This window comes from Chionomys nivalis, chromosome 6, assembly GCF_950005125.1.
Source record: "Chionomys nivalis chromosome 6, mChiNiv1.1, whole genome shotgun sequence".
Lineage (NCBI taxonomy): Eukaryota > Metazoa > Chordata > Mammalia > Rodentia > Cricetidae > Chionomys > Chionomys nivalis.
The window spans coordinates 102,347,028-102,418,328 of record NC_080091.1 but is presented as its reverse complement, the minus strand read 5'-3'; the positions used below and the strand labels follow the sequence as shown (position 1 = coordinate 102,418,328).

Sequence of the window (71,301 nt, the reverse complement as noted above, 5' to 3'; positions counted from 1 at the left end):
CTAAGCACGAAGCTATGGTTACTGAAAACTACTTTGATGCCAAACTCCCCACAGGGCAGGGTTCCCTGCCCTCTCTTAAGGAGGGAGGGGAAGGGAGGAGGGGGCGTGGGGAAGCAGGAGGGAAATGGGAGGAGGGGAGGAAGTAAATTTTTTGAATGGAAAAATAAAAAAAAGAATTCCAACAGAATGAGCAAAAAAATAATTCATTTTTGTAAACGCCAAATATACACTATAGAAAATACAAGTATCCTTCCCAGTTGGTGACGGAAGGCAGGACTATGAACAAGTATAGGATACATAAGTCTATACATACATCTAGATATCAGATGTGCTACATTAACACATCATTTTATGAAACTGCTGTATTGAGGACTTTCTCCCATTCTATCATGTGAATGGGTGTGGTGTGTGTATGCCTGTTTGCCTGTGTCTGGGTGTATGTGTGTGAGCACACATGCATGTGTCTGCATGTGGGTGCCAGATGTCTTCTTTAGAAGTTCTCTACAGTCAGTCTTTCCTTATTCAATGAGGCAGGGTCTCTCAGGTGAAACTGGACTCTCCGGTGCAGTCTGTCTGGCTAGCCAGCATGTTCCACCACCAGCCTGTGTCCTCAGCCTGGGCACTGGACTCAAGGTAGATGTTCACACCCAGCCAGCATTTATGGAAGTTCTGGAGATCACACCTTCAGTCCTCGCACTTGGGTGACAAGAGCTTTAAGCACAAAGTTATCTCCCCACCCCATGCACTAGGGATTTTTATTGAATCCATTTTAGCTGTTCATTCCATGACAATTAACCATGTGAGATGACAGCAGTGCCATCTGCTACACTGGAGGAACCACCTCAGTACCTACCTGTGTTCTACAACATCCAGGTACAACATTCAAGCAGAACAATAAATGTTTTTCTGAAAATTGAATACAGAGCTGTTAACCTTTCCATCAAAAGTTATATAAGAGGATCTCAATGAGTTTGAGGCTACCATGGCCTGTATACAACATTCTAGGCTAGCAAAATAATCTATATTGTGAGATCTTTTTTCAAAAAAAAGAAAGAAAATCAAACAAACAAATAAAAAAACAAAATTGTAAACAAAAAAGGAAGAAAGAGAAAAAAGAAATAAAAACAAAAGAATAAAGGGGGAAAGAAAAAAGGAAAGGAAAGCTGGGTGATAGCACATGTTTAATCCCGGTATTTGGAAGGAAGAGGCTGGAGACACTCAATTCCAGGCCAGCCTAAACTCAGCTACATAGCGAACAACAGGCCCACTAAGGGCTACATTGTGATACCTTGATTAAAAATAAACAATAGTAGATTATAGTGACTCTGGCCAGTGTAGTGAGCATGGGTCTGGCAGGCCTTGCCTTTCCCCCATTCCCTCTTCCTTGTTAAAGACCATTACATTATATTCCTAAAATTAGCCACCAAAGTCTATTCCCTCATTTGGCCACTTCCTCATGCTGAAACCAACTGCCAAGGTCCAGCTATGGATGTTCTGAAGTGCAACAATCAAAAGCCCCCTTTGGCTCACCTAGTTCACACGCCCAATTAAAATTAAACACCCCATCCTAACATAGGATTTCCCCTTTTACCTTTATAAACTGCCATTTGGCTGTGGGCCATGTCTGTCTCCACTTTGTCCAGAGGTAGGTCCTTCGTCCTCTGGAACAAGGATCACCTCCCCATCTCCTTTGATCCCTTCCCCTTCTCCCTCATCCTCTATCTCCTGTGTCTGTCTCTTATGTCTCTCTGGGGCAAATAAATCTTTGGGCTGAGAACTGGGCCATGGGGTGTCCAGGCCTGGATACTTTCTTTCCTATGTAATTTCAGGACTGTGAGTACTGGTTTCACAGGCTGCTTTCCCACCTACTGTGTTTTTAATATTTTGAGTAAACAAAGACAGAAAAATGAAAGCAGTGAGCCAATCAGAACTGGCTTTCCTCACAGGCTTCAGATGCTCTACTCGGGCTAATGACATCCATGTAAATAGTTTACAGACCACTAATATTACTGATCCTGACACTGTGGCATGAATAAAAATAGAAGGCCGTGATAAATAATGACACATACTAAGAAGGTACAGACTGAAGAGACACATCTGTCAGTTTACTTGAAACACAGATGTTTTGCATGCAACATAACCAACCCATCATTTAAAACCTATGTTTCTCCATGAGAACAATGTATAACTCTGTAAAAATTTATTTTGAGATGGGCTATGTATGATAAATTCATGAAAAAAAATATGTAGCCAAGTATTTCTTAAAGGCAGGCAGACACAAAATCTAGCAATACAATCTCTGGATTTGGAGAAGTTTAGATGGTTTAGACTCTAGACCTTAAAGCCCTGACTTGGAATAACGTTCCTATGCCCTGGGGTCTACTTTTCTCAAAAGAAATTAAACTCCAGTTCCGAGGCATTATCAATCAATGGCCTATCGGCGTTTTTGCAGACCTCCATCCCACTGCAAATACAGAAGGACCCCACAGAGGATGGGAGCAACTCAACAGATCCCAGCCCTTCCTAGTCCCCCACCCCAGCCCTCCCTCTACCTGGGATCAGCTTCAGTGCGTTCTCCAGGTACTCGTCCTCCGTGATGCTCTTTCCATCTAACTTCAGCTCCAGGGTAAAATCCCGAACAGTCCAGATGAAGTCTGGGAAGAAACTCACAAACTCTGTGGAATTCTTTATTCCATCAGGACTTGGGGAAGACTTTGCCCTGATCAGCTCAGTGAGTTCTGTGACATAACTGGCACTGAGTTAAGAAAAAGTGAATTTACATGCACGTTCTCATGATTCTCTTATTAAAAATAAATCACAATAAGCACTCTTTGCTGCCCTGGGTCTCCTCTGCCCCACCAAAGGACTCAGTGACAGGGCAGGTCTGTGCCTCCATATGCATTCTAGAACACTCAATGAAACATGGCACCTCAGATTCTGCAAGGATACTGCAGCTGCTCCAGGGCCTGGTGGTTGATGGTGCCCATGCTGTTGTAGACAAAGGTGCTGCTCAGAAGCACAGCCAGGGCAAAGATCCATGAGTCATTTGTAGGGTCAACCTGGAAGACATATGAGGGCAGAGGACTGAGAAAGAACTCCTCAGAAGTCCATCTGGGATGCTTTTGTGGCCATGTTTTGCTAGAAACTCTGGAGGGCAAAGCATGTGGAAGAAGAGAGTGTGTTCTGGCTAGAGAAAGAATCCAAGATCAGCCTGAGAAACTTACTGAGACAGAACTCAAGTTCAAATGGATCAAAGACCTCAACATAGAGTATTTCTTAAGTAATAAAAGCAGAAGTCCTGTATGATCCTGAGATCTTATTTTTATCCACAAGTAATGGTTAATCTTCATTGTCAATTGATGAAATTTTAAATCACCATGGAAACAAATCTCTGGACATTTCTATGAGAAGTTATCTAGATTGGGTTGCATGAAGACATGTCCTAAACATGAATGGTACAGCTCCATCAGCTGGGTCTCACGCTGAAGGAAAAGGAGGAGCAGAACTGAACTCAGGCCTTCCTTTCCTCTGCTTCGCAACTGTAGATGACATGTCACTAACAGTCTTTTGTTCCTGCTGTTCACTTGATAGGCTGTGTCCCCTGAAACTGTGACAGAAGCAGGGAAGTATATCAGATGGTGCAATCTTACTGTCAGATACTGGACGGTAAGAGAGATTCCAAGATCCAGACTCATCCATGTTTCATGTGTCATTATTCAGAAGAATCAAAATGTTGAGTGACTGACAATAAATGTGTCTGAGTGACTGGATGGTAAAGACAACATGGACGCAGCAATATGAACACAGCATTTAAAAAAGAGAGAAAGCCTGTCATTGGAGACAGTGTGTATAAACCTTAGATCAGTATGCTAAATGGCATCAGACAAATTTTAAAACTACAGTGTTACTAATGCCTTTCTGGAATGAAATGGAAAACCTGGGAATTTAGACCCTGTTCTCATGTCTAAAACTAAGGGAAGGAATAAAAGGATGAATCAGCAAGCAAGATGACACAGGATGGAAAGGCTCTTACTGCGCAATCCCAACAGCTTATTTCAATTTCTGTAACCCACATGAAGGTGGAAGGCACTGTGGCATGTGCCTACACACACGTGTGCGCACACACACACATACATACACACACATGCCACACATACTCATGCACCCACATGCACCATATAACATCTCACATACAACAGCAAGAATTTTTTTTTAAAAATCACTCAGTTCACCTATTTAAGAAAGTCAAGTTCATCTAACTAGTTATTGTGGGACAAACAGGCCTTCACTGAACCTGCAGAGTCAGCTCTCTCAAGAACTTCCAGAATGCCCTGCTGACAGTAGATACATTTCACAATAAAATAAAAATATGAACCCAAGGGGCTGGACAGATGGCTCAGAGGAACAAACACTGGCTGCTGCTCCAGAGGACCACAGTTTGGTTCCCGACATCCACATCAGATCGCTTCTAACTTCTGTAACTCCAGCTCCAGGGAATCCAAAGCCTCTGAACACCAAGGATGCCTGTACTCACACGCACATACCATAGGCAGACACACACACAACACACAGTAAAAAAATATATATATCTCCAAAATGTATAAACCTAACTCCTTAACTCCATCCCCAAGATGTATCCTTGGTATCTCAGAAGACAAGACAGAAGTCATTCTTCTTCATTCACTGAAATAGGCTGTTATCCACCTTCTCATCAGTGTATCCTTCCACCTAACTGTTCCTAGTACGATGTCATCAACCCTCTCATCAACGCATTCATCTGCCTGTTTCTAGTATGATGTCACTGGCCTTCAAAGCATCCATTCACTTACCTGCTCCTAGTATGATGTCATCCACCTTCTCATGGAAGCATCCTTCCACCTAACACTCATAGTAGAAGTAGTACTGACTACCTGAGTCACATTTCAAAACGGTAGACCTTGTTCATCTAGCTATGGCAGTACTGATGGGTAGCAGCTCTCATATGCCAACCCTCCATATGACAAAGGCCTCCATGGAAGACTTAGAGATGCGTAGGCACAAGAGATAAAGACTTTCACCCTTGACCCAACAAAGGCTAGTTCAAAAGTTCCAGCCCCAGCTCTCCTTGAAGTTCAGAGGTCAAAGGCTGCCCCATGATGTCTTTTCCTCTCACCATCCTGCTTCTTTCTAGGTACTAGACTCTACCACAGTACACAGAGGTAGGATCCTCAATAAAACTAGGAGCATTCTTGCAAGGAAAACCCTTTATTTTATTCACTAATATCTAACTACTATGCCTAGAATCCAGGAATTGAACCGCTAAATAAACTTTAATTGAATCAAATCATTCACCAAAATGGCAAGAAATAAAAACATGTTTTACCTAAAATAATACATATGATATCTGGGTGGTAGTGGACCATGCCTTTAATCCCAGCACTTAAGAGGCAGAGGCAGATGGATCTCTATGGGTTTGAGACCAGCCTGGTCTACAGAGTGAGTTATAGGACAGACTCCAAAGCCACACAGAGAAACCCTGTCTCAAGAAAGAAAGAAGAAAGAAAGAAAGAAAGAAAGAAAGAAAGAAAGAAAGAAAGAAAGAAAGAAAGGAATGAAAGAAAGAAAGAGAGGAGAGAGAGAGAGAGAGAGAGAGAGAGAGAAATCTGAGTAGAAGTAGGCAGATGTTTCTGTGCTGCGGGGTCCCAAAGCCCTTCAGTTCCAAAGAGAGACTTATATCAATTATAAACTGTTTTTTTCTGTTAACTCAGGCTTATTATTAACTAGCTCTTACAATTTAAATTAACCCATAATTCTTACATATGTTTAGCCAGATAGCTTGGTGCCTTACTCAGTGCAGCATTCTCATCTGGCTTCCTCTCTATCTGGGTGGTGACTATAGACTGAGCCTTTTCTCTTCTCAGAATTCTGTTAGTCTAGTTACCCTGTCTATAATTCTTGTCTGGATACTGACCAGTCAGCACTTTATTAAGCCAATAGGAGTGACAAATCTTTACAGGGTATAAGAGCATTTCCCACAGCAAAGAGATGAGTGTTTTACCTCACCTGCTGTCGTTCAGTCTGTAGAACTAATAGACCTATTTATAAATAGATCAATTAGTTAGATAACAAGGGATCAAAAGGGATAGCTTGAGCCTCATCCTACCTTTTCCACGTCACCCAGGCCCTCAGTATCCAGAAGAACCAGGGTGTTGTTTGGTTTAGTGGGATGGGGCACACACCACATCCAGATGCCCTTGGTTTCAGACTGCACAGTGGAGCCCAGAGGGAAGCCTGAAGGAAGAAGTGAGGACTTAGGTTCAGTATGTGAACATCCTGCACAGATAGCCCCATGTGCTCAAACATCAGTATCTAGCAGCCAGCGCCATTTTGAGGGATTCTGAAGGATTTAGGAGTTGGAGACTAGATGGAGGATACAGCAGCTAGAGAAGTAATATTGGAAGTTATGACTGAATCCCAAGTTTCTTCCTCAGTCTCGACTATCTGTCATCTATGCAGCTGCCACTGTAATCTCACTATGGTCTCAGGATCAATGACTCCAACAAGTGTCCGGACAAATCAATACCCATTAGGTTATTCTCTCTGGTGTTTTAAACACAGCCATGAAAAAGCAAAGAAGAGGACAAGGCACGTGAAAATTGGCAGTGCTGTGAATCCCAACACTCAAAACGGTGCTTCATCTTTCCTCAAGATGAGCTGTCTATAAAAAGACATTTAACATAAGAATGATGCCACACAAAAGCACCAAATAAAAACAGAGAGGAATCACAAATCTGAGAACATGGAGCACTCTGGTGGCTACAGTGAGTGTGATGAACCAGCCACAGTTGTACACACCTGTCATTCCTGAAGGCAGGAGACAGAGGCAGGAGAATTGCCATTAGCTTGAGAGCAATTGGGACTACATAGCTAGAACCAGATCAAACATCAAGTCTGTCTCAAAAAAGAAAAAGGTACTTCTTACAAATTGTGGGAAATGGTATGAGTTCCAACTCAGAAACACACAAGTAGAGAAAAAACTAGAAAAAGAAAATTATTATAATAGTTTTGTATTCAAAGTCATGAAAGTAGAAAAACAAAAACAAAAGTGCAGCTATAAAAAGATATAAAGCCCTTTTTAAAGTTTTTAATAATTATTTATTTCTAAATAAATAATCTTTAAATTTACTTATATTATTTTATAAATATCAGAATTTTGCCTACATGTATAGAAGTGCACCATGTGGATGCCTCAAGGCAATAAAAGCCAAATATGGGCATCAAATCCTTCAGAGCTGGAGTTAGAGAATTTTGAGCCACCACATGGATGCTGGGAACCAAATCCTGTCCTCTGCAAGAACAGCCTAGACCACCTATCCTATCCATGATTTTAAAGACTTAATTATTCAAAGACATTTCTATCATGATGGAAATACTTTACTGAGAAAGGAAAACCTGCTGTATGAGACAAGAAACTGACACACAGAATCCCATTGCTTTGGGTATCAGAAAAGGCCCTGTTTTGAAAAGGCCCTGTCTTGAGCTCTCCTGGGAGAAATTTTCTTTAATGACGTGGAAGGGAAAAAAAGGAATGCAAGAACCGATTATTGGGAAGCAGTAATTACTCATGCAAATTATCATGAGAGGGTAGATTTGTTGAAAGAACTTTGGCTTTTCTTTGTTACAGTTGGGAATCAGAATTAAGATAAAGGGACAAAGACAGTCAAACCTTTGGCTAGCACCCAGCATGGCACTTACCGTGATTCTGTCCTAACAGACGGTTCATCAGGTAGGACTTCCCTGTACGGTACAATCCAACAATAGCCACAACTACCACTGGCTGCGAAATCTTGTTCAGAATCTCTATGGCTTTCTGGTTCACATACAGCCAATCCTTCTGGTTTTCCACCAGACAAATGGGAGCCATCATTTGGGATCCGATCATGGCAACTTGCCAACCTAGAAGAATCTGCAAGAAGAATCTGCAAGAAGAATACAAAGCCATTGTCTGCTTCAGTGTTACTCAAGTCCTAAGTGGCTCAGGACTGATGACATTTGCACATTTCCTATTGGCAGTGAATAGATACAGAAAAGGTTCTCCACGTTCTTCATCATTCTTCAAAGTTCTAAAGAAACTTTTGGTAAGACATGGGCTGCCATCATATGTAAGGTTTTACTTCAATAGTAAATACCAAACAACTGTTACCTTCCTTAAGGTCTTCCAATATGCTAAGTCTTGTAATAAATCTTTGGTATGTGACCTCCCAAAATCTATATGAACCTACAATATTACAGATTACTGCACACTGCCAATAGGATAAATGAATTTGCAAAACCTTAAACACTCAGCAAAACGGCAGACCAGTGGGTTCTAAATCCTTGTTCCTTCTGTGAATGACTTTAAAGTGGCTGAAAATACAGCAGAGCTTTGAAAGACACCCAAAAATTACACAAGCACTGAGACGTTCCAAGGTATAATGTGAATTACATGTGTATTTACTTGACTTTTCATTGCTTAACCCCACACCCCACCTAATACAGAGTCTGTATACAGAAAGTAAAGAAGACCTTAATTGCAACCGACTAACCTGGGACTAACCTGGTGTCTATTTTTACCTAATTTGGATTTCGAGGAGGGATTATTTCTAGAAAATGATACTAAAATTTCAATATGAGTGAATAAATAAAAAAATCCACGTTTTAAAATTAAGAACTTATGTGCATCAAAGGATTTATAAAGGGTATAAAAGGCAGTCCAAGTGCTGTGAGACAATGGTCTTTTATCCTGTCATTTGTATTATTTTTAATAAAATGCTTATTGGCCAGTAGCCAGGCAGGCAGTATAGGCAGGGCAACTAGGCAGGAAGTTGAGGCGTGGCTATGAGAATTATTGGAAGAAGGAAGTTTCAGTCCGCAGTTGTGACCCAGATGCAGCGGATGCAAGATGTGATTGCCTTGCCGAAAAAGGTACCAAGCCACGTGGCTAACACAGACAATAATTATGGGTTATAAGAGTTAATAAGAAGCCTGAGCTAATGGGCCAATCCGTTTATAACTAATGTAGACCTCTGTGTGATTTCTTTAGGACTTAACGACTGCGGGAACTGGGCAAGACAGAAACCTCAGTCAACAGAATGGTACCCAACATGTAGACAACTGCATCCACATAAAACCCGAGAGAGCTCAGGAGTACTTCTAGACCCAAAATAATAGCGTTAAGCATGACTTCTCGATAGCAGCACTGTCTCGGGTGGGCTCTGCTTGCTAGAGGCAAGTGCTCTCATTTAAGAGAGGCTTCCTGACTCAGCTTTAGCTGCAAAACCTTCCAGCTCTTTTAAGAGGTTTTGCCACAAAACACTTAAATGGTGTTGATGAAAAGCTGACTGCATACTTTTTGGTGGTTGCAGGGACCTTAAAATGTCATAGAGTTGTGGCAATAAACATGGGGCCAGACTCTCAGAAAGCTAAGAAATGGAGTAGATCCAGCTGTCTTGATCATAATTCTAAATTTTTGTTAGGTCCCCATGAGATTATCAGTGCCCCAAATCAACAGGAAGTAGCCTGGAAAACTACTCCCACATTCCCAAAAATGGACTACAGATATTTTTCTTTGTTTAGAATGTTGGTTATAAGTTGTTATGGATAACAGTTAGGAGAAAAGCTAAACAAAGGAGATTAGGTTCAGAGTTCTTGTTTTTTTAAAAAAAAATTAAAAAGAAAAAGAAAAAAGGGGGGAAGTGCTGTGAGGCAATGGTCTTTTATCCTGTCACTTATACTGCTTTTAATAAAACACTGATTGGCCAGTAGCTAGGCAGGAAGTATAGGCAGAGCAACCAGGAAGGAAGTTGAGGCATGACAACAAGAATTATGGGGAGAGGGAAGTTTCAGCCTATAGTTGTGATCCAGATATGGCTCATTTAAGAGAGGCTTCCTGACTCAGCTTTAGCTGCAAAAACTTTGCATCCCATTTAAGAAGTTCTGTCACAAAACACTTAAATGGTGTTTATAAATAGCCTACAGCACGCTTCTTCATTGCAGCACAGACCCTGAGTTATGGCAATAAACATGGCTCCAGCCAGTACCTCTGCCAAGAGGCTAGACTCTCAAAAAAAAAAAAACTAAAGAATGGGTGCTGTCAAAGCCACAGTTTTAATCCTAGCCATATTGCTTAGCAAATTAAAGACTTGTGTGGTCAGAAAAAGAAATATATAGTAAAGACAGTTTCAGACAAAAAAAAAGCCTCTAAACAATTTAGAGTATATTTAAAGATATATGTAGGCTTGGAAAAGAAAAAAAGGATAAAGTTCTTAAAATAAAAAAAAAAGAGTAGTTGGGCGGGGGTGGCATACACCTTTAATCCTAGCACTTGGGAGGCAGAGGCAGGTGGATCTCTGTGTGTTCAAGGACAGCTTGGCCTACAGAGGGAGTTCCAGAACAAAGATGTACAGAGAAACCCTGTCTCTAACAGCCAAAAATTAAAAATAAAATTTAAAAAAAATAAGAGTTTAAAATAAAGCCACATGAAGATGGAAAACACACAGAGAATCTGGATACTGTATGTTATTATGTTCTCTTTGAATTGTTTGAATGCTGAGGAAGGTGCAACAGCTGCTAAAAGATATTTGTTTGTAAATGCTACTGAATTAATCCAAGATAAGTATTTTGAAAATACCTTGACTTCAAAATTTGGGTCTAGTATATGCTTTGGAAAAGAAGTTCTGCTTTTGTTTCCACAGAGGATCAAAAGCTATGGATTCCTTACCGTAGGCTAATATAGTTTATCAAACAAGACCTTCTGGAGCAATGGCCCAGTTGGTCCAACATCCATGACAGCTTCAGAACTACTGGCTGAGATGTACCTACCCACATAGGATACCCCATAAAAGACCTGATTAACAGCATCCCCAATCAGCAAGAAGTAGTCTGGAGAACAATGCCCAAATTCCCTAAATGATTGTTTATAAATGTTTGTTCAAATTAAAAGTGGAAAATGTTATAGAGATGAATACTTTGCATTGTTATGGATCTTAGTTTATTGACACAAATTTAAGGTAAATTTTGTTATATGTATATTTCTGCTCTTCATTAAGGTATTGTGTTTGTAGAGCTCATTTAAAATGTAATGTGTAATTAATAAATCTAGGTTAATAGACAATTATCTATAATAGTCAAGTGTGTAATCATGTTAGTTAAGTTTTCTGGATGTACAGAGATATACTTCAGATGGCTAGGTATTCTTCAAACCTTTCAAAGATGAAAAGAATATGGCATTTAAAGTGTTTTAATAACTTAGGACTTTTCATGACAATAAGATACATCTGCTCCTGGAAGCACCAATCTACTTCAAGAGGATGATGGGCATCATGGCGGCTCCTTATGGAGTTGGTTAGCCATTTGGGCAAGAAACTGCTCTTGACTGGACTGCTTGATAATATGTTGTATGTACTGGACATGCAGGACCCACAGAAATGACTGCTGAACTTGCCTAAAGGTGAGATGGTCCTTCGGGGTTCCTGCATCACCATTCCTGACATCAAGTTCTATTATAGAGCTACAGTAATGAAAACAGCTTGGTATTGTCACAAAAACAGATAGGTACACCAATGGAATTGAATCAAAGGCCCCAATATTAATCCACACAGCAATGAACACCTGATTTTTGACAAAGAAGTTAAAATTATACAATAGGAAAAAAAGCATCTTAAATGAATGGGGGTGGCATAACTGGATATCAACATGGAGAAGAATGAAAATAGACCCATATCTATCACCATGCACAAAACTCAAGTCCAAATAGATCAAAGACCTCAACATAAAGCCAGCCACATAAAACCTCATAGAAAAAAAAGTGAGAAGTAGCCCTGAACACATTGGCACAGGAGACCACTTCCTAAATATATCACCAGGAGAATAGTCACTGAGAGAAACAATTAATAAATGGGACCACCTAAAACTGGAAAGCCTTTGTAAATCAAAGCACACAATCATTAAGACAAAGTGGCAGACTACAGAATGAAAAAAGATCTTTACCAACCCCACATCTGACAGAGTACTGATCTTGAAAATATTCAAAGAACTCAATAAACTAGACACCAAAAAACCAAATGCTCCAATTTGAAAAATGGAGTACAGATCTAAACAGAGAACTTTCAACAGAGGAATATCAAATGGACAAAAGACACTTACAAAAATACTTAGCATCCTTAGTCATCAGAGAAATCAAAATCAAAATAACTCTGAGATCCCATCTTACACCTGTCAGAATGGCTAAGATCAAAAACATTGATGACAGCTTATGCTGGAGAGGATGTGGAACAAAGGGAACACTCCTCCATTGCTGGTGTACAGCCACTTTGGAAATCAATGCGTCAGTTTCTCAGAAAATTGAGACTCAATCTACCTCAAGACCCAGAAATACACTCTTGGACATACACCCAAGGATACACACCCATACCACAAGGACAGTTCCTCAACTATGTTCATAGCAGCACTATTTGCAATAGACAGAGCCTGGAAGCAAACTAGATGCCCCTCCCATGAAGAATGGATAAGGAAAATGTGGTACATTTCCACGATGGAGTACTACTTAGTGGCAAAATAGTAATGACATCTTGAAATTTGCATGCAAACTGATGAAACTAGAAAAAAAAAATCCTGAGTAAGGTAACCTAGACCAAGAAATACAAACATGGACTCACCCATAAGTGGATATTAGACATTAAGCAAAAGATAACCAGCCTATAATCTATGACCCCAGAAAAGCTAGGTAACAAGGGGAACAATAAGAAAAGCATACATGGATCCCCAGGGAAGGAGAAGCAAACAAGAAAGCCTGGGAAAATAGGGAGTATTGAGGGGGAGGAAGAACAAAAGCAGAGGGGGAGGGGAGAAGAGATAGGAGAGAGGAAAATATGAGGAATAAGATGGCTGAGATGGAGGAAGAACAAAGAGGGAGATCAAGAAAAGAGATATCTTGATCGAAGGAACTATTATGGGGCTAGCAAGGAACCTGGCACTAGGGAAATTCCCAGGAATCCACAAGAATGACCCCAGCTAAGACCTTAAGCAATAGCAGAGAAGGTACCTGAAGTGGCCTTTGCCTATAGTCAGATTGATAACTACTTTGTCATCATAGAACATTCATCCAGAAACTGATGGAAACAAATGCAGAGATCCACAGCTAGCCCTGGACCAGGCTCCCAGAGTCTAGTCAAAGAGAGGACCTGACCTAGTGGGAGCTCAGTGGCTCCAGATTGACAGCAGAGGAATCTGCATAGGCCCAAACTAGGCCCTCTCAATGGGGGTGACAGTTGTATGACTGGGGCATTATGTGGGACACAGGCTGTGGGACCAGGATTTATCCCTAGTGCTTGAACTGCCATCCAGGAGTACATTCTCTGCAGAGGGATACCTTGCTTAGCCTAGATCTATGGGGATAGCCTTGGTCCTGCCTCAAAGTAATGTACAAAACTTTGTTGACTCCCCATGGGAAGCCTTGCCCTCTCTGAACAGTGAATGAGGGTGGGGTGGTGAAAGATGGAGTAGCAGGAGGAAGGAAGGGAGAGGGAATTTGGACTGGTATGTAAAATGAGAAAAGATTGTTTCAAAAAATACAATAATAACAAAAAAATTCTATTGCACACTACAATACAGATGAGCCTGAGGATATTATGCTGAGGAAGGAGAATGTACAGAATCCTGAGAATTTAGATGCAGGTGACGTCACAGGTTCTCTATATGAGAATAAGTTCAACAGCATGACAAAATGCATATAGCCCCATTTGACTTATATATCTCACATACACCCAAATTGAAGAGGATTTTGATGGTCTACTTCTGCTTAATAAAAGTCAGTGAGACAGAAACTAAATTCATTTCTAAACAGATATTTGCCAAGCTCTTGTGCTGAAATTTGTCAATGGTTCCTACACAGAAAAGACGCTCTTCTGACTTGAGTTGCTTAAGAGTCTGGCCAAGGATTGTGGGGCTGTGGTACAGCTAACGCTCCCTCCCAAGGCTGCTCCCACAGGACTTGCCAAGGGCCTCAGTGGAAGCTGCCAGAGCAGGGCAGCCTGGAGTGTCAGGATGCCACTGTGCATCTGTCACTTATCGAAGGAAAGAAACTTCACACACCTAAAGCCAGCCACAGCCCTGCAGAGAGGACAACACAGAACGCGCCTCTCCTGACCATCCCTCAGTCACCACGTGGAAATGAAAGTCAAATCCAATCAGCTTTTATTAACATATTTACAGTGTTCAAAAGGATTATTCTAATTGTCTAATCAAAATGGGGGTTTTAATTTTAACATAGTAAAATTATACACAACAAAAACAATTATTTAGTAGGCATTCCAGTAACAATATCATTTGAGATTCAAAAATAATCAAATCCAGGTTCCAGACTAAGCTGCTTCTAAAAGGAAGAAAAAGTAAATACTATACCTGGTCCCCATCCCACAGGTGCAAGAGCAGGTCCCAGCTGCTTCAGACTCCCCTCTGCTTCCCTGCCTCTGCTCCTCTGCTGCTCTCTCTGGGAGTACACCACACACACACTGCTGAGAGCATCACAGGCTGCAGCAGAAAGGAAACTGAAAGTAAAGGCATCAGAGCCCTGTTAACTGAGCCAAGATGCTGGAGGACAGCAGGAAAGCCAATCAGATACTCTGCTGGCTGAGGGACCTCCCACTGTGGAGAGCATTTACTTCTCTTTCCTGAAATCTCTCTCCAGTGTCCTCCCGACAGAAGAAACAGAAACTGGAGGAAGTTACATAATCGGAGACTGTTACAAACGTGTTTCTCCCAGTGGAAATTCCCCGAGCTTCCTTGGTGAAGAGCTCTGATGCTTTTAATGTGTGTTCTTAAACAGAAACCGTTCATCTAAAAATCATCTTTAAAAGAAGCAACTAGAAAATAATGAGTAGGATCAGCCAGAGAGCTCAGGGGGGGAAGTGCTCTAAAGGCTCCAACTGCACCAGCCTGGTGACCCAGCTCCATCTCTGGAACCCACGCAAAGATGGGTGAGAGAAGTGTGTTGCAGAATACTATTTTAAGGTGTGTTACTTTTGTTTATGCTCTGGAACATTTGTTGAATGATGCAACGATGTGTTTGATTAAATAAAATTCACCTGCAGTCAGGAGGTTGCATCAGCAGCTAGCTGGCCAGAAGTTGCAGGGAGGAGCCAGGTGGAGAAGGGTTTATAAGGAGGGCCAAGGAAAAGCAGAGAACTTCTTGGGGGATGCCAGGAGGTGAGCTAGGTGAGCTGCTAGCTCTTCAGCTTCTCTGGGAAGCAGGATTTTGCCTCAACCTGTGAATCTTGAGTTCTCTAGAGAGACAGAAATTTAGATAAATTCCTTTTGTATCTTTGAAAGAGTCGGTGCCTGAGGGAATGGAATTTCCTTAAGCTGCAGTTGTGCCCTAACCTCTGCTGATAGCAACAGAGATGAAAGATGCTGACCTGGTTAGCTGTGGCTTAAGAGGCAGCAAAAATTGAAAAAGCTAACAACAGAACTGACTCCACAAAATTGCCTCTCACCTCCACATGGGTGTCCTGACCTGTGCACACACAATAATAAGCACATTTTAAAAAAAGAAAGAGAGAGAGACAGAGAAAGAGAGAAGAGAAGAGAAAGAAGAGAAGAGAAGAGAAGAGAAGAGAAGAGAAGAGAAGAGAAGAGAAGAGAAGAGAAGAGGAGAAGAGAAGAGGGAAAGAAAAGAAACGAAGTAAAGCTAAAATGAATACCCTTACCTGCACTCTATGGAAATGTTCACTGTTGCCCTTTGTCTAAATTCTCCAGCTTCCCCAGGACACAGACTCTGCCCATTTAGACAGAAACGTTGTTAGTTGTCAGAGGAGAAAACTATTGAGAGTGGGTTTGTGGAGTAAAGAGTGAACTGAGTGCACAGTAGGAGGAGGCAGGTGGAGTTGGGGATGCCCCGGAACATCACGCTGTAGGGAGAGCATCCCTGTTCCTCTGCTTCTCCATGAGTCCTCTCCTCACCTGTGCAAACTCTTCCTACAAAAGGTGAGACAGCACTTTAATGCTGCCTTGCAGATACACGGCTAGCGAGTCCGTGTATCACGGGTAAATGAAACGGGGTAACTGCCGCCTACAACACTGTGTTTTTGGAGCAGACTCATCTTCCTTTCGACCTTTGGTTTCTGTTTATGTGATGCTATAATATGTAGAGAATTGTCACTATCCTAGGAATCATTATCTTGCAGGTTATCCAGTAATTCAAATACAGGGCTTTATGCCTGTGGCTATTTAAGGAATAATATACAAACCTTTCTTTCCTTAAAGCAAAATTATTGAAAGAGAGAGAGAGAATATTTATTCCTCCTATAGGATTTTATTCATGTGAATTCTTGCTGGGTACCTGAGCTATCTACTCCCACATCTGCACAAATCATAATCAGTCTCTCAATAACATAGAGCTGTTCAAAACACGAAGAGAAGCAGAAGGTTTATATGGTGACAGAATTGGACATAAGACACCTGCCCGGGTCTGCAGGACCCTTTAAAGCAACAAGAAAGCTGGACGTTAGTGTGTGGTATGGGACTTCAGCTAACTTGGGTGAGGTAGGCAAAGGTGAAATTTGGAGACACAGATTTTGAGCAGATATTCTGCCAGCATTTTCTAGATGCAGCCTGTCAGCCCTAAGCAGAGATTAAGGAACAGCAGTTTCTTTGTGTGTATCACAGGTCAGTACCAAAGAGGAAGCACTTGCACACACTGCCATCATGTGGTCACCCAAGATGACTGTCTTTTCACAATCCGCAACTGATTGGATTTTCCTGTTAATAATTTTATTAAGATCAAGATGGAATTTATAGAAATCCACATTATCACAAAGTATATAACTCATATAAATATGAATTATATAATGAAGTAGATGTTATAACCAATTATAAAAAGCTACTTATACAAACAAATCACCTGTACACAGTGTTAACATTGCCTGTGTTTTTCCTGACAGCTATGTGGGCCACAATATTCTTTAAAGGCTGAGAAAATAGAAAGGGATTAAGGCCTTCAACTCCAATGGAAGAATATATTTTTAATTCAATTTTTTATTTAAAGTATACCTAAAGCAGCAAGCTCTGAGAAGCCATGTCCACGCCAAGGATGGTGGCATATTCTATACCCTGGTCAGTCAGTTTACCTGGAACAGCAAGCTCTGAGTTCTGAAAGAGACTCAAACCTATGGTGAAGAGATGTGGAGAACAGTCAACATTGACTTCCACACATACACAGAGGACAGGCACCTGTACACACATCCATATTTCTACCAAAATCGGATATCCAACAAGGAGGCCTACTCTCTCCACTTTTGCTCAGAATAGTGATCGAAGTCTTACTTAGAGTAATAATGTGCAAGATGTCAGGATAATCTTTTTGTACACTGTATGAAGATGTCCCTACCTTACCTTACCAACCTAAGACATCATTTGATTGGTTTAATAGAGTTTAATGACTAATAACTAGTCAGGATGGGATAGTTGGGACTTCCGGGCAGAGACAGGAACTCTGAGAAAGAATTGGAGGTGCAGGAGCTTTACCAAACCGACACAGAGGATATACAGTATTGAGGAAAGGTAACAAGCCACATGGCAGAACATAGATTAATATAAACTAGCTAATTTAAGTTTTCAGAGCTAGTTGCCTAATCTAGGATCAAGCTTTTGAAATTAATAAAATGTCTCTGTGTCATAATTCAGGAGTTTGCAGTCCAAAGAAAGACCCATTATAATGAGAAATAAGGGAAATACATGTAGGTGAGGACAAAAGTCCAATTGTCACTGTTTGAAGGCCATATGATTCTATACATAAGACACTAAAGACTACTCCTGAAAACCCTTAGATGTGATGAACACTTTGAGCAAGCAGTAGGATACAAAGTAGCACAAAACCAGGACAAGCCTGCCTGTGATACAACAACAAACGTACTGAGAAAGGCATCAGGAAGAAATATCCATTCATCCTATCTCTGAAACTGCCTAGGAACAAACCTAATCCCAGAAGGTAAAGACCTCTGCAGAGAAAATTAAACGCTAATGAAAGGAGGCACTAAAAGACAGGCAGGCAGAGCTTCCATCTTCATGGATCAGCCAAATCAAAACGACAAAACTGGTCCTACATGACTGAAAGGTAGATATAGACCAATCAAAATTCGGATGACATTGTCCTAGAGAGGGAAAAGATGACGCATGATCTACATGGAAGCATATAATAGTCACACCAGATTTCAAATTATGTTGTAGAGTCATCACAACAAAACAAGATGACACTGGCACAAAAGAACTCATAAACACCAAGGAAATCAAATAAAAAAGAAATAAACACACACAGCTAGGACACCAGATTGTTTTTACTTCTTTTTATTTTATGTGAATTGGTGTTTTGCCTGTATGTATGTTTACATCAGGGTGTCAGATCTTGTAGTTACAGACAGTTGTAAGCTGCCATGTGGGTATCTGGGTGCTGGGAATTGAACTTGAATCCACTGAAAGAACAGCAAATGCTCTTAACCACTAAGCCATATCTCCAGCACCCAACCTGATTTTTTTAATACCAAAAACCACACACTGGAAAACAATGTGTCTTACTCAAATGATGCTAGAAAAACTTGATATCCACACACAGAAGGATGAAACCATATCCCTACCATTCACTCCACACAAAAGTCATGTCAAAATGAATCAAGGACATTACTGTAAGACCTGACACCTTGAAACTGCTAAAGGAAGACATAGGTAAACACTTTCCTATACAGCAATAGGCAAGACAAACTTTGAAAAAGCTCCAACAGTGAAAAAAAAAAAACAGTAAGATTGGCTAAAGGGACTATATAAGATTAAAACACAGACAATAAAATAATTATCAAAGTGAAAAGAAATCCTACCTAGAGAATAGCAGAAAAATATCCATCACATATGCAACTACCATGAATTAATACCCAGGATACATAAAGACCTCAAAATATTAAACATATGAAATAATCAACAAATGGTCAAATCAGGTTAACATGAGAGTACTCAAAATATAAACTACCTGGGCATAAATATGAAAAATAGTAACACTTTTAGCCTTTGAGGAAATATAAATCAAAACATATATATTCCAGTCAGAATGACTGTCATTTGTAGAAGAAAGTTTTTGTCCGCCTGGTCCTACAGCAATTCAGTATCAAAGAAACACACAGAGGCCTAAATTAATTATAAACTGTTTGGCCTATTAGTTCACACTTATTATTAACTAGTTTTTACAAGTTAAATTAGCCCGTAATTCTTATCTATGTTTAGCCAAGTGACTTGGTACCTTTTCTCAGTGCAGCATTCTCATCTTGCCTTCTCTATGTCTGAGTGGCAATTGCAGATGGAGCCTTTCCACTTCCCAATTTTCCTAGTCTGGTTGCCCCACCTATACTTTCTGCCTGGATACTGGACAATCAGTGTTCTAGTAAACCAATATAAGTGACAAATCTTTACAGGATATCAGAGCATTATCCCACAGCAGTGTTAAGAAAAAAGAAACAACTAATACTGACCAATGGAAAGCAAAAACAAAAAAGAAATACTTGTAGACTGATAAATCAATAGCTACCATGGGAATCAGGATGGGAGTTTCTGGAAATTTTAAAACAAGACTATGATGTGACAGGGTTAGAATTAGGGTTAGGGTTAGCTGAGATGAAAAGACCAATTCTGAATTACGTGGCTCAATTTCATGAGCTGAGGCCCTGGATGGGCTAGACCCTGGAGGAGGAGATGGGAAGTCTGGCTGGGAGGAGAGGTTGAATGGCCTTTTATTTTTGGATGGATATATATGCTGGTTCCACAAACCTTTGGGTTTGTACTATAGAGTAGAAGAGCTGGTACATGAGATTCCTGGTTTTCATTTTTCAGAAATTTCCATTCTGATTCCCATAATTAATTAGCTGTATTAATTTACTATCAGTATAAAAGTATTTCCCATTTTTGGTGCCTCTTAGCCAGCATTAGTTTGATGTGAGATGTCCTTCTGTATATGTGTTGCTTTTATTGGTTGAAGAAATTCTGGAAGGCAGTATGACTAGAATACAATTAAGTTTTGGAGTCACCCTATTCATATGTACCTACTGTAATTTCTCCTCAACTATTGTCAATTCCTTTTCTGCTTCAGCTGTTAATTCTCTGGGACAATTCAAATCTTTATCACCATCTAAGGTTTTGTTTAAATGAATCATTAAATCAGGTGTTATCTCAACAGCTGGTATTAGACTGGAAATGTCTCCTAACAATTTTTGAAAGTCATTAAGAGTTCACAATCAGTTCCTCCTAATTTGTGCCTTTTGTGTTCTAATTTTCTGTAAATCTATTTTGTTACCTAGGTAATTGGCAGAATCGCCTCTCTGTATTTTTTCAGGAACAATTTGTAATCCCCATTTTGGTAAACTTTCTTTACTTCTTCAAACATTCTTTCCAAACTATCTATGTTTGAATCAGATAGCAAAAATGTCATCCATATAATGGTAACAAAGTATTGACACAATGTGGGGCTATTGAGCATTCCCTGTGGAGGATAGTCTCCTAGTAGGCTGAGAATTATTGTAAGTAGACACTGTGAAGGCAAATTTTTCTCTGTCCCTTTCTTATAAAGGTATAGTGAAAAAAAACAATCTTTAAAACCAATAACTATAAGAGGCCATCCTTTTGGCAATAGAGAAGGCAGAGGAATTCCAGATTGTAGAGGGGCCATAGGTTGAATTACCTTATTGACAACTCTTGGGTCTGTCACCATTCTCCATTTACCAGATTTCTTTTTAACAACAAATAAAGGAGAATTCTAAGGACTGGTTGATGCTTCAATGTGGTGAGCATCTAGTTGCTCCTGTACCAGCTGTTCTAAAGCCTGAAGTTTGTCTTCTATTGATGGCCACTATTTAACCCATATTGGTTTCTCAGTTAACCATTTTAAAGGTAGGGCCATTGGTACCTCTAAAGGTTTATTAGTTGCCTTGTGTTCTTGTAGAGCCTGAATGGCTAGTGACCTTTGTGTATAGTACCTTATAATATTCTTCCCAGAATTATGAGTTTCTTGGACTGCAGGAATGTTAATCTGCATATTCCATTGCAGCAGCAAGTCACAACCCCATAAATTCACTGCAATATTAGCCACATATGGCTTCAGCTTTCCTCTCTGTCCTTCTAGCCCTGTGCATTCAACCCATCTCATGCTTTGTTTCACTTGAGATAGGGTTCCAGTTCCTAGGAATCAACATCTACCTCTTTAAGAGGCCAATTTAGATGCCAAGATTCTAGAGTAATGATACTCACTTCCTCACCTGTGTCTATCAAACCCACAATTACAATACCATTTATATGCACCCTTAGCTTTGGTCTTTGATCATTTATAGAAGTCTGCCAGGATATACATTTCCTATTTCCTATTGGAATTTTTATTTATTCTCCATGTTTATTCCATCATTCAGAACAGTATGGTCTTTTACAGAAGGCTCTGGATTATTTTAATTTTCCTGGTAAGAAATGTTCTCCACAGTGACTGGGAATAACTGGATTATTTTTGACTTTGTGGCCTGTGAGAGCCCCCACCCAAGAAATTTTTCAATGGTATCACGTTGCCTTGTTAGTCTTTTGTTGATCTGCATTCATTGGTCCAGTGTTGGCCTTTTCCTCACCTTCTACATAATCCAGAAGGTTGACACCTCTTATTTTTGCCATTCCAAGAGAAGACATTATACCTAGGAATTCCTTGTCTACAATCCCTTCTCAGATGTCCTATTCTACCACAACTAAAACACTTGGCATTTTGATATCTCCTCATACCTTTGAAAATTGCTTCTCCTACACAAGATTCAGTATTACAGTCAAATGTCTCAATGTTCATTGTATGCAGGATTCATTCATCCATTGATGCTGATCTAACCTTTAAAGGCCCAAGTATCTTTTTGCACTCTAAGTTGGCATTTTCAAAAGCAAGAGATTCAATAAGTACTCATCTGACATCCGGGTCTGTTACTCCTATTTATAAAGCCTTAGTTAATCTTTGTAAAAAGTCACTCTCTGGCCTTGTTTAACCCTGATATATGATTAAATTTCCTAGTTTTTGAATCCTGTCCCAAGCATTTAAGGCTGCTTTGTGGCATAGGTACAAGATTTGTTCATTGTAAAGAGCTTGAGCCTGTGGGTCAGCATAAGTGCCTTCACCAAGAATTTGATCTTGGGATGTCTCAAGTCCTTTTGCTTTTCCTGTTGTTCTAAAATTTTAGCCTCATCTCTGAAATAGCATTTCTACATCAGCTGAGGCCCATCATCCAGGACTGCTGAAACTAACTGAAGTCAGTCATGTGGCGTAGCTTTAATGCTAGAAGCCCATATCTTTACCATCTCCTTAACAAATGCGAATTGCAAGCCATAGGTTATGATAGTTTGCTTAATTTCTTTTATATCATTCATTCCTACCTTCTTTAGATCCATTTTGGCCTTTAGAACTTGATGCTTTGTCAGAGAAGATTACAGGGTAGAAAGCTAAAACCCTGGGTAAGTCATTTCTGACAGCTACTGGCAATGTTGAATCCTGTCTTTGTACCTTCTTTCCTTGCTCACCAGCTCCAATAATTTCCTCAATCATTTCCAATCTTTTTACTACTATCTTTTGTCAAGTCTGAATCTCCTGGCCTGTATATATTTCTAGTGATTTTACTGAGGCACCTAGCTTCTGGTCTTCATTCTACACATGTAATTCCAAGGTCTGAAGTTTTTCCTTTAAAGATAACATCTCATCCTTGAACATTATTTGGATAGTGTGCAGATTACCTTCCTGGAAAAATACTATATCTGCTAACCTATCATAGGTTTTTAACAAATTTTGATTGTCAAATTCAACAGTGTGAATTCTTTCAAATAATTTCTCAGTACCCTTTGACATGGATTAAATTTTGTTTGTCAAATTAATGTTACCCTTTTCAATATTAATTTTTTCAGGTAACTTTTGATTTCCAATGGTATTAATCCTGTCAGCTAGCTGTTCATTATTAGTTTGTAAAAACTGTTTCATTTCTAAAAGTGTCTCATTCTTGACTCTGTTATAAAACTACTTTCTTAAGGATATAATATAAAGAAAAAAACTGAGTCCCAATATCCAATAAATGGATGTATCATAACCATATGAGCCTTGCAGAATACAATCCATAGTATGAGCGGAACAGTTACTAAACTTCTAAATGGTAATATTATCTACAATTATATAACTTTCAAGTTTATTGATTTATTAATTAATAAAATATTTACCTCTTTATGAGGACCAGTAAATTATTTTAGGTGTAATAATCTTAATTGTCCAGCAAGTATCATGGTTTCAGAGTTGCGACTAGTGGCGGTGCAACTGGTAGCAACACCAACGGTCCTGAGTCGGTTTGTTTTCCTGCCTTGGTGCTACTTAAATATGGAGAAATGTGCTTTACTTGTCGAATTAAAAGCAATTAAATCAATTTCATACACAGAATAAGAAGCCCAGAACTCACAAGAAGGGAGCACAAACCAGAAGATGCACAAGTTGCCACATGGCAGGGAACATAGCAGTGGGGGAGAAATGTGTACAAGCTTGGTTAATTTCCAAGTCACCACATGCACTTAGCTCTGTTGTGGTGGGGGTTTAAAAAAAAAGCTTAGTAGGTAAAAGCAAGTCAAGCAGGTGGGGGTGGGAGACTTTCTGGGCTGTGGACCGGTTAGGCCTTTAAGCTGATCCACCCAGTAGGTGTGGAGTTCAGATCCATGTGGGTGCCAGATGAAGTAGGATGCTAAAAAGAAATCCCACACTAGCTCAGACTTGAGTATAATAGTATTATTTAGGAATAGACTCACAGATCACAGTCCTCCGCTCAAACGGGGAACAGCAACTGAATCCTGCAGCGGGAAGAGAGCATGATTGCATGCTGTACATCAGCATTTATAGTATAAGAGGCCATGCCCAAGTGGGCAGGTAACTAAAGGCTACTGGCTTGATCCCTTTCTATAAAGTATTCCATTCCTTCCCATCTAATGTTTTCTATGCTGTTCAATAAAGTCAGAGCAAACCCTTTGTTAGGGACATACATGCACAACCACACAGACACACAGAGCTAATACAACAGTCACAGAGACAGGCGAGCACACACAGGGACAGACACAGGGACAAAACAGACGCACAAGACAGCCTTCAGGCAGGCACAACTTCAGATTCACAAAACAGACATCCAGAGAAGAGATGGCAGAGCCAGGAAACTCTCTGAGACATTTCTAATTCATTCTGCGTGCAGTTAGAATTACAAACAACAGGTTAACCTAAGTCATTTTCCTACACAAAAGTTTTGTTTCTTGTTGTGAGTAGGATACAATTCTTATCGTGTCTACAAGATCCTGCTCAGAAACCAATTATGAGTGAGTACATCCCATGATCTTCTTTTTGGGTCTGGGTTACCTCACTCAGGATCGTATTTTCTATTTCCATACATTTGCATGCAAAATTCGAGAAGTCATTGTTTTTTACCGCAGAGTAGTACTCTAATGTATATATATTCCACACTTTCTTCATCCATTCTTCTATTGAAGGGCATCTAGGTTGCTTCCAGGTTCTGGCTATTACAAATAATGCTGCTATGAACATAGTTGGACAAATGCTTTTGTCATATGCTAGGGCATCTCTTGGGTATATTCCCAAGAGTGCTATTGCTGGGTCCAGGGGTAGGTTGATCCCAATTTTTCTGAGAAACCGCCACACTGATTTCCATAGTGGTTGCACAAGTTTGCAGTCCCACCAGCAATGGATGAGGGTACCCCTTTCTCCACAACCTCTCCAGCAAAGGCTATCCTTGGTGTTTTTGATTTTAGCCATTCTGACAGGTGTAAGATGATATCTCAGAGTTGTTTTGATTTGCATTTCTCTGATCGCTAAGGAGGTTGAGCATGACCTTAAGTATCTTTTGGCCATTTTAACTTCTTCTGATGAGAATTCTCTGTTCAGTTCAGTGCCCCATTTTTTAATTGGGTTAATTATCCTTTTAAAGTCTAGTTTCTTGAGTTCTTTATATATTTTGGAGATCAGACCTTTGTCTGTAGCGGGGTTGGTGAAGATCTTCTCCCAGTCAGTAGGCTGCCTTTTTGTCTTAATGACAGTGTCCTTTGCTTTACAGAAGCTTCTCAGTTTCAGGAGGTCCCATTTATTCAATGTTGCCCTTAATGTCTGTGCTGCTGGGGTTATACATAGGAAGCGATCTCCTGTGCCCATATGTTGTAGGGTACTTCCCATTCATAATTGGTTTCTAGCCATGGATGGGGCCACTGAGTCTATAATTTGTGATCCTAAAGAAGCTAAACAAGAGGGTAAACCCAAGGAAAAACATATAGATATCCTCCCAGCTATGGGAAATAGACAAGATTGATGGGCAAAAAATGGGAATCTTGGGGGGTGGGGTGGGATGGGGATGAGGGGAGATGGGAAGAGAAAAGTGTGAAGGAGAGGATGAGGGGAACTGGGGGAATCGGGGTGATTGGGGGTAAAGGAAGGTTGGATGGGGGAGCAGGGAAACTCATACCTTAGTTAAGGGAGCCACCTAAGGGTTGGCAAGAGACTTGAACCTGGAATGGCTACCAGAAGCCCAGGGCAATGTCCCCAGTTAGTTCATTGGGGCACCTGAGGATAGGGAACCTGAAATGAATCTATCCTATAATCATACTGATGAATATCTTGCATATCGCCATAGAACCTTCATCTAGCGATGGATGGAGATAGAGACAGAGACCCACACTGGAGCACCGGACTGAGCTCCCAAGGTTATAATGAGGAGCAGAAGGAGAGAGAACATGAACAAGGAAGTCAGGACCATGAGGGGTGCACCCAACCACTGAGACAGGGGGGCCGATCTATTGGGAGCTCACCAAGGCCAGCTGGACTGCTACTGAAAAAAACATGGGATAAAACCGGACTCTCTGAATGTGATGGACAATGAGAGCTGACGAGAGGCCAAGGAGAATGGCACAGGAACTTTCATCTGGCGATGGATCGAGAGAGAGACAGAGACCCAATTTGGATCAACCGTCTGAGCTCTTAAGGTCCAAATGAGGAGCAGAAGGAGGGAGAACATGAGCAAGGAAATCAGGACCACGAGGCGTGCACCCACCCACTGTGACAGTGGAACTGATCTATTGGGAGCTCTCCAAGGCCAGCTAGACTGGGACTGAATAAGCATGGGTTGAAACTGGACTCTCTGAACAAGGCGGACAATGAAGGCTGATGAGAAGCCAAGGACAATGGCACTAGGTTTCGATCCTAATACACGAACTGGCTTTGTGGGAGCGTAGCCTGTTTGGATGCTCACCTTCCTGGACCTAGATAGAAGTGGGAGGACCTTGGTCTTCCTGTAGAGCAGGGAATTTGGACTGCTCTTCAGTATCGAGAGGGAGGGGGAGTGGACTAGGGGGAGGAGAAGTGGAGTGGGGATAGGGGGAGGGGAGCGGGGGGAGGGGGCAATATGTGGGAGGAGGGGGAGGGAAATGGGAAACGGGGAGCAGTTGGAAATTTTAAGTAAAAAAGAATAAAAAAAAAAAAAAAAAGATCCTGCTCAGCCTGGCTCCTGCAATTCCATCTTGTTGTCTCACTCTATCTCTCCTTCAACACTTGAGCTTTCAGCAACAACAACAACAACAAAAAAAAAAGTCAAACTTTCCTCCAAACCAAAGTGACAAATGGAGAAATAGTTCAGTTGGTAAAGGTGTGTGCCACCAAGCCCAACAATCTGAGTTCTATCCCCAGAACCCACACAGTGGCAGGAAAGAACCAGCCCCCACAAGTTTCTCTCAGTCTTCTGTGTTTGTGGAGGACAATAAACAAATAAACATAAAAGAAGAGAATGTAAATGCTACATGTTGTAGGGAGTGAAGAAAGCCCTGAGTGTGTGTGTATTGTTGGCGTGAGTCAGCCATGTTAAGGATCAAAGCTTCACCCATGAGAAATGCTTTCCTCTGGTCTGAGAGCTAATGTTGATTGTGCATGCAGAAAATGTCCACTGTGACTCTGTCCCCTGCCTCCCTGGATTTTACCGTGGAAGATCACTCCCCTACAGAAAGAGCTCCAAACTAGATTACCTAAACCTCCCTCCATGTTCAGTTTTATGCAAAACCCCGCCTCTGTGTCCGGCTGTGTGCAAAACCACACTTCCCTCTTCTACTGTTTGTAATAAACACGCTGAGCTCCCTGAGTGTTGTGGCTTCTCCCTCATGGAGCCCAGCCCACCTGATCTCAGCTTTACTGTGTCTGTTTGTTGTCTTCATTCCCTCATTGCCCATGTTAGGTCAATCCCTGGAGCAGTGCGGGATAGGGCAACATACATTCTCTTTTCTTACATGGAGCATGCATTCTGCATTTCCTGAATAGCTATGCATTTACTGAAACTGTGTCTGAATCATCCCTTCCCCAGTCAAGGCCCACTGACTAATCCACATCTAGCTGTCTTTCTGCCCTTCTGGTGGACCCTGTACTCTTTCACAATGCTCTTAAAATATTTTATGTATGCATTTTGCTACTGTAACCTGTTATATGCCTCTGAGTACAGGAACTGTAACCATGGTGTAGCCATGTGATCCTCCGTACCTTCCCAGTGTCCTCTACAGTGGCACACATGGTCAAAGGAAGTATATATTTATTAAATGAATAAATTCCAATCTCCTTAAAAAGTGTGCTTTTTTTAAGCTTAATATGATTATGTGTCTGCATATGATGAAGGTGGCAACAAATTGGTTCATGGCTACTCGGAAAATATGCCAAAGAGATGACAAAAGTAGTTTCCATGGCTACTTCATTGAACATCCCCCTGCAGGGAAGAAAGAGAGATATCTCAGACTCTGCCATCACTTTCTTCTCTACACACGGTTTCCATGTTAGAAGAAGTCATTTATCCTGTGGTCTTTATGTCACAAGAGGTCTACACAAAAAGACTAATCACCTTGTGACCTATAGCTCTGGTACAATCCAACAGTCCCCCATTCGTGTTCAGGACTGTTACCATCAGAGCCAGGCAAATTTTACTGTACGTAGACGCTCACTCATGCTTTTCTTCATCTTGTATTCCTACAGCTGTCCACAGGCTCCTACCCAGCCTTGCTAGCTTTACAATCACAGGCATTTCAGCACCTTGGGAAACCCTTGCCTATCATTAGCCAACTTCAATCCATCCACCCTTCTCAATGTTATTGTAGACTGGGCTCCAACTGAAACCTACTGGTCCATCGATGGTTTTCAGTGGTGAGATATTTGATTGCACTGTGTAAAGATATATCACTGAGGTTAGTTTAATAAAAAGCTAAATATCCAATAGCTAGGCAGGAGATGCCAATGAGACGTGGAGGGATTTGGACATACAGAATGAAAGAAAGGTAAAAAGTCACACGGTAATATGTAGATTAATAAAAATGAGTTAATTTAAGTTATAAGAGCTAGTTAGGAACGAGCCTAAATTATAGGCTGACCTTTCATAATTAATAAGAAGTCTCTCTTTCATTATTTGTGAGCTGGTGGCTCAAAGGAACGTTCGACTACAGTTTTCTTGACAACCCTCGATAAATTCTGAGTTCTTTCAACATGAGGTAGGAGTGTTATGGGAATCTCTCTAGAATAAGTTTCAACACTAGGAATGATCCTGACAAAATTTATGACTATGGGTGCTGATGCAATAGGAATCCAGCTCTCTACTCAGGTTGAAGAAAACTTAACTATTGTTCAGGAAAGCACAGTCACTCTCAGAATGAAATAGATTAGCTGGCAGAAATTGTCCTCTATAGTCGCAGAGGATGAGACTTGAGTACTGCTGATAAGAAAGGTACATGCCTAGTTTCAAATGAGGAGTGCTGTTTTTACACTACACAGGCAGGAATAGTATGAGAAAGGGCCAAGACTCTGTCCAAAAGATTAAGGATAGAGATACAAATGAAAGCCAGTGGAGAACAATGCAGATGACACTTTAGGAGAACCAACCCCATTGTCCAAGACAGATTCATGAGGACTCGTGACAATGGAAAGGAGGGGATTACATAGAGTAAGGTAGGAAAGACAAATTATTCAATTCTGGTTTATTTAGAGATTTACTTAAAGCACTGCTTATATTACCTGTTTGCCAAGCATGATTTCACTTACTACCTAGAGAAACAGCTGAAACAAAGAGTCATTGCCCTTAACAACCTGCTGACTACTACATATGCGTCTGTAAAAATCTTACTTGCTTGTCCACCCCACCTTATGGTTTTAGAGTATAAAATGAGACTGTAGATTGGACCTGGGAGCAAAGCCTCCTGGGAGCCATCTGGGCATTGGTCTGTGGGTGCCATCTCTCTTCCAATCTCACTGGCGTCTGAGTATTTACTACAGAAAGATTCCTGAAACATGAGGTCTGTTTTGCTTTATCTCATCCCAAATACTTCTCCTCATTCCTCTTTGAAATATCTCTGCTTGTGTACATCCTGCTTCACAGTCATCATCCTTGGCAGTCACTATGCCTTCCTCCCCGTCACTGATGACTATCTTTAGAACCCATTGCGTTTATACACTTGTGTGTTGGCATGGAAGATTGGCATGGTGTTTTGACATACTTATTTGATAAAGTATCTCTGTGCTCAACTTACTATTAGAACAAAAGGGGCCCCACTGAGATTGTGTTTCCTGACTAAGAAGTATTCAACTGTGGGCACATATGAAAGATTGTATTGCCAATATCAATCGATTACATTTAAGTCTTTTTAAATTTGTCACTGTGGCAAGCAATAACTCATAGGATCTCCACCATATGATGTTGCAAACATCAGCTATCAAAACATACATGAATTTGTTTGAGCAAACATAGGCCAGGCATTGATGTTCTAAACTGAGTAACACTTTCATCTTTAAAACTTTGCTGAATGAAAATGAACGTGTGCCTTAAAAATGGGACAAAGCACATATTCCCCGTCTCGTGTTCTCAGAGGAGCGAGTCTCAAAAGAGTGCAGCAATGCCTTTTACAACCTCCACAGCCAGGACAATAGGAGCACAGAGAACTGTAGCGAAGGCGTTCAGGGTTTGCTCCAAAAACGAGGTGTTCTCTTTCTTTATAGTCTCAATCTTACTTTTCAAATTATTTATTTCTGCATTCATTTCCTCAGATTTCTTCTTATATCCTTCAGCAAGCAATGCCTTTTGGGCCTAAAAAAGTCAAAGTAGAGACAGAAACAAATATTTTTAAATTCCAAAGGTATACTTTGTTTAAGATCTTTGTCAAACTGTCTTTAGGTTACTCTGAGAAATGATTTCTCAGTTACCAAAATAATTTAGCACAAACAATATCATCAGAGTTGGACCCATGTGTTGGAGGTAGCATAGTTTGAACGACCAAATCTGGCCCACCATTACGGTTTTGCTACCAAGCTCACATAGGCAGTTCTCAGTCAACTGGTTTAGCAAGACAGACTTGATGGCAGCTTACCAGCTGATTAAGGAATACATCCTCTAACTTGCGGATGGACAGTAAGAGAATCATTTGAATTCCCTGTGCCAACTCGAGGAGGCTACCTACCCTAGAGACAGCAGCAGCCAAGTTCAGAAGCTATCATTTGCTACACTCTTCCTTGGAGATTTTGGACACTTTATGTCAACATAGAACATCCTGAGAGTCTGTGGTCCAGACAACCTTGGCCTCAAGACAAGTCGACTGCCAGTCTTATTACCTGCACCTGCTTAAAGTATGTTAGTGAATCTTCATAAGGTCAAATAATCTCTAACTCAAAAGCCCAAATGCTCTCAACATTCTGCAGTGTCCAGCAGCAGCCATAAATACCTACATTTCCTAGAATCTACATATAGAACAAAAGTCAAAGACGTGGAAAAAGAGAGAGCAGGGTCTTTCTATGAATCCCAACGAATAACTCATAGCAATGAAGTTTCCTCCCATTACCCAGCTGTAACCATCTTCCCTCCTGCCTGAGGATCCAAGAGCACAGGCACCAGAGGGATGGGGAGTCACACCTGCAGCTGCTTCTCCAGAATCTTCTTCTGGTCTTTGATGAGCTGCTCTCTCTCCTGCACCAGCTTCATTCTGAGTTGTTCGAGGTTTTCCTTGTGACTTCTTTCTTGAGCCTTCATCAGTTGCTGCTGCTCCTCCTGCTTCTGTCTAAGCAGGTCTTGTTCCTTCTCTGCTGCCTCCTTCTGGGCCCGCTCCTCTGTCCCAGGAACATTCAGGAAGGGAAGAAAGTGATGGGTCAGGTAAAATGTCTACATTCCAGAACCCAGAGAGCAATTCAGATCTGAAAGGAAACCAGACTCCACACTGGTCCACACAATGGAGAGAGTGTTTCTGGAGGGGATGGAGGAGACCCTGCCCACCTGGCTGAAACACAGACTGACTTCCTATTGCTCTCAGAGTGAGAATCCACAGAAGGGTAGAGAGCTGCTAACAAGGGGATGGGCTAACTACAACTTCTATCAGGAAGCCTTGTGGGAACCTGACCCCTCCTGAAAGCCAAGAGACATGCTCCTGTACCTGCAATGGCCTTCTCCCCAGCAGTTAGGGCTGTATCTGCTTTCAGGATGGAACTCTCGACGGTGGTCTGTGACTTCAGAAATCTCTGGAAGACTTCACTTGCCTGCAAGACCAAGAAGGAGCAAAGACCTTGGTAGAACCTGGGAGAGAACCTGTGTGAGTTAACACAGTCTCCACTGTGCCTCACTGACAAAATGCTACGGTGAAGCCTGCAGACTGGCCCTGCTCTACAGTGGCACTAGGTACTTCCTGCTCCATGGCTTTCCCAATTATACCTTCTAGGGCCACCTGCTACCTCCTGCTCTCAGATCCGGCCGGTTCACATCTTGTGTACATGTGTTCACTGGAACCTATGATGCTTTCAAATATGGTATCCCCATGTAAAATGCTGCATGATTGTGTGAGCTTCACCTCCTTCTGCTCTTGTTGGATGTATTCATGGTCAAGTCCCTCTACCTGCCTGGGTTTCATGGTACAGGTGTGTAAACTCTCACAGTAGTAGGGGGCATCACTCAAAGCATTGTAGATAACTAAAGAAAGGACTAAAAAGGACTCACCATGGTGTCATGGTGACAACAACTGAGTAATATATTAGCTGTTGGAGGGAAACCCGTTGTTAGTTCCTGGCCACCCAGAACCAAAGTAATCATACAGAATCCATATTATTTAAAACACTGCTTGTTACCAACATGGCCAACTAAAATCCACTTAAAACCTGAGAGAGCTTGAAAAGAAATTTTAGACACAAAAAAACAAAGTTTAGCCACATTTTTTTTCAGCTGGTAACTTGCCACAGCTCCTTTAAGAGAGGGTTTCCTGATTCAGCGGTAGCAAAAGAAAAAAAAGCCATACTGTTTTGAAATGCCAGCTTTCTGGGCTGTGCTGCCACCTCTGGCTCTTTCAGGAGACTGAGCAGTTGAATGGGGTTTGTGAGCAACATGCTATGGCTTGCTTGGTGGCAGCATAGACTGACTGTGTGCCTAGAGAAGGGGCATTGTGCATGGTTCTCGGAGGAGGCTGTGGTGAGCAGTTTCACCAGACTGGGCAGTGTGGAACAAGCAGGAAGTACCGTATATATCCTAACAATGGCGCAGCTTAGATTCTTAAGAAGTGCTTAGCATTTTAAGAAGCACTTCTTATCAGAAAATAATTACAGATATGCAATAAAGACAAATCCAGATTTTTTTTTTAAAAAAAAAGACCTCTAAATGGGCTAAATGGGTCACAGTGTTGGATAAATGTACATAGGCTTGGGAGAGAGAAGAAAAAGAGTATAGAGAGTTATAAAAAAAGAAATAGACAGTCAGATTAAAAAGAGTAAAACAAAAATAAACCATGTAAAGATGGAAAGTTCACAGAGTATGGATTATGTATATTATTGTGTTTTCTTTGAATTTTTTGACTGTGAAGGAGCTAAATAACCAACATATATACTGTAAAGGTATCTTGACTTCAGAATTTGAGTCTAAGGTTATGTTGCTTTGGAAGAGAGGTTTTTCCTTTGTTTCCACAGAGGATGAGAACCTATGGAATTATTCCAGACTACTGTGGTTTGATGAACCAAGACCCCTTGAAAGTTTGCCTTGAACACCCCTCAAAAAATTACTTCACCCAATAAACAGTAGGTAGAAGTCTGGAGAGAACTACTCCCATCCTCCCAAATATTGTTTATAAATGTTTATTTATATTTAGAGGGGAATATGCTATAGAGATGGATACTTTGCATTGGTATGTATCTTGGTTTATTGATACAAATTTAAGGTCAATTTTGTTTTATATATATATATATATCTGCTCTTAATAAGGTATTATGATTGTGCAGTTCATTTAAAAATGTTATGTATAATTAAGAAATATAAGTTAATAGGGAATCATCTATAATAGTCAAGCTTGCAGTTATGTTAGTTAGGTTTTCTAGATATATAGCAATATATTTCAGTTAGATTGGTATTCTTCAAATCTTTCAGAGACCTTCAGAATATGGCATTTAAAGTGTTTTTAAGAATTTAGGACTTTTCATGACAATGAGACACATCTGCTCCTGGCAGCACCAATCTACTTCAAGAGGAAGATGGGCATTAAAGAGGCTCCAAATGGAGTTTGTTTAGTCATTTGGGCAAGAAACTGCTCTTGCCTGGACTGCTTGATGAACTAACTGAACTTGAAGAACCACAAAAAAAAAAAGACTGTTAAAGGTGAGATAGTCCTTCAAGGGTCCTGCTTCATGAAAGAGTCTGCCAGACATTCTGCAGGACACAGAAGAAAGGGACTGATAAACTGTCAATATAGGTGGAACTGTCTTTGAAATTTCCTGCTTCCTGGGGAAAAGTCTGCTGGATACTATGGGATGTAGGCTGAAGATGGATGCCCCAATGGTACAAAAATACTTTGGGTGACTGTCCAGGCAGCAAGATGTCTCTGTCAATTCTAGAGTTTTGGAAGTTGCTTACAATACACTTCCTGTTTACTTAGGTAATGTTATATCCTTCTGGAGTCTTTGATGGAGTTGAAGAATAGTTATAGTTTTCCTTAGATATGATAAAAGATAAACTAGATATAAATATTATAACTGTAATTCTTGCTTGATACCTGTTTTCTTATATGTAATTTTACTATATTAAAGTTAAAACCTTCTTTTTTATTTGAACAGAAAAGGGGAGGTGATGTAGGATTCCCCTCTATATGCTGTGATTACCATTAATGAATAAAAGAACTGCTTTGGGTCTATAGTAGAGATACAGGGGAACAGAGTGAGGCAGGGAATACTAAATGGAATGATGGGAGAAAGAAGAGGAGTTAGAGAGAAGTCATGTAGCCCCACGGACTGGACAGAACTTTAGCCAGTAAGCCACAACCATGTGGTGATACACAGATTAATAGAAATGGGTTAAATTAATATGTAAGAGTTAGCCAATAAAAAGCTATAGCTAGTGGGCCAAGCAGTGATTTAATTAATACAGTTTCTGTGTGATAATTTCAGGGCTAAGTTGCCAGGAACCAACAAGTGGCCTCCTTACTACAGTTAGCTGTGTTCCTACATTTATTACTACCCCATTGGGGTGGTTTGAAAGAAAATGGTCCCCAAAGGGAGTGTCACTATTAGGAGTTGTGGCCTTGTTGGAGTGGGTGTGCTCTTTTTGGAGGAAGTGTGTCACTGTGGAGGTGGGCTTTGATGTCTCCTATATGTTCAGTATACCACCCAGTGTTCAGTTCTCTTCCAGAGACACAGAACTCTCAACTCCATGTCTGCCTGCACCCTGCCATACTCCCAGCTGCCATGCTTCCTGCCATGATGGAAATGGAATGAACCTCTGAAACTCTAAGCTGCCACCAGAATTAAATGCTTTCTTTATAAGAGTTGATGTGGTCACAGTGTCTCTTCACAGCAATAGAAACCCTAAGACACCCATAGGTAGACCATTCTGACAGAATCATGAAATTATCACTCAGAATGCAATAACTTATTTAGTTGATGCTCTCATGGTTGTAGGCAGAGACTGCTCATTTGCATCCCAGCTGCTCAGACCCAAATATCACACAGAAACTATATTAATTACAACACCACTTGGCCTATTAGGTCAGCCTTCTTATTAACTAATTCTTACATCTTAAATTAACCCATTTCTCTTATTTTGTATTTTACCACAAGGCTCATGGTTTACTGGTAAGGTTCTGGGGTGTTTGTCTCTTTTGACAGCTTCATGGCCTCTCCCTGACTCCACCTTCTTTTCTCCTCTATCTCTGCTTGGAATTCCTGCCTTGCTCTATTCTGCCCTGTCATAGGCCCAAGCAGCTTCTTTATTCATTAACCAATAAAAGAAACACATATACACAAGGACTTCCCATACCACATGGATCCATATTGAGAACTAAGATTGTGCACCTTGTAAATTTCCAGCACTTAGCATCCAAATACCAAGGTGGGGTTAATTTGCTATTCTATCTCTCCTATTTCAGAAATCCTCCCTCTGTTCTGAGCTCCCATGCTCCCTGTTCCTCACCTTCACTCCTTTCCTGGGCACCTGCCAATAATCTTGCTCAATCTTCTCCCTCATTTCCATGTAGAGCCTGTGTCCTCCAGCAATGGAGAATGTCCCCGCTGAAATACTTTCTGTTAGTGCTTTCGCAAGACAATTCAGTTTTTCCTGGCAGTATTTCTCTGATGCCTCTTCATTCTTCAGCAGGAAATCTGCCCTCTTGATCACTATTAATTCCTGCAAGGGAAATAAACAGAGTCAAAATGAAATGGAAGGAATAAAGAAGACACAGTTCTAAAGACGCATGAAAAGGATGGTCATTCTCATGAGAAAGCATTCCAGTTTAATAAGACTCAGAATCAGTAGATAATGTCAATGTGACTTAATTCAGAACCTTAAACCTGTGCAAAGCAATGGGTAACTGGACTGTCCTCACCACTAAGACTTTCAGTTAAAGGATGGTTACACCCATCAATCTCGTGATTCCTTGCTGCCTTTACATCCTGTGGGTCTATGATAATGGTGATGACATAACAAGGAATACTAGGAGATACCAGCAATGTAATTCTGGTATAAGAAACTTTGATTCCTAAAAATGAAAGGATTTGTACAGAAAATTTGTACAGAAAACAGGTTCAGAGATGAGCTGTGGATGTTTTGGACAGGATTGCAATCCACAGATATGTTGACAGAATTCACCCAAAGAACAAGTCTATCCTGGTTTTCCAACAATTAGAAGGATTTCTGGATTAAAGGTACCTGAGGTTTGGAAAGGATTTATGGACTTTTGCAACTACATTCAGTATGAAAATACAGAATGCTCATCTTTGAATAAGACAAGCACCCGGGGTCAACAAAGGCACAGCAACACTACAGCCATGAAGGGACAGAGTCGTGACACTTAATGACAGAAACATTACCAGCAGCTTCTTCTGGAATTGCTGGTTTTCGTCCTTGAAGGAGTGCTCCATGAAGACAGCAATGGCTTCCTTCTCACAGGCTGTGTGCACACCCAGCAGCTCCTGGAGCGTGTCTGTGGGGAGCCTCAGTCGCTGGCCCATCTGCTCACTGTAGTGCTCAGCTGCCTTCTGTACAGCTGCTGAGTTCTCACGCTGGGCCAGAGTTGTCACCGCATCATCCAGACAAGGCACAGTTCCACTGTTGATGGCATCCACGTAGGTTGTCACCAGAGTCCCCAGTCCTTCACGAACCAGGAGTTTCAGGGTAAATCAATTGATGGGATATAAGATTCTAAGACTATATTTTGAAAATCACTCACACATACACACACACACACACACACACACACACACCTCTTTGCTAGAAGGATAACTCAGCAAGTTAAGAGCATCTTGCAGAGGACCTAAATTCAATTCCCAGCACTCACACTGAATGACTCACAATAACCTGTAACTCCAGCTTCAGGGGTTGAATGCCCTCTTCTGGTATATGCTTTTGCTACCAATTTCTTATTTTCCCTTCACTTTCATGGTTTTTCCAGTCCACAGTGATTTTCTTTTAAATTTATTTTTTAAAAAATCCACTTTCATCTAAAAACTTCAGGCGCCTTTGGGAAATGCAATTTACATTTAATATTTTAATAGAAGTTATATTTTAATAGAAAATAAATGGCATAAGGAGACTAATGAGAAAACATATAGCAGACTGCAATTATTGCTGATTCTAAAGTGTGGGTTTACAGTGACCTAAACACTAGTATTTATATTAGAGCTACTTTAAGCTTCAAAAAGATATTTCACATTCTCATTGCAAAGAATAATTAATATAAAACACCTCCCCTGTAAGAAATAATATACATCTGCTTTAGTGATCTTAATAATGATTTATTATCAGTTGAGAACTTTTTTACCCTTGTGATTGTATTAGCAACTGAGAGTTTCTTTAGATGTGTGGAAACCAGAGATACAAGATACAAAGTTTACAGTTTTAAAGGTATTGAATCCTCAATAAATAATTATAAAATATATACATTTCTTCATACTAAGAATATATGCACACCATTATGTTTAGAATCAATAAAAAATAACACACACATTTCAATGTATTCAACATACATTATGCAGAAGTGTGAAAAAAACACTCACGACTCCCAGTGACCTTAATTCCCTCTCGGAGTGTCTTGATCTTTGCCTCGGTGAAGGTGTAAGAAACAAAAGCCCTTGTTTGTTCCTGGAACTTAGCATCCAGTTGGCCTTCTGAGATAGTCTCAATTTTGCGTAAGAGTTCCTTGTCATTTGTTGGCCGGTCAAAGACAAAACACTTCCGTTTAGGGAAGAAATGTCTGATGCACTCTCTGGGCAAGTTGGATGCTTGGATTCTGGGATTGTCACCTGGTGTCAAGGGAAACAAAGCCATGAGGTAGTCTCAGAGCAGAGAGCAAATGATGGAGGCCCTTGTCTCTGTGAAGTGTTCTGCACTCACAGGTCTCTGCCATAAACATGCAACACTTCTTTTTTTTTAATTAATTAATTTATTTATTAAAGATTTCTACCTCCTCCCCGCCACCGCCTCCCAATTCCCTCCCCCTCCCCCATCAAGTCCCCCTCCCTCATCAGCCCTAAGAGCAATCAGGGTTCCCTGCCCTGTGGGAAGTCCAAGGACCACCCACCTCCATCCAGGTCTAGTAAGGTGAGCATCCAAACTGCCTAGGCTCCCACAAAGCCAGTATGCATGCAACACTTCTTTGCATGTTAAAAGTATACCAAGTTTTTACTTGGCAGACATCTGATGAAACAGTTCAGGAGACATTTGACTCCACTGGGAAGAGCATATGACTGAAATCCACAGCCCTGAACATGCCAATCAAGCACACTATAGTTGTGTGCCCTGTTGACTGAACAACAGATTGTATGTGATTTCTGGCCCAATCATTCCTTTGTAGCAAGGGTGCTGCGAAACCCCAAAGAAGAGCCACAAATAAAGGATAATAGACTATTAGAAATAGCAACATTAGCAATTCTAAGAACAATGCTGTGGTCACCAAAGCAAAACTACTTTGATTCTAAACAGAACTCATTTTTAAGGCAAAATATACAAACAGAATAAAACAGTGGTCACTAGAGATGGGAAGGAGGAGAGATGGGAAGTCAGGAGGCACTAACTGACTCATTCGCAGAGTTTGGAGAACTGCAAAGGTAACGTGCAACATCAAGTACATAGTAAAGCCGTCAATTCTAGCTGTTTATCATAAGACTTAACTGTGTGTAACGACTGGTGTGTTATCTACATGACTTACAGTATCCACCTTAATACCCACCTGTGTTCTATGACATCAGTTTATAAATCTAAAGTACACACAATAAAATTCATTTTTTAAATTTTATCAAAAGCCTCAGTGGCCCACTGTAGCCAGACTGTGAATTTAGGGCATTCTCCCGAGCTCCGAAAGTTCTGAGATGTAACGGCTCACAGACCGCTCCTCTGCCTGCCTCTGGGTCAACACAGGGATGCAGACTGCAGCAGCTCACAGACTGCAGCGGCTCACAGACTGCAGCGGTTCACAGACTGCAGTGGCTCACAGACTGCAGCGGTTCACAGACTGCAGCAGCTCACAGACTGCAGTGGCTCAGACTGCAGCAGCTCACAGACTGCAGCGGCTCACAGACTGCAGCAGCTCACAGACTGCAGCGGCTCACAGACTGCAGCGGATCACAGACTGCAGTGGCTCACAGACTCCAGCAGCTCACAGACTGCAGCAGCTCACAGACTGCAGCAGCTTACAGACCGCTCCTCTGCCTGCCTCTGTGACAATACAGGGATGCAGACTGCAGCGGCTCACAGACCGCAGCAGCTCACAGACCGCTTCTCCACCTGTTTCAGGACAGCGAAGAAATAAAAAGGAGAGGGAGAAAAACTGACATTCCTTACAAGGTTTCATCAGCTCCACACTCAGGCTAGTAACGTCAACGTCTCTACAAATAGTTTATAAACCGTTAACAGAACTGACATGGACCATTAATACTACTGATCCTAAAACTGTGGTATGAATTAAAATAGACTATTATGATAAATTTTGCGCACAACATAACCAATCCAGCATTGGGAACCTATGTTCCTGAGAGAGGAGAATAATGTACAACTCTGTAAAATGTATTTTGAGATGGGCTATGTATGATAAATTCATGAATAAGAATTATGTGGCCAACTTTTTCTTAAAAGAAGGCAGCCGCAAAGTCCGTCAATACAAATGTCCAAACTTGGAGAAGTTTAGATACTTTATATTCTATATGCTAAACTACAAACTGAAAATAACTTGGCTTGGAATAATTTTGCTATGCTCTAGGGTCTACTTTTCTCAAGAAAAAAATCAAACTCCAGTTCCCAGGCATTATCAGTCACTGACCTATCAGCGTTTCTGCAGACCTCCATCCCACTGCAAATACAGAAGGACCCCACAGAGGATGGGAGCAACTCAGCAGATCCCAGCCCTTCCCAGGCCCCCACCCCAGCCCTCCCTCTACCTGGGATCAGCTTCAGTGCGTTCTCCAGGTACTCGTCCTCCGTGATGCTCTTTCCATCTAACTTCAGCTCCAGCGTGAAATCCCGAACAGTCCAGATGAAGTCTGGGAAGAAACTCACAAACTCAGTGGAATTCTTTATTCCATCAGGACTTGGGGAAGACTTTGCCCTGATCAGCTCAGTGAGTTCTGTGACGTAACTGACACTGGGTTAAGAAAAGTAAATTCACATGCATGTTCTCATGATTCTCTTATTAAAAATAAATTCCAATAAACACTCTTTGCTGCCTTGGGTGTCCTCTGCCCCACCAAAAGCCACACAGTGACAGGGCAGGTCTGTGCCTCCACATGCATTCCAGAACACTCAATGAAACATGGCGCCTCAGGTCCTGCAAGGATACTGCAGCTGCTCCAGGGCCTGGTGGTTGATGGTGCCCATGCTGTTGTAGACAAAGGTGCTGCTCAGAAGCACAGCCAGGGCAAAGATCCACGAGTCATTCGTAGGGTCAACCTGGAAGACAATTGAGGGAAGAGGGCTGAGGGGAGTACTTCTCAGGAGTCCTTTCAGAGAAATTCATGGTATGGGACTCATGCACATCATATATTTATGTAAAAAGACTTTACAGGTTTAAGTAAATACACACTCACATACATACACACAGAAAGGTCTGGGAACAGGAATCAGTAGCAGAGCAGGTACCTAGCATATGCAAAGCCTTCATTCAGTCCCTAGCAATGAGCAAGACAGAAAGAGATGGAAAGCCAGAGAAAGTCTATAGGTCATCGTTTCAGTTAAGGTATTTCCTATTCAAAGACAGTAGACAAGAATGCCAGTAACAACTTTGACAAGTATGAGGAGAATCTGTAGCATGAATAATAAACACCCAGAGACAGATATTGGGGTTCAACCTTAAGATCAGAAAAGCAAAGCAGCCAGCCACTGGCTCTTACCTTTACCTCAGACTGAAATGGCGATCCTGACTCTAGGAAACCTCAGAATGAGACTGAGCCTGAGAGCTCTCTACTCTAGTCTTATATTCCTCTCTAGTGCTGGGATTAAAGGCGTGCACCACTACTACCTGCTCTGTAAGGCTGACCAGAGTGGCTGTTTTACTCTCTGATCTTCAGGAAAACTTTATTTATTTAAATACAAGTGAAATATTACTACAAGAATGTGTGCATTTTGTGAGAGGATTCAAATATTTACAATTTTTTTGTTTCCTCAATTCTATGAAAGACGATAACATACAAAAACCTAGCACTGTATTAGGTTTTCAGAATGGCACTCTGTGAAGGATGTTGGAATTTCTTATTCTATAAATATATGTGCTATAGGTATACTATATCACAATAATTGCAATTTGAAAGTCTAGTTATATCTAAATTTAACAAAGATTTTTTTCAGATAATTACTGTTTTCTACTGTACTTATGTTTACAAAAGCTATTTCTTTGTGCTAGACTGTGTGTGGGTTGTGTGTTCATGTTCCTACGGGAGGGGGGGAGAATGATGTCTGTGTAAATATGTGTGTGAGCATGCATGTGAAGGCTCAAAGTATTCGCTGAGCCAAGGTCCCTCACTGAACTTCAAGCTCACTGCTTTCACTAGTCTGGCTGGCCAATTTGCCTCAAGGAATGCCCCATCTCTGCCCCAAGTACAGGATCACAGCAAACTATGCTGACCTGCTCAGTTAACCTGTAATGTATTGGATCAAATCACTTACTCCAAGGTACAGAAACAATGGTGTATTTTGGCTGATAGCATGAGGTCTGATCTTTCCTAACAGTGAAATCCAGCAGACCAGTGTCCCCTCATCCAGCACAGGTCAGGCTGCAGGCATCACAGACAGATGACAGCAGATTTCAAACAGCAAAGGGGACCGACATGAACCTTAGCCCTACCTTCTCCACATCCCCCAGTCCCTCGGTGTCCAGGAGGACCAGGGTGTGTTTTGGCTTGGTGGGATGTGGCACACACCACATCCAGATGCCCTTGGTTTCAGACTGCACGGTGGAGCCCAGAGGGAAGCCTGCGGGGAGAGGCGAGGGGTTCTGTTTTGCTTGGGGTGGAATGTCTCACACGGCCTCGTGGGCAGAATACTTGATGATCATCTGATGTGGAAAGGTCATTTGTCAATCTGTTGTTTCATTGGTTAATCAATAAAGAAAACTGCTTATCTGATAGGTCAGAAAATTAGGTAGGTGGAGTAGACAGAACAGAATGCTGGGAAGAAGGGAAGTGAGCCTCTCCTCTCTGGTCAGATGCTATGGAGCAAGCTGCCAGGTCAGACATGCTGAATCTTTCCCAGTAAGACACCACCTCGTGGTGCTACGCAGATTACTAAATATGGGTTAAGCAAGATATGAGAGTTAGCCAAGAAGAGGCTAGATATAATGGGCCTGGCAGTGTTTAAATGAATACAGTTTGTGTGTTATTATTTCGGGGCATAAGCTAGCCAGGTGGCCGGGAGCCGGGTGGCAGGAACGCAGCTCGCAGATCCTTCAGCAACCATCCACTACCACTAGTTGGAGAGGTTCTAGAGCCTTTGGGAATTGGGGCCTAGTTGAAGGAAGGAGATCACTAGGTCACTGACTTTGGAAGTTATCATTGGTCACCAGGGTCTTCTTTGTCCCTGCCTCTTGTCCTCCATGATCCTCCTCTACAAAGGCTTGCAGCCATCACCTCCTCCCTCAACATGAATCCGGAGTGAACAGACCAAAGCACATTGGAGTGAGCCTCTGAAACTGTGAACTCAGACAAACGCTGGCTCTTCAAGCTGTTCTCTCTGGAACTACGGTCACAACTATGTGAAATGGACACTAGCAGCAGATCCTCTGGGCAGGAGTGTTGCAAAGTCAGGCACGTTGGACTGTAAATTGCTACCATTTAAGACAGTGCTTTCTCAATTTCCAAGACTCTGTTATTATGAGTCATTGATTTCAAACTATAGGGGACATTTAACATGAGAACAATGAAACAAACACAAAAGTTCTGAATGGAAACAAAGAGGCATCAAAGAATCTGCCAACATGGAGGACTTTGGCAACTGTAACAGAGTAGTCTCAAGCCAATAAGGTGTCACTTACTGTAAGTTAGACTGGGAAAGGAGCATTGCCACTGGTTCAGTGCTAGTCTGAGCACCACGGCTCTCACTAGACCAACTAGGGCTACATAGCAGGATCCGATCTCTTAAAAATAAAGGTCTTTGGAAGAAAGAAGTGCTAGTCAGGGTTACTTGTTTTTTGTTGTTGTTGTTTTTACAGTTTGAATATATTTATTACAAGTGTCACCTATAAAATACATTGGCTGTGTAAAAAAATGTCTTAAATCACACTTAGAAAACATCTTCAATTTTACTTTTCTAAAGGTTGAGTTACAATTAATAAAAACATCGATATATGTGGAATATTCATGTCTACAACCATTGGTTAGTTTACTTTGTCCTATCATTTTCTGAAGCTGGTTTTTTTTGTTTTTGTTTTTGTTTTTGTTTTTGTTTTTTGGTTTTTTTTGGTTTTTCGAGACAGGGTTTCTCTGTAGCTTTTGGAGCCTGTCCTGGAACTAGCTCTTGTAGACCAGGCTGGCCTTGCACTCACAGAGATCCACCTGCCTCTGCCTCCTGAGTGCTGGGATTAAAGGTGTGCGCCACCACCGCCACCCCCGAGTGCTAGGATTAAAGGTGTGCACCACCACCACCACCACCATTTTCTGAAGCTTTTTTTACTTGGGGCGAGTTGGGAGTGGGGGTTGCTGCTGGGAATTAAGGCCCCCAGAATACTGAACAGTGTTCTGCCCTAATCACTCCCCCAACCCACTTTAATCAATAAAATTCCAAGTGATATTTCTATCTACTTGCCCTCCAATGTTTCCCAAAGTACAGGCCTTTAACACTAGCACTCCAGAGGTCGACAGGCAGCTAGAGATCTGTAAATTCCAGGGCAGCCTGAATTACATAGCAAGCTACATAACAGACTGTCTCAAAAATATTCCTAAAGTTAACACAAGCTTTTGTTAGGCTTGCTACGTAGTCAGTAATTTGGGAGAACACAAGCCTGCTGGGTGCATATCTGATCTATTGAGCTTCTCGTCACCCAGATGACATTATTTATCTTTTCATACCACTTCAACCCCTAAACTGTTCCTCAATCTGATACTCCCAGTGCTGCCCCAACCCTACGTGCTTGAGTTACTTGTAAGGGGAGAGTGGAGAGGAGAATGACTTAATACTTTTATATTCAAATAATTAACAAGACAGAGTAACATGTGCCTCAGGAGGTAGAGGCAGTTGGACCTGTGTGAGTCCAGAGATAGCCTGATCTACATCATAAAATCCTGGCTAGCCAGAGCTACATAGGGAGACCCTATCTGAAGTCAAACAAAAAGAATGAATAAATAAAGCTGAAAGAACCCAACATGATTTCAAATAAATAAAAGTATGTGAAGTCCAATAATGATTTTTAAGGTCACACCTTGCCAAATAGTCTTATATTCCTAAAGAAATGATAAAGGAAAACATGTTGTATGAGACAGGGGGCTGACAAGCAGGATCCCAGAGTTCAGAGCATTGGAGGAGACACACCTTGAGCACATGCAGGAGAGATTTTCTTAATGTCAGGAAACGCTGTAGGAACAAATACTGCAGAATAGTAATTTAGTGATGACACTGGCAGGAAAGGGTGGCTGTACTGACAGGAGCTGAGCTTTTTTGTTAGGACCGGGAACAAGATATAGAGCAGACAGAGGTGGTGCCGACACGTTAGCAATGCTCACCGTGATTCTGTCCTGCCAGGCGGTTCATCAGATAGGACTTGCCTGTACGGTACAATCCAACAATAGCCACAACTACCACTGGCTGCGAGATCTTGTCCAGAATCTCCAGGGCTTTCTGGTTCACTGATAGCTGCTCCTTGTGGTTCTCCACCAGACAAATGGGGGCCATCATTTTCGGTCCACTGGCCATAGCAACTTGCCAACCTAGGAGATTCTCCTGACACAAATGAAATCACAGTTACCTGTCTCAGCATTACCCAAGGACCCAGCAACTCCAGACTGAGGAGACCTCTACATTGTCTGCATGTAACCTTGCATCTGCAGCCTACAAGGGACTCTCCATCATTCTCCAATTTTTCCAAGGAAGCTTTGTTGAGACGCTCACTGCTGTAGCCAGCAGTTTCACTTCAATGTAAGAAGAAAGTGATCCTTCCAGTGACTGTTAACTGCACTGAAGCCCTACGATATGCTGGGCTATACAAAGGATACCTTAAGAATGTGATGTCACAGAAATGTAAAAGTACCCACAGTGCACATGAGACTCTGAAGCTTCTAAAATCTCAAGTAAGCAGCTCATAGAGATTATTAACACCATGGCAAACAAGCAAAATGACAGATTCCTTGGTTCTAAGTCTTGGTCTCTCCATAAACCAACTTTTAAAATGAGGAAATGGTACTATGGGCACTTCAGAAAACACCCCACATATCACAGCAGCTACATAGATAGCCAACTGAAACAATGCCACAATAACGGTAGGAAATTACAGGCTATCTTTGTTTCCCTTCCCTGCTTCTCCCCAACCTGGAACATGCTTGGTCTGCAGGGAGCCTAGAAGACGTTAACTGCAATAGGCTAACCAGGACTAGCAGCACTAGACTCTGTTTTGGCTCTCTTGTACCGAAAAGCTCAAGATATAAGTTAGAAACGTTTGTGCATTGAAAGATTCTATCCAGAGTAAGAAGGCAACCCAAGAAGGGGTGAGGAATATTAAATATCACCTATGTTTTAATGGAGTAACATCTCAACAAAGAGCTCCTTCATCATGAACTACTCAACTGAAGAATGGGCAAAGACCTGCACTAGACCTTTCTCTCTAGAGGTTTGTAAACAGCCCTAGACACACGAGACAATACCCATTGCCACTGATCACCAAGAAAAGTCTGAGTCACATGAAAATTTTGAAGATTTTATTTTTAAATGATTTAGTTTGTGAGCTGGGAAACACTAGATTGAAAGGTAAAGTGTTTTCCAATGAGAAAATGTCAAAGACGAGGGTCTATTGGGAAGATGAGGGCTCCAAATGGGAGAAACCACTTAGGTATAAAATTTCTCTTTGGGGAGGCAAGGGTGCTTGTTCAGAGTCTGTCCTCACAGAATCTCATGTTCGTTGACTACTCGGGGTTAACTGGACTTAAGTCTTGCTTCTGTCAAACCAAAGCATTTGCTTGAAGTCAAGTTTAGGCTTGTGTGTTCATAGTTTAAGCAAAATAAGGTTATTTCAAGGCGCAGTTCATTTTGTTTCTCAATAATCTGTTAGGCCCAGCTTTCAGGAAGTGACACTGGGAACCACAGGCATCGCATCAGCTCCACTAGGACAGCTACCACATAGGGCAAAACCAAGAACAAATAAAAGAATGGGAACCAGGATATGGAAAGATGGGTGTTTGCAGCATTACTAACAGGAGCATGAAGTGATTATAGCACTGTGGAAAATAGCATCGTTATCTTTATAACATTAACCATAATAACACGGGATCCAACTCCACTTTTGCTTATATGTAGTACCTGAAAAATTGTAAACAAGAGCTTGGACAGACATTAAACACCAATGATCATGGCGGCTGTGTTCACAACACCCAAAACATGCAAACAGCTCAATCTCCCACCAATAGATAGGTGACTTATCGTAATGTGATAGCCCACACAATTGAATATAGTTCGATCAGAGACATGGATGGAATTTGCTGCTTGCTACAACGGGGATGACCTTTATGAGCACATTATGCCAAGGCAAGAGAATGTTCAGAATCCTGAGAATTCAAATAGAGGCAAAGTCCCTTGAGGAGGATGATCAATTTCTCTGCAGCTTACTCCCATTTATGAGAATAAGATAAGGAGTATGAAAAGATGCATACATCATAGTGTGTGTGTGTGTGTGTGTGTGTGTGTGTGTTTGAGTGAGTGAGTGAGTGAGTGCATATGTATAAGCACACCCTACACATCATCAAAGTCAATTTCGACTATGTGCTTTGCTTAGTGAAACTCAGTGGGAAATTAACTAAATTTACTTCTGAATAGATATTTTTACAACCCTACTCTGAGTAGGGTATAATTTATAGACAGACAAAACTGTTCTCTTTAGATTTCAATTGCCTGTTAGCTCCTTGATAAGGATGGTGTTTTCTGGAGGCCGGAGCTACAGCAGGGCCCGGCGAAGCAGGCAGTCTCCCACCCGGGTATCTCCCCACTGCACTGTGGCTGCACTGAGCTGTGAATGCCAGAGCATTGTATTCAGAGACCTCAGAGTGTCGGGCTGCCACCTTATATGTCACCCGCCAAAGGCGGTAAGCTAAACTACCCCAGAATTAAGGCCCGCTACAGACTCCTGAAGACCAGACAACAGGCAGCCTGCCCTTGCACCTCTGTTGCCCCATTGAGTTAGATTAAGTCAAGGTCAACACTAAATTGCTTTGCAAAGTAAACTCACCTGATCCCTTTCCTGCAGGTCCCAGCGCAGTTCCCACCTGCTTGGCGCTCGCCCCTTGTTCTTATCTCTTCCTTCTGCTTTTCACTCCTCCTTTATATAAACTACCGGGCCCAAAGCCACACACTGCTACAAAATTGAAATTGAAAGTAAAGTCACTCAAGATATTGCTAACGATGAGCACTGGCAATTCTCAGCAGTGATGAGGTCTGAACCACAGTTACTCCAAGTCTCCACCCCAGGAATGTGCTCCCACCAACACCTTTCTTTCCTGTCAAGCAAGGGTTTGAAGACTCATCCACATGACATCACCCCAATCTGGCTAGAGTTTCCTAGATTCAAAGACAAACAGAAATCCATGCACAAACATAAGCAGAATTATGTGGCTCAATACAGTAGTAAGACCTTCCTTAGTGGAAATGCCTGAATGTTTGTGTGTGTGTGTGTGTGTGTGTGTGTGTGTGTGTGTGTGTGAAGAACTTTGAGTTTTTTGAATGTGTATTTTCTAATATAGGGGGACAGATTTGTCAAAACAATTTTGAATAAAATAAATAGAGCTGGGAGTGTCGCACACACCTTTAATCCCAAACTCTGGAGGCATAGTCAGAGCTGCAGGATAGTCCCTGTCTCAAAAATAAACAAATGAAACTGTTTCCCAGGACCCTACAGTCCTCTGGGCTGAGTACTGCCTCTGGAGGCTTTAAATGCCTCTTGCTTACAGGCTGGGCTAGTCAAGGCGGATGTGCTGTCACAGCTTGGAGAGAAGGCTGAACAAGAGGAGGAAAGACGCTAGGCAGTCATGGCGGGTCCTGCAACCTGCCATCAACTCTGACAGCATCACTCAGTGGTGAGAGAACAGGAACAAGAAGGGGATGAGGGACAAGGTGTGAGCAACAGCTGGGGCCTGGGAAACGGAACTGGATTATCTCTTCTGACAAGGACAGATGCTCACTCATTTTGAATGTAGTGCTCTAGGTGACGGGTATGCCCCAAAGCCACGAACTGAGTCCTACTTCCTACCAGATTTATTAATTACTCTAACTTTCCCGGTATGCAAAGAGTGTGTGCTGGTCTGGGAGGATACATTCATTCTGAGGTGACACAGGTTGAAGGATTTAAGAGTGAGGCATCGTGACATCTTAACTTCTTTTTAAATAGTTCATCAAAGAAAGAATACAGGAAGTGCCACTCTAAAACATACAGATGGGTATGGTGCCTGCTCGAATACCAAAGTGTGCTGGCCTCCAGGCTTGCTCTGGACTTCTTTTCAGCTCTTCTCACCCTGCTGCTACCTAAACTTCTCCAGTTCACGGGCTTCCCTTCCCCAGCTCTCACGCCTACATACCATCTCAGCCATCCCCTCTCTCATCTTCCTCTTTCGCCCAACTCTCTCCTCTCACGGCCTGTCTGACTCTGCTGGCCATGTTCCCTCTACCGCTTTCTCTCCCTGCTCTGCACTCTCCCAGATGCCCCTGGCTGTTCTCTCTCTCACATCTACAATAAAATCCTTCCCCTCAACCACACCTTGGAGCAGTCACGTCCTCATTTTACACAGAAAGTAAGCATTTAACACACACACATACATAATGATGTGTATATATGTAGATATATATGTATTAGAAGTATCTGAGTGATTATTCTACTTTTTATGCTTTTCTGTATGTTGTAAGAATTTATATTTAATATGCTGGAAGAAGTAAAAGAACTCTTTGGGTACACAAAGACTTTTTATGTAATGCTAAAAATAGGAATTTTCTAAAAATAGGAAATGGTTAAACTTGGTTCTGCTTGCCTTTATCCCCATTCATTGCCTTTAACGCCTTTAAACACTCAGGATTCTAAGGCAGGCTGATTTTGTTAGTTCAGGTCAGCCTGGTCTATATAGTGAGATCCAGGCTAGACATGGCTAAATAGTGAAACTCTGTATAAGAACAGAGAAAGAACAATGGAAATGGCATTGGCTGCTGGAGCAGGGAAGTCAGTTTTTCTTCAGTGGTATCATGGTAGGTGGGTGCCTCCCTATACCCATGTGCACATGGCGACACTACCTGGCCTCATTGGGTTATGAAGAAGAAGAAGAAGAAGAAGAAGAAGAAGAAGAAGAAGAAGAAGAAGAAGAAGAAGAAGAAGAAGAAGAAGAAGAAGAAGAAGAAGAAGAAGAAGAAGAAGAAGAAGAAGAAGAAGAAGAAGAAGAAGAAGAAGAGAGACTGCTCAGTGGTTAAGAGCCAGTCCCAGGGGGTGGTATACAACCATCCATAACTCCAGTTCCAGGGATTCCTGTTGCAGGAGAATTATCTGTACAGCCATTCCACTGTGCCAGTAAAGAAACCTGAATCCAGGATGGAGTCTACAATTGGCTGGCCGGGATTAGCCACAAAGGTCTTGGAGCGGTGCTCTGACATGATGCGCCTTGAGGGGCTGCTGGTGCCTCTCTCTCTGACTCCATCGTTTTTCTCCCTGTATCTCTGCTTGGTTTCCTGCCTGGCTCTATCCAGTCTTGCTTTTGGCCAAAGCAGCTTTATTTATCAGGATAGGAACTCACTCTGGGCAGGAACCTGGAGGCAGGAGCTGATGCAGAAGCAACAGAGGGGAGCTGCTTACATGAATTGTTCCCCATGGTTTGCTCGCCCTGTTTTCTTGTAGAATCCAGGACCACCAGCCCAGGCATGGCCTCACCCACAATGGGCTGGACCATCCCCCATCAGTCACTAATTAAGGAAATGCTCTACAGGCCTGCCTGCACCCCAATCTTTTGGAGGCATTTTCTTTTCAATTGGGATTTTCTCCTCTCAGATGACTCTATCCTGTGTCAAGTTGACATAAAATTAGCCAGAATAACAAGGTTCCATAAAAATTATGTATACCGGCCGGGCGGTGGTGGCGCACGCCTTTAATCCCAGCACTCGGGAGGCAGAGGCAGGCGGATCTCTATGAGTTCGAGGCCAGCCTGGTCTACAAGAGCTAGTTCCAAGACAGGAACCAAAAGCTACGGAGAAACTCTGTCTCAAAAAAAAAAAAAATTATGTATACCGTGTCTATATACCATATAGGTAATTATTTCTAATTGTAAGCTTTATATATATATATATATATTCCCTTTAGAATTCATAAATATTCTCTAGAAAAGAGTTAGTTTGGAATACCTTGGACCACTCAAAATTAACAGAAGTCAACGAAGAGGAAGTATTTGTAATTAACAACATAAGTGATGAAAACCTTGTGACCAAATATTATTTGACCACAAATCTGAAGAAGCCACAAGGTGAACTGTCTGCGGAGATGTTTGTCTTCACCGGTAAGGTCAGTAACGCCAGTAACACCGGCAATGCACGGGCAAGCTCACCGCTACCGTCCATTTGTAACGCAGCTGCCGATGCAATATTCCCCCTTCCCCGTCTGCTCACTGGAGCCCCACCGTGAAATGTCATTAAGGTTACCTAAGGCTTCCCCTGTGGGAGGGCAGAGATACTTCATCTATTGCTGAGTGTACATGTCTACAACTTGTCTATAACGAGACTGAAATTCCTTAAAGTCACACACACAACTGTGATGGAGGTGGGTCATCTTTTTATCTGTTGTTTTATTGGTTAAGTAATAAAAAAACTGCCTTGGCCCCTTTAATAGGACAGAAAATTAGGTAGGCGGAGTAGACAAAACAAAATGTTGGGAGAAAGAAGCCGAGTTAGGAGTCGCCATGATTCTCCCATTCCAGACAGACGCAGGTTAAGATCTTTCCTGGTAAGCCAGCTCGTGGTACTACACAGAATATTAAAAATGGGTTAGATCAATATGTAAGAGCTAGCCAATAAGAGGCTGGAACTAATGGGCCAGGCAATGATTAAAAAAATACAGTTTTCATGTAATTATTTCGGGGCATAAGCTAGCCATGTGGGCGGCTGGGTGCCGGGGGCGCAGCCCTGCCGCTCTTATTACAACAGAGTGGCGCCCAGGAAAGCAAACTGTCTTCAGCAGGCAGCAGGTGCCTGTGGTCAGTGTGCAAGAATGCCCACAAGTCCTTGCGTTTCCTCCCTTCCGGAGGGAAAGCTTAGTTCCTCTCCCAGTGAGTATGTTTTTAATAACCTGCTTTAATGATTTAAATACAATAGACAAAAGAGAATTCACTCCTGAGGTGAAAAACTACATAAATCCTTTGCCCTGCGAATGCTGCCTCAATTCTGTATCCCTGCCCATGGGGAAAGCCATATCCTGAGCAGCCTGAGGCGGTGCCCTAAGAAGGAAGCAGAACCTCTTGTCTGCAGCCACACTCTGGTGACTCCAGCCCCTGTCAGACACCTCAACAGAAACCACAAGAGCAACCTTGAGCCGTAGGCACTGGGCTAAGCATCTCCTGGATTCCGGACCCACTGAGGATGTAAAACAATGAAAGCCTGTAAGTCTTGAGATGCTCACACACCATCCGCAGACGAGCGGCACGCTGGCATGTGCTCACCAGCCAGGCACATTAGCATGTGTTCACCAGCCGCAGACCAGCGGCACGCTGGCGTGTGCTGAAGTAAATGGGCATGACAGAACAACAGACGGGTTCCCTCACTCTCGGTTCTTCGGGTGTTTGACAAAAAACTGTCACCAAAACAGGCCAGACTACACGTTTTTCCCAACAGTGTTTCTGCCATACTGAGACATTTTAAGATGACAAACGGTATAATTAGAAAGCTTTCTTAGCCAGAGATATGGCTCAGTGGTATAGAGCACTGGCTGGTTTTCCAGAGGACCCTGGTTCAATTCCCAGCATCCACACAGTGGTTCACAATCATCTGTAATTCCAGATCCAGGGGATCCAAAGCTGGCTTCTGACTTCCATGTGCCCTTACTATGTATCCCAGGCTGGCTGTGAGCTTGTAATCCACCTCCTGCCTCCACCTCCAATCCTGGGATTAAGGACATGAACATAAACCATGTCTGGCAATGTTTTACTTTGTATATAATATATTAAACAAAGACCTTTTAGGAGCTATAATGTGGGTAGGTCCTACAAAGGAGCACAGGTGTTACCCCTGAGCACCATGGGGACAAATATGATTATAGGCCATTCTAATATCAGACAATATTTCCAAAAACTGGTATGACAGGATAAACGACTCATGTATCAGCAACTTTGTTTCCAGAGTCATTTTTAAATCATGCTCGCTAGTTCTTGTCTTTTTAAAAAGAGTTACAGTGAAGTTTTTATCATTTTAGTAATTAAAAAGCCAGGAAACAGAAAGGCCATATTCCTAAGCCCTTTCGGTCAGAGTCCATGAACTCTATATGTCTTTAATTTAGTTTGACAAACAGTTTTTCCACTGCAAGAGAATTCAGCACACTATGCTAGACACAAGAAATACAAAGAAAACTGAGTGTGTCCTTATTCTCCAAAATCAAGATCCAGTGAGCATTTTACTCGTCTGTGCGCATCTGTGTGCACACCGGAGTGTGCATGGAATCAGAGAACAACATGGCGAAGTCAGTTCTCTCCACCCACTACGGAGTTGATTGTTCTCTCCCTCCCGTGTGGGCTCCATGGATTCAACTCAGGTTGCCAGGCTTTTCAGCACAGCCTTCACTCACTGAGCCATCTCTCCAGCCCCAAATCCAGAAATTTCCAGTGTAAGGTGGTTGCTAAGTATAGTGGGCCACGCTAGTGATCCCAGCACTCAGGAAGATGGGACAGGAGGATCACAAGTCTAAGACGAGCCTGGGTTACCTACAGACACCCTGACGATAGATAGATAGATAGATAGATAGATAGATAGATAGATAGATAGATAATAGATAGATGATGATAATGATGATGATGAAGAAGATAGATAGAAAGAAAGATAGATAGATAGATATAGATAGATGATAGATAGAGATATAGAGATAGATAGATGATAGATAGATAGATAGATAGATAGATAGATAGATAGATAGATAGATGATAGATAGAGATAGATAGATAGATAGATAGATAGATAGATAGATAGATAGATAGATAGATAGATAGATGATAGATAGATAGATGATAGATAGATAGATGATAGATAGATAGATAGATAGAGATATAGAGATAGATAGATAGATAGATAGATAAATGATAGATAGATAGATAGATAGATAGATAGATAGATAGATAGATAGATAGATAGATAGATAGATAATAGATAGATGATGATGATAATGAAGATAGATAGATAGATAGATAGATAGATAGATAGATGATAGATAGATAGATAGATAGATAGATAGATAGATAGATATAGAGAGATGATAGATAGATAGATAGATAGATAGATAGATAGATAGATAGATAGATAGATAGATAGATAGACAGATAGTGATACAAAATATGATTGTGGTGAGGTATTAAGGACAACAGAAACAAAGGGAAATGAACTTATTCTCTTATGATCAGTGTCATGATACTCAGGCTTTAATTTATTTTCCTGGGGGAGGGTGAACAGGGTCTCTCCATATATGTTCTGCTTGCATTCATTTATGTGCACCGTGTGTGTGTGTGTGTGTGCGTGCACGCTTGCACAAGCATAAATGGATGCAAGCAGAACATTCATTGGCATAAATTAAAAATAAATAATTTTTTTTAAAAAAAAGGAAAACAAAAAACAAATGAATCCTAGTGATGCTGTCTCACAGCACAGTATAAAGTTGTTCACACCAACTAGAGACCAAGTCTTCAAGCATATGAGCCTGGGCTGAAGGTAGGGGGTGGAGGGTGTCTCATTCGAACCACCACAAGGGGGCGCTTTATACAAACTACTGAAACAGAAGCAAGGAAAGACCAGTCCTCAGAGCAAGGGAAAGCTAGCGAAGAATGGAATCATTTGAGAAAAATGTTTCCAAAAATCCCTTGGCCCCATCCTGAGAGAATGGCTGCATTCACTCCATATCTGAGAGTGACCTAAATGTTGCATCATAATGGACCTTTGATAGTGAACTCTGTGATCCGTTCATAAGTAAGAGAGACAAAAGATTATTTATACCGATGACATTTGCGGAGGATTTGAAAGCAGTGAACCATGCCAGCTCACATTGCAATTAATAAAACGCCGGCGGCCGTGATGGGAAACCTCGAACTTTCAGAAACCAGCCTTGTGTGCCGGCTGATGCTGGGAGCCGAAGTGAATGTCGATGAGCACCATGGAGGACCAAACAGATGCCCGCATCCATCACATCCTAGTTGGTCCAGATCCAACTCAAACATCAAACCAGTCTTTCTACGGGCTGGAACAGAGCGACGAATGGCCCATCTGCATGGCTGGGGGCCATATGGTAACAGACATCTATTCCCATAAAGATAGACTTCAATAGCTGAATAGCCGGACACTTAGCAGGGTTTGCTCATAAAAACAGCATTTCATATGCCAGTAGGCTAAAATTGATACGATAAATCAGTTTATTTGTGCCTGGTAAATTTTTAGTTTTCCAAAAGACTAAATCCATAATTTAAGACGGTCTGAATTGTTTTTTTTTGTTGTTGTTGTTGTTGTTTTTACCTTAAAGCCAGATAACTGGATAAAGAACTTCATCACACACAGCTGCAGTGTGACAAGCCAGCGCATTGCTCTCAAAACAATGTTCCTTGTTTTCTTCCAAAATGACACGCTTTTTAGTTCCATTTTTAAAGCTGCCCCAAATCAGTTTTTATTATAAGAAATGTGGGGATGGCTGTGGAAATGTCTCAGTGGATGAAGTTCTTGCCACGCGAGCCTGACACCACGTGCTGGCTCTCACAGTGAGGTGGGAGGTGGAGAAAGAGGATGGTCCAGACGATCAGAGGCCGGGAATGTGCTACACAGTGCAAAACAACTTTAAAAAAAAGACTTCACTGGTCAGTTTTTGTAGACTTGACACAAACTAGAAGCTACCTGGGAAAGGAGAACCACAAATGAAGAATTACAACCATTTGACTGACCTGCCAGCATGTCGGTGAGGCATTTTCTTGACTATTAATGGGGGAGGGCCATCCTGTAGCTAGTCCTGGTTGTATAAGAAAGCAGGCTGAGCAAGGCATGAGGAGCAAGCCAGTAAGCAGCACGCTCTGTGATTCCTGCTTCCGTTCCTAACTTTAGGTTCCTGTTTGAGTTCCTGCCCTGGCCTCCCTAGAAGATATGGCTTATGAGCAGAAATAAAATTTCCCCACAGTTCACTTCTGATCCTGCTGTTTATGACAGCAACAGAGAAGGACCCTGGAACAGAGACCAAGCCTCTGCTATGCCCGCCAAGACCCAGGAGAATGCCACTCAATGAAGGTGAGATAAGAGTCCTTTGTCATTGGCAAGAGCAGGCTCAGGACAGAAAGGACTCTCAGAGAGAGTCAGGGGAGAACTTACAATGCCAAACATCACAACCACATCACCCCAGTCACAGGCCAGGGGGCAGAAGTTTTGGTCCAGCTAATCAAAACAATTTAGTGTTGTGTGGTAAAACAATGGGTCTCGGGAAAGTGTCCCTATTCGGATGTTCTGTCATCAAGATGTGGTTAGCTGGGAGTAGGGGGGCAGGGGGAGGGCGCTGGGTGAAACATGAGGTGGAGTTGGCTAAAACTACAACAAAATGGTGTCTCTTCGGGGAGCTCACATCAACAAGATGGAAGAAGAGAGACAAGACCTGAAAGTCCTCTGACCTCCATCCAGGCTCCATGGTATGGGTGCAACTGCTAACACACATGCGCACACACACACATACACACACGCACACACTTGTGCATGCACACACACGCATGCAAAGACATTTTTTAAAAAGAAATTAAAAGTATGAACCTTGAAGCCCCACGGATGTGGACTTTGCCGTTTTCACTGGTCTCCTGTGAGCCACTATTCCTGATTTTTCAAAGCCAGTTGTAACTAACCACAAATTATGCTGAGGCCAAGTGAGATGCTAGGAAAGAACACTTAGCAAAATATCTGGAATATCAAATATTAGATAAATGTTAATACCTGTACCACCTTGCTTCTCACCTTCAACACCCCAGGAGAATCAAACACAATGTTCTCAGGCTTTTTAAAGGAGACTCTTGATGTGTGGGAGACACAGGGGAGCAATAGGGCACATGCAGGGGACAAGCATGTTGTGGGAGTCCCCTCTGTATGCTGTGAATATGTTTTATTACCGTTGGTTAATAAAGAAGCTGCTTTAGGCCTATGGCAGAGCAGAATATAGCCAGGCATGAAATCTGAACAGAGATGGAGAGAGAGAGCAGGCTGAGTTGAAGAACCGCCCTGTAGCTGCTGAAGGAGAAAGACGCCCACCTGGGAACCTTACTGGTAAACCACGAGCCTCCTGGTAAAGTACAAAATAACAGGAATAGGTTAATTTAAGATGTAAACATTAGTTAATAAGAAGCCTAAGCTAATATGTATGTCAAGCAGTGTTTTAATTAATACAGTTTCTGTGTGATTTATTTGGGTCTGAGCAGCCAGGAAATGAACAACCAGCCTCCATCTACACAAGCAAAATTCTGAGTTCAGAGCACACGTGGGATACATGCATAGTCCTGTGTTCAGAGCACACGCTGGGTACATGCAGAGTCCTGTGTTCAGAGCACACGCTGGGTACATGCAGAGTCCTGTGTTCAGAGCTGGGTACATGCATAGTCCTGTGTTCAGAGCACACGCTGGGTACATGCAGAGTCCTGTGTTCAGAGCTGGGTACATGCATAGTCCTGTGTTCAGAGCACACGCTGGGTACATGCAGAGTCCTGTGTTCAGAGCACACGCTGGGTACATGTAGAGTCCTGTGTTCAGAGCACATGCTGGGTACATGTAGAGTCCTGTGTTCAGAGCACACGCGGGGTACATGCAGAGTCCTGTGTTCAGAGCACACACGGAGTACATGCAGAGTCCTGAGTTCAGAGCTGGGTACATGCAGAATCCTGAGTTCAGAGTTGGGTACATGCAGAGTCCTGAGTTCAGAGCACACGGTGGGTACATGCAGAGTCCTGAGTTCAGAGCACACGCGGGATACATGAAGTCCTGAGTCCAGTACTGGTAGGAGTTACTTTTCTCAATGTGGTGGCCAAATACCTGAGGAGAAAGAACATAATGGAGGAACGGTTTGCTTTGGCTCACAGCTAAGGACAGCATAGCAAGACAGGGATGGAGCAGGAGAATGAGGGGCAGTCATATTGTCTCTACAGTCAGGAAGGAGAGAACAGATAGGGAGTGGGACTGGACTATCCGCTGAAGAGCAGTGACTGGCCTGCATCAGTGAGGTACCTGACGGTTCTGTAACCACCAGATGGGGAACAAGTGTTCAAAAACACGAGCCCACAAGGGACAGGTAGCTGGAGGTTTCTCTCCCTCCCACCCGCTCCCAAATCACCACCCTGAGGCTTCATGTTAATTACAAACTGTTTGGCCTGTTAGCTCAGGCATATTATTAACTACCTCTTACAACCATTTCTATTAGCCCATATTTTACCACAAGACTTGTGTCTTGTTTCCTCACATCTTGTTTCCCTGGTGACCCCTTGCATCTTCAGGCTCTGCCCTTTCTTCCCTGTATCTTTGTTGGAATTTCCACCTGGCTCTATTCTGCCTGGCTATTGACCAAATCACCTTCCTTATTAACCAATGGTCATAAAACATTCACAGTGTCCGGAGTGGACTCTCACATCAGGGACATTTCACATTCAAACAACAACAATACCAAAAAACAAAAATAGAAGGAAATTTGACCCAAATTTGACACTTAATCAAAATGTATGGTTCCTGAAGTGACCCAGGTAGATATAAATCTTGGTCGCTGTCATGGTAACTTGTTGGGACCATTTTGGAGTCCTGGCCTCCAGCTGCTCTTCCCTGCTAGAGATCTTTACTTTCCTTCTGATTTAAGTTACTAAAAGCTGTGTCAAAGTTGTTTACCAGCTCTGCTTCATGAGCACGTGTTGCCTTGGCCTTGAGGATCAGAGGATAAGGTTTTCACCTGTTGGCCCACTTGACCGTTGGGTAAATAAGCCTCTGTGGTGCTATTGAATAAAGGGCTTCTTACCAGTGACTAGAGGTCTGTGTCCCTGTCACTCTGTCTGTGTGTCTCTGTATGTTTCAACCTCCAGCCCCTTGCCCGAAACTCGGGAACTGTATGGTAGCGCATAGAGCGTTGTGCGCCACAGTAACTGACATGGCTCTAGGTTAGTGCACAAATTCAATTTTTAGTCTATTAGTTACACCAGTTGGATGATCAGTGGACAAAGGTGCTTGCGGCCGAGTCTGATGACCTGAGTTTGACCCTCATGATGGAGCAAAGAGACCCAATTCCCTGCAAGTTATCCTCTGGCCTCCATGTGCATGGGTTGACACCCTCTAACACACATAAATATTTATTTATAATTAAATAGCTCATGATTTGAAAGAATCCTATTAATTACTTTTGCATAGACTAAATACTCAGTATTAAATCTATTCTATAATCCTTGGTTTCTGAGTCTTACATGAATTATTTCCCTAAAGGGAAATATGTCACCACTTCTTTGTATAATTATATATTTATCAATGTCAATGGACTTTAAAAAGAAGTATTGTATAAGATTTCTCTTACTTCATATGCAGGACACCTACTAATAGAAATAAAATGAATTTCACTTATTCAGAACCATAAGGCCATTATGACATTTTCATGTTCCAGGGACAGCCTTCCTAGGGCATACAGTGATGTGTGGGTGCCCACGTAGGTGTGCATTTATGCATACACATGTGTATGCATTTATGTGTGAGTGTCTACACATGTGTACATTGCATACATCAGTATGAAGCTGCGTGTGCCCATGTTTGCATTTGTGTTCCTGTATGTGTACGTATATGTTTATATGTGTACTTGTGTGTGTGCACTTGTTTCTTTAAATCTGTGGGTGTACATGTGTTTCTGTGCATATGTTTGAAGACAGTGTGGTTGTGTGTGCATGCACACACATGTGTGTGTGAGGAGCTAGGGTGTAATGCTTCAACGTGGGGTATAAGCACACATAGCAGCTGGGAGATAATAGCTGTTTACTGGATTTTCACGGCTATTGGCTTTATCAACTACTAAGCAGTTTCCAGCAACACTTCTTGAAGTAAGGGAACTGAATCAGAGTCCTAGTGCATAAAGGAAAAATAAGATAAAGAGCACAGAAATCCTGGTCCATCCTGTTGAGAGCTGACTGTCTGGAGCTGTGAAGGCACAAAAGGGCAAAGGGGCCATTGGGGCTAAAACCTACTATAAATGGAATATATTTGAGAAAAGGCATATACAAATACTAAAAACTGGCATGTGCAAAGTGTAGGTGAGATTCTACTACAGCTGTATACTAACAACAGTGAGCTACAAAGCCAGTGTGGTTGGGTGAGTCCTGGACATCCCCAGGGTCCTCTAGGACTAGGTACCAGATAGTAGCTTCGTGACTTCCCAGCTGTTCTCTGCCAGGTGTGATTTCTGAATCTGTTTTAGTGATAGAATCACTTCCTAAGCCACCCTAGAAACAAAGATTGAAATGCAAGCTGCTCAAATCAATTGTAACATGACAAAGCCACACGGTGTGAAACCCAAGAGATCAAATGCATGCTTCAATCACATTGCCATTCTTTGGCTCACACAAGAAAGCAGATGGTGCGGAAGTTAGAAAACATTCCACTCGAGTACAACAGACCCGAATTCCTCCGAATGTCTTAGTTCCCACAGCACTCACAGGCCGCTGGGGATCTCTGTGGCTTTGTAGCTGGAGTTATGAACTTGTTAGCTCACACTAGGTCTCTGGGTCTTAGGACCACAGCTCCTGCTTTTCAACATCAGGGTTCTTGTGTACGATTAAAGTCAATGCCTTCCAGCGCTTCTGTAGTGTGCAAATGGCACACAGCTTGGAGAGACAGTGCTGGTTTTGAGAACTATTTTGAAAGTGTTTCTTTCTTGATAATGTCTTTTGAATGACCAAGATAAAGTAAGAAAGCAATTTCTTAAAGTGTGTGTGTGTGTGTGTGAGAGAGAGAGAGAGAGAGAGAGAGAGAGAGAGAGAGAGAGAGATCATGTGGAGGCTGGAACACAGCCTTCAGTAGTTGGTTCTCTCATTCTGCTAAACAGCTTATAGGACTCGAACTCAGGCCATCAGACTTTGTCAGCAAGCACCTCACCCACAAAGCCCTCTCACCGCCCCTGAACCCACTCTTACACATTCTAGATACGACTCCCCGTCAGAGGCTCTGCTGTGTTTCCTGACATTTTCTCTTCAGCCTTGTATTTATTTGCTGAGAATAATAAAGGAAACCACGGTTGTATAATTATATAGAAGCAAACATTTTGAACGAAGGACAGAAATTTGAGACAAAGCAATGACCCCTGGCATAGAAGCCACAAGTCATATGGCAATGGCATGGAACCACATCCACACTGACAATGTAAAACAATGTGTCTATTCGTCATTAACCCGCCCTGAAAACAGAGTTTCTGAACACAAGTCAAAATCTAACCTCTGAAATGCAACTCAAGAACTGGTGCAGTATAACTGTCGCCACCAGAGGGCGCGAATGCCTTTCACATAGTTTGTGTTGCGCACTTCAAAGCTGAACCCGGTGAAGAAAGCAGCTGAGGCCCTCTCCACACACCTGGGAAAACTGCGTGTTTTCTACTGTAATTAACAGTGTGTTGACCATCCAGCGCTTCCACATACCACATTAGGGGACAAGGAAACACTCAAGGACTTTATAGTTAACTCGTCTCCTGACAGAAAAAGAAAGCACCCAGGAGCGAAGGTCTCCCTGTCTCCAGCCTCACACAGAGGAAGAACAGGAAGTCCTTGTTTGAAGGTAGAGGATTGGGGGAAGGGGAAGGCTGGGGGTAACCTCGCCGCTCTCTCTGCTTTACAAGCCCAGCATGGCCGAGTGACTTAGAGATGCAATCGCAATTGATGCTAACACAGCACTCGACCTCACACCCAGAATTTCCCTTACAAGACCCTTTGTTTAACCCTCCTCAAAAGTCCTTCTTCACCAAGTAACCTTAGACACAGGACAGGTAACTTGACTAGGACCAAACAAATGCTCGTTGGGCAAAAGCCCAGACTTTGGTAACCTGACTCTGGAGTCCAAGTTACCTAAAGGCATAAGATGTTTTGACTTGTGTCTTACTTGGCTTATCCCACGTTAAACACTTCAGCTTCCAGAGTGGTATTCTAAATCCAATCTCGTCAACAATCAAGGAAAGCTGACGTTCAAAGTCACGAGACAGGCAGCTTGAAAAGAGATGACATCAGAGTCATTACACACATCGTGATGCTGTGGTAGGTCCGATGTTTAGCTCGCTCTCGGCAACGTCGTATTTATTTATCATCACTAATTAACCTGCAACTGCTTTCGCCTTCAAAGCCTTAGTCTTTGCTTCTGAGATCCACTTATTGTTTTTATGTATGTGTCTGTGTCAGATCCTGGGAGTTAAGGTTGTACAGAGGTGGCTGTGAACCTCCCAATATGGATGCTGGAACTGAACCTCAGTCCTCTGGAGGACTGGCTCTAACTACTGAACCATCTCTCCAGCCTGCAAACCCTAATCTCCTTCGTGTGCCCATTCTTCATTAGCTCTCGCGAGTTAAACCATGACAGCTCATGGGGACCGAAGAAGGGAAGTGTGAGTCCCCAGTGTAGATCTTGGTTCATTCATCCTTCATTTGCTGCCTACTGGAAACAAAACATTAATTTCAAGACTTACGCATCCCTTCGCCTGGCTGTGGGCTCCTGAACGTAGGTGCCCAGCATTGTTCTGGAGGACATTAGTAATCTGCCCTCACGTTCCCACCTCCCAGGCCTCTGAATGATCCTGGAGCTGCAGGAGGTTGAAGATGGTGACTCAGCAAGGCTGGGGGCTGCTGATGGATCCAGCACGCTTAGCTATACAGCCAGAGGGGCTACTGTATGTATGGCCTTTGTGGTTGGGTGAACTCTATGGAATTCCAGAATAGGAACTGTTGGCCTCTACCCTTTCTGTCCTCCATCACCCAAAGTGCAAACTGTTGTGTCTGCTTGCTACCACATTGATGAGCAAACTAAATTCTGCAAGACTTTCGCATCTCACAATCAAGTTTGCCCAACAATAAATATAAAAATTGTGAAATTTCTGCCACCCACGTGTCTGTTTTCATCTCTCCCTATGATTGTCCTTCATCTGGCTTGTAATCAAGTCGCCTGTAATTTCTCCACCTACACCGAGCTCCCGACAACTCTTGAAGATCTGTCTTCTCTCTAAAGGAACAGACTCCAGCTGAAGCCCTAAATTCCTTCATGGGCATCGGGTTTCAATTTCTCAAACCCACCCCCCCGAAAAAAATACAGCTTATTTTAGGCTTACAGTATCTTTCAGAGCATGGCTACGATCTGATCTGTCCGTTCGTCCACAGCCTCAGGCTACCTAAGGGGCCACTCTCGTATCCAACTTTGAAGCTTGCATCTCAGAAGGCTGATCCCCAGATCAAGTCACAGATTAAACAAGGTGTTATGTCATTAAAGGTCTTGCTTCACCTTGCACTTTTCCCAGCTTCACCACTTAGCCAAGGCCTTAAACCCTTGAGGGTGCTCAAACTGGGAGCACTCCCAGGAGGAGACAAGTGTTGGGCCGGGTAAGAGTTGGGGCAGGGACATTTGGGGGTAGCAGTTACCTCTGCTTACCTCTTTAACTCTCTCTCTCTCTCTCTCTCTCTCTCTCTCTCTCTCTCTCTCTTCAAACTGCATGTTTATCTCACTATTCTGCATCCAGCCCCACCCCTGCCCCTCACCCTCCCCGATGTGGGGTTCTGTTCCTCTCACATATGTATCTGCCTTCGGCCCAACAATCTGGCTTCTACTACACCCAGAGCCAGAGTCCTTCCCCATCTTCACATCTGCCATATCTAGGAAGCACTATGCTCGGAAACCTGCTCTCATGGCTCACATGGCTCCTTAAGGTTCAAAGGCCTATGATGGAACAGGTCCCATCAGCCCCAGGACCTGAGACTTTTCTTCCTCTGAGGGAAGGGCAGGGGAACAAGGTGTGCATGGTGTGGTTACCAGGACAGAGGTTGATAGCTCTCTGTTACAGCTCCCATGACTCAGGACTCCTAACAAAGAAGGGCCTAAACCATGCCCCACCCACTTCTCTCCAGACAGTGGTCCATCCACTCTTCTACATCTGCTTCCTCAATAATCTGGATGTCTGGACCCGAGGGTCCAGGCCAAGGCTGATTCCATCCACGATGCCCCTTTCATTTGTAGCAATCTCCTCCTCTTTTCCCACACTGACCACATCACCTTCATCCAAATCAGTTTCTCTGACTGTCCTCAGTGTGGGGACTGACACTTTGCTTTTGTTTTGTTTGTTTTTTATTTTTTTGAGACGGGATTTCTCTGCATAACAGCCCTAGCTGCCATGGAACTAGCTCTGTAGACCAGGCTGGCCTCGAACTCACAGAGATCCTCCTGTCTCTGCCTCCGGGGTACTGGGTTTAAAGGTGTGCACCACCACCGCCTGGCTTGTTTTGCTTTTTAATGTGACAGCCTGTCCTCCTCAGAGGATTCACCTTCTGGGAGTGGTGGGGCATGGCTGGCAGCTGGCTAACCCGGACACGCTCCCTCTTTTCATAGCTAGATCAAACTCAGGGCTTGTCAGCTTCCCAAGGAAGTCTTCAGCTGCCCCAGCTCCAACTCAGCTGCAAGCGGGTCAGGCCTCCGTATAGTGCTTCATGGTCACTAGCCCTGAAGAGTATTTACATGTCTTCCACTGTGCCTTCTTGTAGGAAGGAGGGGCTGCGTCTTGGTTCCCAGCTGTTAGCCCCAAAATAATTACACAGAAACTGTATTCATTAAATCACTGCTCGACCCATTAGCTCTAGCTTCTTATTGGCTAACTCTTACATATTAATTTAACCCATTTCTATTAATCTGTGTATCACCATAGCCACGTGCCTGTGGCTTACCACCAAAGTTTCAGTGTCTGTCTCCAGCAGGGCTACATCATGGCTTCTCCTGACCCCGCCCTTCTTCCTCCTAGCATTCATTTTAGTTTTTCTCGCCTAGCTAAGTTCTGCCCTGCTATAGGTCCAAAGCAGTTTCTTTATCATTAATGGTAATCACAGCACAGAGAGAGGAATTCCACATCACCTGCTGTCATCGCTCCTGTTTCTATAATGTCTTCAACACTTGTTACACAGGTCAGACTTACCTCCTGCTTGCATCAGTCCCCCTGCCTCGGCTCCTGAGTGCCTGAAGTCGACACAGACACCAAACCCGGCCATTTTCTTCTCTTAAACCTAATGGTGTAGGTCCAACCTTACCCTTACTCCTCAACTTTATAGTGAGGTAAACATCTTTGCTGTTCTGCCTTTCTCACAGCCAGGTCACAGTGAGCGCTCCTGAAACACGTTGTTGGTGAATGACCCCAGACTTGCAGACACCCTGTTAGAGACTCTGCAGCATCTTACACTCGCTTTCACACATTCCCTCTGTGCTTTTAAGTTCTGAAAGCTTCAGCCTTCTTAAAAGGTGGCATTTGTTTATTGCACAGGGTCTCACTCTGTAGACCAGGCCTGCCCCCAAACTCAAAGAGAGCTGCCTGCCTCTGCCTCCAGAGTGCTGGGGTTAAGAGTGTGCACCAGCATGCCCCTCCACAGTAAGCTTCTTGAAGATCAAGAATACTCTCATATTCTCCGGAAATGAAAGATCATTCCGGGGGCATGGCAAGTAGACATAAAAAGTGTACAGGAATAAATTAATGGAAAGATAGCACATAATTAAAAGTGTGTTTGCAGTTTATGTAGAATTCAGAAGCCAAAGCCCAAGAGAAGGGAACCCTGGAACTGTCTCGAAGTTTAGTTCATTGCAGTGCTTATTAGTGTGTCATGACAGTCTAGCACCGTCTGGAACAACGCTGTGCAACTGAGCTCTGGCAGGCAAAGGTCACCCTCACCACGTGTACTAGCATACCCAGGACAGTCTTAGAGTTTTCAGAGGCATTGGTTCAGAACAGCCATCTGTTATGATAAATGAGTGAGTCAAATGACATGATGGCTGATAATTCTAAACTATGGAGTATGACCAGGACAGATGAAACACATTGGGAAAGAAAAATGCCCACTTAAGGTCAGAGACTCGTCCCCAGTCTAACAACCTAGAGCTCTTGAAGACTCACTTCAGTTGGGAATGAAGGCAACCAAGCATTCAGCATGTATTAAAAACAGCAGATAGAACTGGCGAAGGTGGCAAACGCCTTTGATAGCAGCACTTAGGAAACAGAGGCAGGATCTCTGAGTTCAAGGCCAGCCTGGGTTATAAAAGTGAGTTCCAGGACAGTCAGAACTACACAGAGAAACCTTGTCTCCAAGATAGATAGGTAGGTAGATAGATAGATAGATAGATAGATAGATAGATAGATAGATAGAGAAAAACAACAGATGGTCTTTCATTGGGTCATAAAACCAAAACACAGTTACTGAGTGGAGGGGATACCAAAGTCCAGCTGAGGCAGTGGGTCTGGTGGGAAGCCACTTTCCCAGCACCAGGAGACCTCTTGCCCAGATCTCAACAGTGTTGGGTGGGGTTATGAGTCCTCACAGGGCTCCCAGCAAGAGCCTCTGTCTCTCACATAAAGAGGACCCATTAAGATGCTTTGCAGCACGCTCGTGGGAGCAGGGGAGTACCACTGACCTTCCTGTGGGCTTTCTACCTAGCTCCACTCACCCATATTTCCTTAGGCATCACCTCCTTTTTATGGGCAAGAGTCAGCAAGGGCCTGGCTGCCCTGGTGGACTCAAAGTGTGACCGAGATGACAGCGTCTTTCTTTTAAATGCGATGCATGGGAAACTTTCAAAGGAATATTTGGACAAACTCCCAGAAGACAGATCAGTGGAGGACACCAGGCTTCTTCCTGCAGGAACTGTGTTTTCTCCAGTGGGAAGGACTCAGGGGAGAGCCGCCAAGATTCAATGAGCATGGTGTAGACTGGCTGGAACTAGTTTAGGCTGGGACTACACTAAGGGATGGGCAGAAGTGCATAGCCAACCAATGGCAGTCTGCCTTTCTCGGTCAGGCTACCTTATTGCAAGCACGCAGACACTAACCCATGCTCCCTGCTTGGCTGGGAGTCCTCCCCAGGGAGCTCACTCTCAAGGTCATTCTTGGAATGTGTTTCAGGCTCAAGCAAAGTTCATCTCTAAACCAGGATCACTGAGAGTCTAAGGAAGTCAGAACAACCCTTTAACAGCGACAACATCCTCAGTCCCATGCAGTAAACCTGGGGGATCCATGATGGAGCACATCACAATGACATAGCTACCAACTGTGAGATCCAACATGCTGCCGTGTAGAGGAAATGTAAGTTTGCGACTTAAAAGACTGACCCCGTTGCCACCCACCTTGGAGCTACTGCAGGCTGTGAGTTTAGCAGCTAAAGGAGGTACGAGATAGAATATAGGATCCACTGATCCACCCCCACCCCCGCCACACACACATACACACACACACACACACACACACACACACACACTCACCTCCAGGGGGAGCATCTGTGAGTATCTAAACGCATACATAGGGTCCTGAGCCAAGATTCGAAAGTAGGGTGTTGCATCAGAGTGCTGTTTTACATGAGAACCTTTTTGCAGGATGCTGTTCAGTAGGCTCCTTGCCATGACAGTTCATCTCCACAGTTCACTTGATTAGATAAGAACATATGAGATTAGCTAGGGCATGTGAGGGTGTGTCTGTGAGGACTTTTCCAGAGAAGATTAACTAGGGGGAAAAGAACAGTCCAGAAGGTTATACCACCGCCCCCCCCAGGGTCTTAATTGGCTAAAACGGGAAAAGGAAAAAGCCAGTTAATAACTTCATCATCTGCCTGGGTATAAGCAACTGCACACACCTCTGCACAGCCTTGTAAGCTGTCCCTGCCTGTATTCTCGTATTCTCGAGCCGTCATAAGTCAGAATAAGCCACCTTCTGTTAAATCGCTTACCCGGTCTCAGTCACAGGGGTGAGAGAAACAAGTAATAGACCAGCTGAGCCCTGCCATGCCAATTGTGATGGGCAGACAGTGAGGACTGTGACATGGATGTTCACAGGTGGCCTTGCACAGCCCCGGTGGATTTCCAGGGAAACCCAAACGTGCGTGCATGCGTGTGTGTGTGTGTGTGTGTGTGTGCGTGTGCAAGTGTGTGCAATCCAGCTCATGTCTATTTTAGGAGGCAATATGCTAAATGCGCAGGGTTGTGCTTTTAATCCCAGTACTCAGGAGGCAGAGTCAGGTGGAGCTCTGTGAGTTCAAGGCCAGCCTAGTAAATATACTGAGTTGTAGGCCACTCAGGGCTGCACTGTGAGAGCCTGGCTGGAGGAGGAGAGAAGGAAGAGGAGGAGGAGGAGGAGGAGGAGGAGGAGGAGGAGGAGGAGGAGGAGGAGGAGGAGGAGGAGAGAGAAATGGTGTGTCCTTTCTTCAGAAGACAGTCTATAGTTCTAAGAAAATTAATTGCTATAGTTGTCTTGATGTTCTAGCCTCACCTCTACCACATATATATCTAATAAAAAATTTCTTATTGCAATTAGAATTTGAAGAATTACTGAAATGAGATTTATTTATTTTAAATTGTGTGTGTGTGAGTAGGGGAGGTGCACATGAGCACGTGTTTGAGAAGATCCCCTGGCGCTGGAGTTACAGCTGGTTGGGAGACTGGTGACATGGGTTCTGGGAGCATCCTGTGGAAGAGCAGGACACGCTCTTAACCACGGAACCATCTCTCCAGCCCCTTGAAAAAGAGCTATTGCTGCTGGGTGTCATTCTGCCTCCTAAGATCACAGAAAGTTCTTCTCATCAAGGCAGCCACATGCATTGGCGCACCGTAAGGCACTCAAAGAGTTCTCTGTCTCATTTCAGGAAATTAACACAGGAGAGACCAGCAATCCCACAAGTTAGGGAATTCCTTCGTGGGGTCACAGAGATCACCTAGGAGATGGCAAACTTGTAGCACTTGCTTTCTAGCATTTGTGACTTTGCTTGTGACATTTTTTGTTTTTTTGTTTTTTGAGACAGGGTTTCTCTGTAGCTTTGGAGCCTGTCCTGGCACTTGTAGACAATTGCTTGTGACATTTGTGCAGAGGAACTGACCACACTCCTGGGACTTCCTGCCTTTGACCCAAGGATGTAAAGACCCTACCACCCGCAGGACTTGGGGTATGGTAGAAAGCTAGATAATTTTATTTTGGCTTCTCTAATCTACAGCTTGCCAGAGAGAGCCATGAAGATAAACCACCATTTTAAGACGGTGTGTGGAGTGGATAAGACAAAAAGAAGACAGCCTGGAGCTCTCCTCCAACCCATCGCTCAGAACCGAGTTTCAGCTTCTTCTCCTGAGGCTTTGTCTGACCTTAGTCTCTGTCCCACCTTCTCTCAGCTGTGTGTACACAGAGTATTTGTTTTTGTATTGTCTTGTTTTTCGAGACAGGGTTTCGCTGTGTAGCCCTGGCTGTCCTGGAATTCATTTTGTAGACCAGGCTGGCCTCAAACTCACAGAGATCTGCCTGTCTCTGCCTCCCGAGTGCTGGGATTAAAGGTGTGCGCCACCACACACTGCTCAGAGTGTTGGTTTCTCTATTCATCTAAACTGTGGCCTGCTGTGGTCACAGACCAGGTTTTAGCTTCTTTGATATCTCACATAGCAAGGGCTTCATATCGAAAAAACAATTTTTATTCCTTTTTATTACACTTGGGTATATTTGGCTGTGGAAACCATGGGTGGGTGTTTGAGTTTTTTCTCTTATTGAAATAAAATGATCGGAGAATCCCTGAGAGAATCACAAATACTCTAAACATATTCCAAGCTCCTTGGGTTCTGTTTTCAGGGATTGCTGATTTAATATCAAAAGCACAAAACCAACCAGCTTTTATGTTTCTCATTGCAAACCTACCCTAGGGTGTCAAAGATTTCCAGACACCAAATGGGCTCTTATTATGGACCCAGATGATGTGGACGTGCACAGTGTTTGAATTTTCTCTGAGAACAACAGTCAAGGCCTTTGACCTTTCTCTGCACCACAATGCACGATGCACACAGGGCATAAGGTGGAGGAAGAAGAAAGACCTAAACCATCCCTGGGCTTCACAAGCTTCCTGTGAAGTCATCCATCTGGTTCCTCCACTGTCAGTAATAATGACTGCCATCCCAGGAGGTGACTGTGCTGATGAAAACGAGGATGTAATAACAGCAATCCTATTTAACAGCAACATCTGGATTTGTCAGCATCGAGACGTTGTTAATGAACATGACCACTGTTACTTCCTACTAATGTTAACAGACAAGAAAGTCGGTTTTAATGTGTCGCCTCTGGGCTGGGATTTGAACTGACTGAGCATCAAGTCTATAGTTTCTGGCTGTAGAGATGAGGCCACTAAGGGGTTAAGTAACTGCCCCAAATCACACGAACAATCATGTTGCTGTGACAGAAAGACATTATGTGTTCACAGTCTTGAAAGAGGAAACATCACTTCTCAAATATTCAGACAAGGTTGTGAAATCAGAAACTTCCAACTTAAAATGTTCTGATCTCGGGGCCCGAAGCGTTTACTTTGAAAAAAATTAGAATGTTCAAAGCAGGCCCAAAACAAACAGACAAACAAACAAACAGAAACATTCTGATCTTGGTTCGCTTACAGCACTTATTTTTTTTTTCAAAATGATACTTAAAATCTTTGTCCAGTTGGTAAGCTGTCTGAGGGTCATACTTATGTCTAGAACGACAGATTTGTGCACAAGGGCTACACGCACAATTTAATAACAATATATATGTTGAGAGTTCAAATGAAAGAAACTTTTAAATGATTGTGTGCCTCATGTGTGTGCCACAATGTGCGTGTCACACGTGTGTGGGTGCCATGTGTGTAGGTGCCGCATGTGTGGGTGCCACATGTGTGTGGCTGCCTTCACGAGCCAGAAGAGGGTGTCAGATCCCTTGGAACTGGAGTAGTAGGCTGTTGTGAGCCACACCAGAACTCTGGTACTCTACAGGAGCAGTGTCTGCTTCTTAACTGCTGAACCATCAGCCCTCATGGTTCCAACTTTTACTTCCAGACTCAATACAGCTGCCACCCAGAATAGACTGGACAAGGACAGGACAGAGTAGCGGTTCGGGCTGGGGTTCTGATCTGATGGGTCTCTATGGGACACAGCCCAGTCTTATGTAACTCAAATGTGTACAGGGTATTTGGTGCCCAACTAATCAGGTGATCTAAATGCTCTCTTTATTTTATCCCCCTGGGAGTGTTTTGTTACCCCTTTTTGTTAAAATAGGGATGTGATTACCATAGCAACTAAGAGACACAAATCTTGCTGAATTGAATCGTTGTGCTAGGAATGACCTGGACAAAGACTGAGTTGTTTTGTTTTTGTTCTAAAGAACAGGGAGGGTGTAGATGAGTCAAGGATTTGAGGAAAATAATAAAATCACCCAAATTTCTGGATTCGGATTAAATGTTTGCTTAACTTGTAAGTCACTTTGTTACTCTTCAAAAGCAGGGCCGCTTAACAGAAGAAGCAAGTGGGTGGGGCAGGTGGCCATCAACAATGAAATACTATTACTGGGTGTAGTCTCTCTACCAAATTGTCACCTCATGCCAAAGATAAGGACACGGGAAAGAAAAGGATGGACAGGAGGCCCAGAAGCCAGCTCAAGCAGCTGCTTAGTTTGGCACTAGTGGAAACCGTCCTTTCAGGAGCCCTGTAACGTTTCCAGTCACACAGGTAAAGAGCGTTAAAAGATTTCAGCAACAAGGCCGGCCCTGCATTGCGCACCCCACCCTTCCCGGGGGGCCCAAGTTCTGTCGGTAACAAGTTTTTCAGCGGTGCACACGTGAGAAGGCCGGGGTCCTTTGCTGGGGCGGAACAGCCT

At 42.7% G+C, this 71,301-nt stretch overlaps 2 protein-coding genes across 3 annotated transcripts in view; both read right to left on the bottom strand.

Moving 5' to 3' along the window:
• LOC130876201 (guanylate-binding protein 6-like) overlaps positions 1 to 14,655 on the bottom strand; it is a 22,031-nt gene extending 7,376 nt beyond the window's left edge. The window contains exons 1-5 of one of the 2 annotated variants that reach the window (XM_057772661.1): positions 14,419 to 14,655; positions 7,735 to 7,984; positions 6,143 to 6,270; positions 2,950 to 3,059; positions 2,553 to 2,749 (exon numbers count right to left, since the gene is read on the bottom strand). In XM_057772661.1, the coding sequence (XP_057628644.1) occupies positions 2,553 to 2,749; positions 2,950 to 3,059; positions 6,143 to 6,270; positions 7,735 to 7,981 (682 nt within the window). In that variant the 5' untranslated portion in view covers positions 7,982 to 7,984; positions 14,419 to 14,655. The remainder of the gene's footprint in view (positions 1 to 2,552; positions 2,750 to 2,949; positions 3,060 to 6,142; positions 6,271 to 7,734; positions 7,985 to 14,418) is intronic. The other variant, XM_057772663.1, reaches the window with a different exon arrangement.
• A 15,216-nt stretch (positions 14,656 to 29,871) lies between these two features.
• Positions 29,872 to 47,502, bottom strand: LOC130875893 (guanylate-binding protein 6-like). The gene is made up of 11 exons (XM_057772180.1): positions 47,449 to 47,502; positions 44,741 to 44,957; positions 41,872 to 41,999; positions 40,372 to 40,481; positions 39,974 to 40,170; positions 37,598 to 37,843; positions 36,413 to 36,693; positions 35,517 to 35,729; positions 31,516 to 31,618; positions 31,002 to 31,195; positions 29,872 to 30,182 (listed from the first exon to the last, which is right to left on the bottom strand). The coding sequence occupies exons 2-11, from the start codon at positions 44,928 to 44,930 to the stop codon at positions 29,976 to 29,978; spliced, it is 1,869 nt and encodes a 622-aa protein (XP_057628163.1). The 5' UTR covers positions 44,931 to 44,957; positions 47,449 to 47,502; the 3' UTR covers positions 29,872 to 29,975.
• Between the last annotated feature and the right edge of the window lie 23,799 nt (positions 47,503 to 71,301).

What these genes read in the sequence shown, in the direction of transcription:
- LOC130875893 (XM_057772180.1), bottom strand. Translation starts at nt 44,930, where the DNA reads ATGGCCAGTGGACCGAAAATGATGGCCCCCATTTGTCTGGTGGAGAAC. An exon ending in CGCACTGAAGCTGATCCCAG is followed by an intron (nt 37,844 to 39,973) that starts GTAGAGGGAGGG and finishes CCTTGACACCAG; the next exon opens with GTGACAATCCCAGAATCCAA. An exon ending in TGCCCAGGAAAGGAGTGAAG is followed by an intron (nt 31,619 to 35,516) that starts GTGAGGAACAGG and finishes TTGGTCTTGCAG; the next exon opens with GCAAGTGAAGTCTTCCAGAG.